Here is a 70,712-nt window from a genome sequence, read left to right as displayed (position 1 = left end):
ACAGAAAGACAGGGTTCTCCCATCTGCTGGCTTAGGCTTTCTCCCTAACAGCCTGCAACAGCCAGGGCTGGACAGGGCTGAAGCTGGGAGCTGGGAATTCCATCTCGGTCTCTGATGTGTGTGGCAGGGACCCAATCCACTTAATCTGTTGCCCGTGTTCTCACCTGGTACACAGCAGCAGGAAGCTGGAATGGGAATGGAGCTGGTACTTGAACCCAGGCACTCCAATATGGAATGCAAGTGTCCTGAGTAACACCTTACTTGGTATGCCAAACACTTGCTCCTAGACATTTTCTTCAAAGTGTTTAAAAGTACATACACACACAATCACCTATGTTGCAGGAACACATCAACAGGAAAGATAAACAGTAAAATGGTTAGCTATGAGGCAGTGGGAAGGAATGGGAGCTAGATATGGTAGGGGAAAAGGGAAAAGAAAATAGAGAAAAGATTTGGTGTTCCATGAGGGTGACCTTGAAACCCTGGGTACCCCCAGTGGGGCATGGCATGGGCAGGAACAAAGGGAGGGGTATGTGCTTGGCAGGGAGCCAGCAGGATCTGCTCAGTGCCCACCTGTGTTCTCGTGAGGAGCCTGTTCCAACCCCAAGGCCTGGACAGGCTCTGTCACGTTGTCTGCAGCACTGGGGGCTTTTTCTGATGCTGGCACTTACCACGCCCTCTTCAGACTACTCATTACAGCGTCTTCACCACCAGCTGTGAACAGCCGGGACTGGGCCTACGTGGTGTGTTTTGCCCAATGCTGTGCCCCAGTGTCCACCACACAGGGTGTATGCTGTAAATCTGTTTAATGTGAAACAAAAGCCAGTGCCTGTTGCATATGGTCTCATTTTATTCTCACGGCAACTCTGTGCAGTAGGAAATAGTGCTTTCCCCATGTGATCAGCAAGGAAATGGGGGCTCAGAGTGGCTAAGAAACTTGCTTTAAGTCACACAGCTAAGGTGCCGCGGAGCCAGGATCCACTCAGACCAGCTGCGCAGTAGCACTAATGCTCTCCATCACTGCACAGTACTGTCTTGAGGGAGGGGCCAGAGGCTAACACATATGAAGCACTGTGGGATCCCCCCATAAATTCCCAAACCGAGAGCCCGCCGTGCTGGTGCAGGCTGAGCTGTGTGCCTGAGAAAGGAACAGAGAGAGACCAGGAGTGGCAGCGCAGCAGCAGGAGGCCAGTAGGTGACTGTGGTTGAACCCAGTGATGTCCTTCCTCAACTGGTATGGGAATAGCTGAGATGGTACACTAGTGTCCTGCTCTCCCCCATGGTGTCTCTTCTAGGTCATTTTTTTCCTTCAAGATAAATATTACTTTTTTTTTTATGTTTGATTTCTTTTTTTGATAGTCAAAGTTACACACACACACACACACACAGAGATCTTCCATCCGCTGGTTCACTCCCCAGATAGCTGCAAAGGCTGGGGCTGGGCCAGGCTGAAGGCAGGAACCAGGAGCTTCTTCTTGTCTCCCACATGGGTGGCAGGGGCCTGAGCACTTGGGCAGTCTTCTGCTGCTTTTCCCAGGCTATTAACATGGATCTAGATTGGAAGTGGAGCAGCCGGGACTTGAACCAGTGCCCATATTGAATGCTGGCATTAGAAGCAATGGCTTTACCTGCCATGCCACAGCACCAGCCCCTTCTAGGGGATTCTTAATCAGTGGTTCCTGATTGGGGGTGGTTTTGCCCTCTGGCGGCCATTCAGCAAGGGCTAAACACACTTTTCATTGTCACTGCTGTGGGAGAAAGGCGGCCAGTGGCATCCCGAGTCCAGGGCTGCCGCTGAAGCGCTGCCGTGCACGGTACACAGTCAGCCCCCACGGCAGAGAGCCGCCCTAGCCTCCTGTCGACCATGCCAAAGTTAACAAACCCTGCTGTCAACCCAGCAGTCATGCTTAACCTGCGCGACACTGCTGACTGTTCGCCCGCTCTGCTTCCCACAGTCCGCAGCTTCCAGAAGCGCCAATGCAAGGACCCGGCAAAGGCAGGAAATTGTGAAGAGAAGCCGCAGGAGGTGGCGCCGCCTCTGGTGGGTTGTTCTGGTGCAGGGCCCTTGCACCATGCAGCCTTTCCACTCTCATGCCCGGCCTGGCCATGTGCTGGCCAGTGTTTCACAACCAGATTTCTGGGAAAACAAGCCTTTGGTTGGTGGCTTTTGACACTATCCATGGTGTAACTCTTCCAACCTTAGCCAGTTGCGTGTTACCAATGTGAAGTCAGGTGGCTTGCCAAATTTCTGAAAATGCGACAAGTGACCTGATTTGAGCCAGCTCCCACAAACCACTCACTGCCTTGTTGCCAACTTCTGGTTGTCCATCATCTCCCTTATGCTACACAAACACCCGCTCAGTCAGTGGCTGGTGGCAAGAAAAGCTGATTTCTCGCTCACACGGGAGTCCCAGCTGGGTGCTGCTGACACAGCAACTTCCCGGCCTGGCCCGCCTCTCAGGGCCCAGGCTCCTTCTGTCCCGTGGCTTCCCTCCCTCCAGGTCAGCGCTTCTCGAATCAGCGCGTGTCAGAGTCACCTGGGAAGCTTACCCGGCCGTGCCCTGGGCTTCGGATTCAGTGTGTGAGCGGGTGTGTGTTCCGACAGTTCCTGTGCACTGCACATACTGCCGGGCGGGGAACACGTGTTGAGAACCCTGCTCTGAGGAAGGGCTCTCAACCTCTGCTGCGCATCGGAGTCACCTGGGGAGTTTAAGTGCTGATGCTCGGGTTATGCTTCCTGAGATTCTGGTCTAGGATGCAGGCTGGGCGTGGGGATGTTTGGAGCTCCCCCACGGGAGTCCAGCGTGCAGCCAAGGATGAAGAACCATTGCTTTAGGGCCTTCCCATGTCTCGCGCGTGCAGCTGGTGGATATAGGAAGGAGTGGTTCCATGTGGAAGGCCTGGAGGTGACGTGTGCATCAGGCCAGCTCACGTTCCACTGCCTGCACGGCCACGTGACTGCCCTGCCCCTGGGGGAGGTGGGAACATGCTCAGGGGGAAAGAGGTTGTGTCTTGAGCTGCCAGTGAGTTGCCACTGTACCTACTGCTCACCACCTCGATGGGTGTCCACGTACAGACCCACAAGTGTCTGGGAGCCTACCTCAGTGAGTGGGTCTTTGGTGTTAGTGGGATAGGCTAAGGTGAAAACCACCAACGGCAAGGGAGGGTGCTTTTATGTCCCAAGAGGAGGGCAGCTTGGTGTGGAAAGACCAAGGCTCACAAGTCTCTGCTCAAACATTGCCTCTCCACTTTGCACACGATCCTACCCTTCCTGAGCCTCAGTTTCCCCTGTCTGCAAAGTGGGAATAACGCACCCGTCAGTGCACCTGGTAGGTAGGATGAAATGAAGTGGATATGAAGAGATACTGCTGCAGGCCGTGGTGCGCCCGCTGTCGCCCATTCCCCTCCCTGAAAGCACCACCCAGTTGGCACCAGCGGTCAGGGAGCTGGGCTGCGCTCCGGGCTCACACAGAGCAGGTGAAGAGCTGGCCTGAGCATCCCTCTGTCTATGACTAGGGAGAGAACCCCCGCACACAGACTCGAACTGGGCTAAGAGGTGTGTCTGGGGCATATCACAGGCAATGTGCGGCTGGCAATCATGGCCTCATATGTCTGTCATTTCTAGGGAAGATTTCAAACTGCAACCAGTTGAAAAAAGAGCAGTTATTCATACTACAGATTCTTCATGGGGCTGGCATTGTGGTATAGGAGGTAAAGCCACTGCCTGCGACCCTGGCATCCATATGGGCGCAGGTTTGAGACCTCGCTGCTCCCCTTCCAATCCAGTTCCCCACTAATGCACCTGGGAAAGCAGCAGAAGATGGCCCAAGAGCTTGGACCCCTGCACCCATGTGGGAGACCTAGAAGAAACTCTTGGCTCCTGGCTTCAGTCTGGCCCAGCCCTGCTCATTGATTGCAGCCATCTGGGGAATGAACTAGTGGATGGTCTCTCTGTCTTTATCTATCCCTCTCTCTCTAACTCTGCCTTTCAAATAAATATTTTTATTTTTTAAAAAAAATGAATAATTTTTCATATTACCCAACAACTTCTTTAAACAGTTCTGCTTTCCTACATACACGTTAACTAGACTGAGTCGGAGCCCTACGTGTGGGAGGGAAGGGATGGGAAGGGTCCCTGCTGTTTTACAGGAGGCGGGGCTGGGAAGGACAGAGTTAAAGCCTCTGGCTGCTGCAGCCCCAGGAGGTAAGGGACTCAGCACCCTTCGGGTCAGCTCGCAGCCCCGACTATGGCAGGCGGGCAGGCGGCCGCAGCCGGGAAGGATCTGCCCGTTAGGTGACCTAACGGGAGGCAGCACAGAGCTTGCCTGGGATTAGCGCTGCTCGCCCTCCTGCTTCCCAGTCACACAAGCTGCGGCTTGATCACCCAGCAGCTCCTGGGGGCAAATCCACGTAACTGTTCAGCAGCCTGTGCTCTTAATTTCCAAGAAATTTTCCATGATCTTGTGTTTTCCCATCGACCCTAACCTGCCCTGTGTTCTGTGTCTCATAAAAACGCGCTGCCCCTCTCCGGGGCTCGGCCCCTGCGCTGGCGTTCTGCCGCCAAGGCCAACACTTGCCCAGCCTGTGTCAGGGCCGGCAACGAAGCATCACGAGCCCAGCCGCCTGGAGAGCTGTGTTTCTTTACTTCTCCAAGCCTCCGTTTCTCCACTCTAGAACGTTTGCAGTTTGGGACAGTTGCCGGACAGCCAGTGGCTGAGCCCCCGCCTGGAACACCGAGCTTGCTCTCCTGGGCAGTGGTGGTGGTGGTGCTGGGGAGGGGGTGGGACAGGAGAGGACATTACTGAACCTTTCCGGAGCGCCTGGCGGCACGCCAAGGTCTTTCCCCATTTTCCTTGTTTCACCTTCCCAACAGCCTCCCGGGGTCAGTGTGGCCTTGGCCTCCACCTCAGGGACAGTGAGAGAGGCCTGGGGACAGGGAGTGACTTGTCCAGCTCATCAGCCTTAGGAAGCCAAGGAACCAGGCTTCCCAAGCCTCTTTTCCCAGGGCGCCCCACCAGCAAGCCTGAGGGCACCAGGGCACCCCCCAGGCCACCAGCACGAACATCTGCAGGGCAGTGCACGGGGTACTTGTGGGAGACCTGAGACCCAGCCGCCGAGCCCTGCCTTCTCCTCTGGACTCCGCGGCGTCACGTGCCTCTGCCCTCCTCTTTCGGTGGGGAGTGTGGGTCTCTGAGCCAGGTGCTCAGGTCTCTCTCTGTGTGCAGCTCTGAGCAGAGCACTAGGGATAAAGCAGGAGAGGACAGAGGAGTTCCCTGACCTCACAGGGCTACCAGACAGCAGGGAACAAGACATGGATACCAACCTAATTGTCATGGAACTGTTGAACAATATAAGAGCCCTGTGAAGTATAGAGCACTCGTCAACTGTCTAATGGGAGAGTCCACATTAGGGCTCCTTGTGAGGCCTTTGACACTCAGGGTGGGAACTGAAAAAGCTCTGGGTCCCAGGCAGGTTCAGGGGCCGAGGGCCCTCTCAGTGTCTCTCTCTTGTAGAGCCAGGGCTGGGCCAGGTGGAAGCCAGGAGCCAGAACCTTCTTCCAGGTCTCCCATGTGAGTGCAGGGACCCAGGGACTCTGGCCATCTGCTGCTGCTTTCTCAGGCTCATTAGCAGGGAGCTGGATCAGAAGTGGAGCAGCTGGGACTCAAACCGGCATCCATATGGGATGCTGACACTGCAACCACAGCGCCAGCCCCTCCTCATCTTCCTGACCCAATGCCTGTGCTCGCCGCGCTCCCCCACTCAGCTCTGTAGGATGCCAGTTTCATGCACGACTCATACTTACACTCTCAAACTTGAAAGTCTTGCGAGTGGAGAGGCCCTACGTCCCGGGTTGGTGGCAAGCCTGGGCATGGAGGCCCCTTGGGTGAAGTGAAAGCTCTGAGCCAAGAAACAGAGGGAGAGTGAGATGTTACAAGTGTGGCTGCTTGCGCAACAGAAAGATAAAACAGTATGATAAGGAGTGCTCATCTCTTCATGTATCATCGGTTGTGCTAGATGCTGGGGCAGGTACAGCTTGGTCCACATCATCATGGCGCTTATGGGCGATCAGAGAACTCGCGAAAAACCAGAGGTGGAAGTGCGACAACAGGATTTGCAGAAGTGAGGCCCCAGAGTATTTCCCAAAGAGGAAAGACCCGAGCAGTACTGAGAAAGGTGGGTTGATTAGCCAGGTGCAGGAAGGGTGAGGGGAGGTGCTGGGTTGCAGGGGACTGCAGAATGGCCGAGGAAGGGGTATGTGGCACATCGGGGAGCCGTACGGTGTTGGACCAACTGAGCAGGGTTGGGTTTATCTGCAGGGGTCCAGGGTGAACACAGCAGCCGCCTGGTGCTTGGAAGGTGGATTAGAGCAATGGTACCTAGATTTTGGCGTGCGTGCGTGCGAAGAATCAGGAAAACTTACTGGACCCTGCTTCCAGAATTTCTGATTCCCTAGGCCTGTGCCAGAATTTGCATGCCTAACAAGCTCCCAGCTGATGTTGACGCCACCTGGTTAGACACAACCCTATAGAAACCATGGGGTTGAATGAAGGCAGGAAGTGAGGAGACCCATTCGGGGCTCTTGCAGCTGCCCAGATGTGGAGCAGAGAAAGCGGTTTCTTGAGCCCCAGCCACGGTGTGAGTCCCTTTCTATGTAATCCCCACCCTAAACATCAGCCTTATTCTAGGGTCCATAGAGCACAAAGAGGCCGTGTGCCCTCGGTCATTCCACAAGGCTGTTCCGAGACACAAAGCCCACGCTCTCAGCCACCACGTTGGAACTCAGGGTGATCGGTGACTGGGTGCTGGCTGGGGCCACAGCAAGAGAGAGATCTCGGTAACTTCCGGTTTGGGGTTTGGGCACCAGCATGAAGCAGTGGTTGTTCTCTCTGCCTAGAGCTGTTCATTTCATAGGACGTCCAACCAGTCTGTCATGGGGACTCAGGTGCACTGCGCTCGAGGCAGATACCATGGCCCTGCTGGATTCCTGGGCCCAGGGCTTGGGGAGAGGCCCAGGTCAGAGTTGGAAATCATCCTGGGAAGAGTAAGAAGCAGGGAGAGAGAAGGGACGAGGGCTTCCTGGAGGACAGAGCAATGAAGGGGCTGAGGGCCTAGTGCTGGGCAGAGACAAGGACAGCGAGCTGGTTCAGGAAGACGGTGGTGGACGGCACAGGGACCACGGGGCCAGGGAAGGACTGAGTGTGCACTGGACCAATGGTCCGCGGTGACCTCAACCAGACAATCTAGGCGGACTGGTGTTAACGGAGGGGGGCGGGGTGAGCAAGCCAAGGGAGAAGTGGCAGTGACTCCTGCTGAGAGCCGGTGCAGGCAGAAACACAGGAAGGGGTGGGGCCTTGGGTGTTAGGATGGAGACTCACACTTCAGTCCCCGGGGGAAGGAGCCGCAGGAAGTCAGCGGCTCAGAAAGTATGTGGAGAATGACGACTATGAAAACTATGGACTTCAAAACCTTGGTACCAAAAGGATCCTTTATTCCATTTCCCCACAACTTTTTAAAAACTGTTTTTTCTTAAGATTTATTTATTTGAAAGGCAAAGATAGAGACAAAAGGACAATCTTCCATCCGCTGGTTCACTCCCCACACGGCTGCATGGCTGGGGCTGGGCCATGCCAAAGCCAGGAGCCGGGAGCTTCCTCCAGGTCTCCCACACAGTGCAGGGGCCCAGGGACTTAGGCCATCTTGCATATCTTGCACTGCTTTCCCAGGCGCTTGAACAGGGAGCTGGATTGGAAGTGGAACAGCCTGGACTCCATACCGGTGCCCATACAGGATGTTGACACTACAGGCAGAAGCTTAACTGTCTAAGCCACAGCACCAGCCCCAAGATGTTTTTTTTTTTTTTTTTCCAGAATATTTTTTCATTTCATTTTAAAGGCAGAAAACCCGAGAGACAGAGAGTTCCTTGTTCTGCTGGTTCACAGCCTTTTTTAAAAATGCTCTCCTATGTTGGAGTGGCCACCGCAGCAGGGGGCCAGAAGCCCTGGCCGGGCATTAGATGGGCTTGGAGGCACTGGTCCACAGGGAGTGCAGGCATGGGGTCCTGTAGGGGCTCAGTGCAGAGGTGGAAATGAGAGCCCAGCCCTCGCTCTGCCTTTGAGACAGCTCCAGCCCATCAGGTCTGGCTCCTGGACCACCTTCATCCCTGAATGCAGGCCACTTGTCTACATTTTCTGGACCAAAGGATTCACTGTCCAACTTTAACTCAGAGCAGTGTCCAACAGAAAAAGGCAGGACCACTCTGGGGGAATCCACCCCCATCTCTCTGGGGGGCTTCCCAGAGCAGTTGAGAGGCAGAGTTCCAAGGGGCTTGGAAGCCCCTTGGGTTCCTCTTCAGGACCTAAGCTTCAAGCTTTCAGATACTCTTTAGCCACGACCTTCGTCCCAATAATCTCACTGGTCATCTCTCTGGGCAGCAGGGGTGCAGGGAGGAGGTGGTGGCAAGCCCAGTAAGGTGCGTGCAGGTTCAAGCCCACAGTAGTGGCTGCACTCCTGAGTTGGGGACGTGCAGGATGCCCTCCATGGTACTCCTACCCCAAGACCTCTCAATTCTCTGTTTCATTCTAGTTCCCTCAAGTTGGCCTGAGCAGTGGCACAGGTTACACCAGAGGAAACTGCCCCCAAGCAGGGCTACGATGAAGTCCCAGGCTCCTTGCTTCTACCAGGTTCTGTGGCTGGCCAGAGGTGTGGGGAGCAATGCCCGGCCCCAGTCCCTAGGAAATCACCCTGGCTCCCTGCATAGCATGGTCGGGAGCCACACTTGGAGACATGCGGAATGAACTGAGCTTTCCAGAGAAGGGAGTAGCACCAGCTCACCTGGCAGATCGTGACCACTGTTTGGTGCCAGAGGTGAAGGCTCCTTGCTCTTCATGCTTGGGGGTGAAAACCTCCATCAGCTTCGGCGACTGTACAGCTAACAGCACTCGGCAACAGTGAGTGGCTGGAGCCAAGGGGAGCCTTCTGCGAGACTGTCTCAGACCTGACCCTGACCACCACGGGACAAGTTGTATGGAGGAATCCACTGGTCAGTGGGCACATATGACCCACGCTGTGTGCATAGACTGCTGCTCTACAGCAAGACCAGGGTGCTGATCTCTGGAGAGAACACAGGACAGCCAGGATACACAGTGAGTGCTTCAGTGACAGCGGTCATACTCTGGGCTCTGAGAACCTTGTGGGGTGGGCATCTGCTGCAGGCTGGGGTGCGGCTCGGGAGGCCACATCTCACCGTGGGAGTATCTGGGTTTGAGCCCCAGCTCCACTTCCAGCTTCCTACTAAACGTGTATCTCTGGAGGCAGCTCAAAACACCTGGAGTCCTGCCACCCAGAGGGAACCCACACTGAGTTCTGGGATCCTGGCTTCAGTCTGGCCCAGCCTTAGCTATTGCAGGCATTTGGGGAGTGAACCAGAAGATGGAAGAACTGCCTAGATAAGAGTTACACTTGAGAGGGTAAACCCATCCACTCCGAATAAAGAATCAGGGCATGGGGCCAGCATTGTGGTATAGTGGGTAAAGCCATTCCCTGGGATGCTGGCATCCCACATGGGCACTGGTTCAAGTCCCAACTCCTCCACTTCCGATCCAGAGCCCTTCTAATGCACCTGGGAAAGCTGCAGAGGATGGCCCAAGACCTTGGTCCCCTGCACATGGGTGGGAGACCTGGATGAAGCCCCTGGCTCCTGTGTTTGGACCGGATCAGATCTGGCTGTTATAGCCATTTGGAGAGTGAACCAGTAGATGGAAGATCTTTCTGTCTCCCCATTTCTCTCTGCAAGTCTACCTTTCAAATAAATTAATAAATTAAAAAAAAAAAAAAGTTTCCTGTTAAGCAGTGGCTCTCAAACTTGAATGTGAATGAAGGTCACGGGCAGAGTGTGTCAGGCCCCAGGGCTCTCGGTCTCTGCCTCAGCGGCCCGGGCTTGGCTTCCTAACAAGCTCCCAGGTGATGCCACTGAGCCGCCGCCTGGGGACTGTGCTGGGAACCACACAGACAGACACTGGCACCAAAGAAGCGATGAGGACACACGACGAGCTCCATTATAATAGCCATCTTTATTTGTAAAAATCCAGATATAAAATGTATTCTCTCAGTCTCTCCAGGTTCTCCTTTTTTACAAAAACAAAAAGGCACATAAAAACCTTCCGCGCTGTCGTCATTCCCTACACGGTGTTTGTCAGGCAGCCCTCCCCCCTCCCCCCAGAGCGACATGCTTCATTCCAGGACGTCTCCCCACATGCTCCGGTGCTTTCCTACCCGGGCAGAGTTCCGAATCCCAAGGCTGGAGTACACAAAGGGGGCGGGGGACGGATGCAGAGGGTGTGGCGTGAGGCTCCACGGCGTGCGGGACGGGGGCACTAGTAGTAGGTTTCCTTCTCCACCCAGCCTGCGGGAAGCAAGGACACAGAACGGGTCACCCCAGGGTCCTCCTGGCTCCGCTCCCGCAGAGCGGCGGGGACCACCCGTGTCGGAATCACAGCCCGAGGCTGAAGCTGTGCCGGTGGTCTCAGCCAACCCGACTGAGCGCCGAAGGCCCCACCCCGCAGAGCCATGGCCCTCCCGCTCCCCACCGCCCGCGTTACCTCCAGGGCGCCGCCTGATGATGAGCTTCCTGATCTCATCATACACGAAGATGAGGAGAGAGTAGGGGAAGGCACAGAACCACCAGGTAGGCCTGCAAACAGAACCAGCACCGAGCTGTACCCACACACCCACAACCCAATGAAGATAGGGAGACTGCATGTCACCACAGCGACAAGGAGGGCGTACCCGGACAGCGTGGGCTGATGGCCGAGTCAGTGACAGAACGGGAGACTGCCTCCAGCCAGGCCGCTGCCGCATGCCCCAGGGCCCAGAGCTGGCCATCGGCCCTCGGGCTCCACCAAGGAAGCCCTGGCCGACCTCAGTTTGGTTTGCCTAAGAGTCGGTTTATGGCAGGGGCAGCAGTCACTTTATTGGCAATCCCAGAGCAACTGGACATTTTCAAGTGTTTGAGACGCTTCTGACCGCGTCTGTCTAGTGTCCTGGCGTCGGAAGATAAAGAACTGCCACGCTAACTGGTCTCTGACAGTGGCGTCTGGAACAACCAGCTGTGTTCTGGATCCTAGAAAAAGCTGAGTCCTAACAGATTACAAAGGCTTTCATGGGGCCTGGAGGCCGCCCCACCATCCCCAGCCTAGAGACAGATCCCGGGCAGCTCCACGGCAGGGACTACCAGATCCCCACAGGAAGTAGTGAACACGGCTGTCTCTGATAGCCTCCCCTCCTCTTCCTGTGTGTCCTCCACAACTACATCACTCACTTAGCCACCACGGAACCAAACCACCTTCCAGAACTGGGCAGAACCCAGCAGAGAAAAAGATTGAAGGACCCTAAAAGATGGACACGTCCCAGTGCACTACGCTTTTAGCATGATTTTCTATTCCCGCCTTTTAGAAGGCTCCCTGACCTCTCCAGCCGCCCCTTCATGAACTTGGACATGACTTTACACAACACCTGCTCCATGCAATGTGAGGGGTGAACAAAGGCAAAAAGGATGCTGTGGCCCTGCCTTAAATATTACGGCCTGGTGGGAAACAGGGATGACAGACAGGAAACACCAAAGGAGAGACCTGTCTAGGGTCAGGAGGGCAAGGGTACATGGAGACAAGCTCCTAGGCCATCTGCCCCCAAGAACTAATGGGATTGATGGGGTGGGAGGCAACAGCAGGGGCACTGCTGGGAAGGGAACACTTCTTACCAAATACACGGACAGAAGAGAGGAGAATTGGGGTTCAGCTAACACAGGCTTGGATGGTACAAGATTGACAACTTGGGACAGTCACGAGACCAACACTGGGTGTCGTCTCACCTGCACCACACACCATGCACACACGGCACCGAGTGAACGAGGCCGCGGGTCTGACTGCCCTGGGGATGGCATCAACGGAAGCAGGTGCTGGCAACAGGCCAGCTGGGTTTGAGTGAGGATGGGGGGCAGTGGGAATTCAAGGGGGCTGCTTCAAACCAAAAGCTTTCTCGCAGGGGTCCCGTGTGGCAGCTGCCTGTCCTCGACCACTTACTACAAATCATAGCCAGGGTCTCACAAAGCTGCCCATGCGGACATTCAGGTCTGTCAGGAGTGCGGTCACTGGCTGTGTTTAGGGGAAGACTGGTGGCCTGCTTCCTCTGATGATGGATGATAAAGCCACAGGAACCGCAGACCTCTCCAGAGAGGAGGCAGGCTTGCGGTAGGGCACACAGCGACTCGGAGAGCCGATCAGGATGTGGGCCTGGGCTCTTGGCTGGCCAGGGCAGAGCGCTCAGTGCGGTTCACTGTCGTGCACCTCCGAGGCCCTGGAGCCTGTCTGACCTCAGCCTGGGCTACCGGCATACACATCTGGCTTTGCTGACTCACAGGTCACACACTCCTTACTTCCCAGGTCACAAGCATTCTCATCCATGTCACTCAAAATGCTGGGAAGACTAGGCAAGAGTGCACGTGGTGGAGAGGCCCACTTACTTGAGGGGATACATCCTAAGGGCAACGCCCATTCCAGGGCAGTAGGAGAGGAAGGCAGCCAGGGCTGTCTCTTCAAAGAGGCCAAATATCAAGATCTTGTTCCTAAAGAGGAAAAAAAAAATTAGAACATTTTCTAATGCTCTGTTAAATGGCAGATCAACATCTTTCGCATTTCTACTCAGGCACTCAGAGGTCAGATGAAAAACAAAAAAGACACAAAACAAAACCAAAAACCCAAAACTACAAAGAATCCAGGAACTTGTGCCCATGTGCCCGATGCCGGGCCTTCTGCGGAGTTTCAGTTGTCCAGTCCCTGCTCTGAGCCAGGCCCCGGCCTCTGCTTCACCACTCACTTCATGCCCTGCTGGAAGACGGAATTCCTCCTGGTCTTGCAGATGACCAGGTCAGCCCACTGCACCACCACGATACTGACGAAGAAGGCCGTGTGGCAGGTGAACTCCACGATCTTCCTCTGCTCGTAGGTCTGGAATGCAGAAGGCAGACCCAGCTGAGCCCCGGTTCCTCGCCCGCACAGCTGGCGGCAGGGCGGCTGCAGCTGCCAGGGGCTCACTCACCCACTGCTGCCCGTAGCTGTCTTCCACGTCGTTGATCCAGCGGTCATCCCAGTCCACTCGGATGCCCAGTAGGTGGAAGGGGAGGAAACCATTCTCAGCCAGAATCACAAAGTATGTGAAGAAGCCCCCGAGGGCCTGGATCATACCTAAGAAGTTAGAAAGAATGCCTTGAGTGCTGGCCTGGGGGAGCGGTCATCGCCATTCCTGGCGGATGAAGGCTGCTTGGCCCTCCCTGGGCTGAGTGACGGGATGGAGCATCCACCCCGGGGATGCACGCCAATCTCAGGGCCCCCTCCACTTTTTAAGTCAACTTTTAAGCTGAAAGATGGACAAACGTGCCTTGTTCCTAAAACACCCTCTTCTGCTACTTGATCCCTGCATGTGTAAGGGCACGGCCCCTAGGGGAAATCCACGTTTCTATTTATGGCTCTCTGGAAAATGATGACTTCTTTCCCTTCTTGAGAGCAGTCCCCACACGCTGCCATTCTGCTAGGCGCCGTGGGACTTCTGACCCGCCCCTTCCCCATGGTAACCAGCCCAGCCACACCACCACCTCAGGTTCCTTAGGGCGGCAACGCCTGGTCCTCCTCTCTCTCTAAATCAGGACCTCCTGGAGGTCAGGACGGCAACTGGAGAATGAGTCTCTGCCCCAGCTGCCATGGGAACGAATCTGTTCTCCTTCGTTCATCCAGGTGCCCACAAAGACGCAGCCCATTAGCCCAGAAGTCAAGCTGTACACACGGCGGCTCCACCAGCTTCCCTTCAAAGAGACCAGGCTAAGGATTTGAAAGGGAGGCCGTGTGGACTGCCTACTGCTGGGACTGCGTGCTGGCTGGCCAGGCTCCATTGGCAGAGCAGAAACCAAGCAGGACGTAGGAGTCGGGGCCCGGGCACTGCTGTGCAGAGATGGCCAAGCCTAACTTGGCCTCCGCATCAGACCCAGGGAGAACAGCATTGGGCCAGTTCTGCAGCCTGGTGCCTGGTGCCTGCGAGGCTTAAGGGGAGGGACATCTTTGGTTCTCGGGGAGGAGCTGAACCCTGCTACAGGGCTGCTTGGTCATCTAAAGGACTACAGTTTCGGCTGAAAAAAGGAACTGGGCAGGCTGCAAGATCTCGTCACCCGGAAGAGAATTCCGGAAAAAACAACAAAAACAAAAGAACAAAAAAACAAAACCGCTGTCGTCTCTCACCCTATGCGATGGCTCATCCTGGGTCTGAAAGTCACCCTGGACGTGTCACCTTAGAAACCAGCGTGGGCGTGGGGCAGATGCCATCCCAATGGACATGCGGGCATCGCCAGCTCCCCACCCGGCATGTCCCCGCCCAGCGCCGTGGCTCACCAATCTGTCCGTAGGCCATGCTGATCAGCCGCTCATTCACCAGCTTGTCTGTTTTGGGATTTCTGGGCTGCCTCTTCATGATGTCACTCTCAGCTTGCTCATAAGCCAGGGAGATGGCAGGAACCTGGGCGAGAGGCACAAGGGATTTCAAGGCATCAAAAACAAGGACGCTTGGCCAGCGCCGCAGCTCACTTGGCTAATCCTCTGCCTGCGGCGCTGGTACCCTGGGTTCTAGTCCTGGTTGGGGCACCGGATTCTGTCCTGGCTGCTCCTCTTCCAGTCCAGCTCTCTGCTGTGGCCCGGGAAGGCAGTGGAGGATGGCCCAAGTGCCTGGGCCCTGCACCCACATGGGAGACCAGGAGGAAGCACCTAGCTCCTGGCTTCGGACCAGTGCAGCGCCAGCCACAGCGCGCCGGCCGTAGCAGCCATTTAGGGGGTGAACCAAAGGAAGGAAGACCTTTCTCTTTCTCTGTCTCTAACTTTGCCTGTCAAAAAAAAAAAAAAAAAAGGACGCTCAAACTAGAAGAAGCTGTTAATAGATTCAGGCCTGCCCTCAAGATCTGTGTTTTGTCCCTGGAGATTTTATAGGTGCTACCCAAGAATGACCTCACCACTTCATGCTGGGGTGTGGACGTGGGGACCTCACTCACCATGTCGGTGCCCAGGTCAATGCACAGGATGGTGACAGTCCCCAGCGGCAGTGGAATGTTCGCAATAATAAATATCAGGAAGGGGGTGATCTCTGGAATGTTACTGGTCAGGGTGTAGGCGATGGATTTCTTCAAGTTATCAAAGATCAGACGACCTAGGGAAGCAGGATTAGTCATTTTCTCTTCGCTGTGCGGCTTTAAGAGGCAGGCAGAGCAGAAAGCAAGCCTGTCCACTAAGCACGGGACAGATGCTGTCGGGCAGGGCCCCACCTTCCTCCACGCCGGTCACAATGGAGGCAAAGTTGTCGTCCAGGAGGATCATGTCCGCGGCTTGCTTGGACACGTCGGAGCCCGCGATGCCCATGGCCACGCCGATGTCTGCCTTCTTCAGAGCCGGAGAGTCATTGACACCATCGCCGGTGACAGCCACGATAGCGCCCTGCCAGCAAAGCAGAGCTGGTAGGAAACCAGCCGGGGACAGGCCGCCCCCGGCGGACAACCAGAGAAGGGACGACACATACCCTGGCCTCCACATTAACCAGGGCTGCTCAGCGCAACAACGTGGGTGGCCGGGCCTGGAGAAAATCCCTCCCTCCCCAACACGCATGTCCCCCAAGTCTTTTCAAGGTGGGGGTCTAGGGCCTGCGGCCACTCCCATCTGCACCACGGACATGAGGCCCCACGCCGCTGTGCTGTGCCATGGGCTGTGTCACCGTGCAGCCCCGCCCTGCAGGCCATGCACACAGGGTGGGACTGGCTGGGTGTCCGCGCTGTGCCGTGTCCCTGGCGGCTGCTGACCTGCCGCTGGCAGCCTTCCACGATGATGAGCTTCTGCTGCGGGGAGGTCCTGGCGAACACGATCTCCGTGTGGTACTTCAGGATGTCGTCCAGCTGCTCGGAAGTCATGTCCTTCAGGTCACTGCCATGCACGACGCACGCCTTGGCATCTCTGCAACCAGTGCCACGGACACAAGGTCACCCCTCGTGCCCCCAGTGCCCCGTCCACCGCCACACGAGGAACCCAGGAGGCTTTCCGAGCAGATCGAGGGTGCAGGGACCTCTCCTTGTCCCACAGGCCGCCCCCCGTGTAGCACCTCTCAGGCCACAGCATCTGCACATCCACGATCTCGTGCAAGGCTCACGGCCAGCTGTGTGGCCGCCTTGTCTTCCCTCCCCGCCGTGGTAGGACACACAGAAGGAACATGACCACAATTTAGAAAGCGGCAGAGCTGGTGCAAGGCCGCACCTCCTGACCCCAAAGCAGGGCGAGGGGCACTAAATCTTAGAAAAACAAAGAAAGTCTGTCGCTATTATTTTACTCTATCACCAATTTTCTCCCCCTTTTGTGGCCTGCATTACCTTGGCTATTGTCCCTTCCTCATTTTTAGCACCGACATGGAAACTGAACAGGTGCTGGGTGACAGGCAGCAGAGCTCAGTGTAGCATGAGATTGGAAGCAATTGCCCAATTCATTGCATGCGTTGGCCAGTTCTGCACTTTGAAGCTCCCCAGGCCTCAGCCTCCCTACTCCGCGTGGTGGGGATAAGACGCCCTTAAACATCTATTTAAAGGCCCTCCAGGCACGGCACACCCTCCAGGTGGCACTCACTATGACCTGTTCTGAACGAAGCTCTCCCCAGGGTCTGCAAAGTTGCTCTCTGCAACGCAGGCACATTCCCTACTCAGAACAAGCCCGCAAGCAAACCAGTACGGAACCAGGGGACAGATCTCAGACTACCACTGCTTGCACGTCCATGGCAGGCTGTGCCTCGGGCTCCCCGCCTTACCTGGGGTTCACCTGGCTCACTGGGATGTTGAGGCGGGCAGCAATGTCTTCTACGGTCTCATTGCCTTCAGAGATGATGCCCACACCTTTGGCGATGGCTTTGGCTGTGATGGGATGGTCTCCCGTGACCATGATGACCTGCGGTAGGAGACAGGACAGTGTAAAAAGTCTTATCTGCTGGTGGGCAGGAATGAGCGGCAGGATGATTCAGCTTGGAGTATCCAAAGGCAAAGACTGCAAGCACAAAACCGATCAACATCAGCGCATCAAAACCACAACCATCGCATTCAAACGTCCAGCCACAGACTCGGTGCGTGAGCGCACAACCTATCTACTTCCCCTTTTACACAGCCACATGAAAATACTCAAACTCTAAAACCAGCAAAAAGGGAAGACTGACACTAGTGGGACTCCGAGGGGCCATGTATCACTAGTCAGCGTTCTCAAATTGACCCAATTTGAGGCAGGGGCGGGGAGGAGAGCAGTAGGTAACAAGAATTCAAACTTGTTATTGATCCAGTGATTATACTGGGAAGAATACAGTCTCCAAGAAATAGTGCAACGGTAGGGAAATGATTCCTATGAAGCCTTTCAGGGCAGTATGACTCCTGAGTATGAAAGCCTGGGGACACCAACATCCAACAGGGAGCTGGCAGGACACCTGAGTCACATTCAGCTACTCGAAAAAGAAGTCAGAGCACACGAGACACCCACGGACCATCAGCTCAACTGAGAACCGAGCAGACACGCCATCGCCGCGCAGGGTACCAGCTCAGCAATGGAGCAGTCCCAGGTGTACTCCAAGCCCTTTGCTCTATTCCCTTTGCCTGCATTTCCTCTTTTAGAACGTGGGTTTTCTCTAATCCCTCATCTGCTGTTCAGACCCACATTTTAGTACTATTTGGTTTCTCTCGGTACAACCAAGGCTCTGGAGAAGAGAAGCTAACCCTCCAGGGGAGAAAAGAGCAGGTGTCCCCAGTCGGTGCTACCTTAATTCCAGCACTTCGGCACTTGCCCACAGCATCAGGGACAGCCGCCCGTGGAGGGTCAATCATGGAGATGAGCCCGATAAAGCAGAGGTTATCGACAGGGAAGTTCACTTCATCGGTGTCAAACTGGAATCCTTCAGGGAATTGTTCATCTGGCAGAAGAAGGTGGCAGAATCCTGCGAGAGAGCAGGGGCCTGTGAGCGTGTCTGCACTGCAGGAGGTACAAGGCTGGTAGCAGCCGGCTGCCCACCACATCTGCCCATTCCGGGATGCCACTGGTTCACTCCCCAAATGGCCTCAGCAGCCCGGGCTGAGGCAGGTGGAAGCCAAGAGCCTGGAACTCCATCCACGTTTTCCATGTGGGTGGCAGGGATCCATCTGTTGCTGCTTTCCCACACAGATTAACTGGGAGCTGGATCAGAAGTGGAGCAGCCGGGACTCAAACTGGCGCTCATAGGGGATGTCAGCACCTCAGGCAGAGGCTTAAACCTCTGCCCCAGCACGCTGGCCCCCAAAGTCTAGTTTTACAATCAATGAGTGTTTTGTTTCATATCCATGAATGATACAGAGTCCGAGAAAAGAACCAAACATCTGAGTCAGGTTCCATTACCAAACCTCAAAGAACTGGGAACTGTTTAACATGGAGAAGGCTGAATGGGCAGCACTGATACCAAGGCTTTAGACCCACTCCCTGATGATAGGGTATTTAGGTCTGGCAAACCTTATAATTACCTGTTTCTGCTACCCCAGGGCCACTTCTCTGCTTACTTGTTCACTTAATTGAAATACAGCCCCAAGCACCAGTGTGCAGGGTCCACACTGGACACCCCGAGGCTGAGTAGGGAGCAGACACCTTCTGAGCACAAGGTTTATCATCCAGGATCACAATGAAGCCCAGAGTCAAGATCCTGGAGACGTCCCTTCTGTGTCCTGAGACGGTGGCCGTGGGCACGTCAGCAGGTGTGTCTGCGTACCTAGCACTCGCTCGCCGAGGCCCCCCAGCTCCAGGTAGGCGTTCTGAAAGGCGTCCTTCAGCTCCTCGTCCAGCGGCTGCTCCTTGCCGTGCAGGAGGATAGAGCTGCACCGGTCCAGGATCCTTTCTGGAGCGCCCTTCATCACCAGCAGGTGCCGTGGCTCATTGGCGTTGAGGTTCTTATGAATGGACAGCTGGGAAAGGCGATTCAGATGCACACGTTAGATGGCCGAACACAGCAGTCCAGGGAGGAAAACAAAGCTCCACTTACTGTTTAGAACTGTTTGTTTTTCAAAACCAAACCAAACCAAACCAAGTTAACTCTATTATTCTTTCCTTCTGAACTCTGAATGACAGCAGCACACCTTGGCCACTGCAGAGTCAACGGGCATCCTCATGCTGTATACATAAGTTCCTGACCCATGTCCTCATAGAAAACCTCCCTCCTAGGCCGGCGCCATGGCTTAACAGGCTAATCCTCCGCCTTGCGGCGCTGGCACACCGGGTTCTAGTCCCAGTTGGGGCGCCGGACTCTATCCCGGTTGCCCCTCTTCCAAGCCAGCTCTCTGCTATGGCCCAGGAAGGCAGTGGAGGATGGCCCAAGTGCTTGGGCTCTGCACCCGCAAGGGAGACCAGGAGAAGCACCTGGCTCCTGGCTTCGGATCAGCGAGATGCGCCGGCCGCAGCGGCCACTGGAGGGTGAACCAACGGCAAAAAGGAAGACCTTTCTCTCTGTCTCTCTCTCTCACTATCCACTCTGCCTGTCAAAAAAAAAAAAAGAAAACCTCCCTCCAGCAAATTTTAGGGGCTGGCGCTGTGGTGCAGCAGGTAAAGCCGCCACCTGCAGTGCCGGCATCCCATATGGGTGCCAGTTCCAGTCCTGGCTGCTCCATTTCTGATCTAGCTCTCTGCTAAGGCCTGAGAAAGCAGTAGAAGATGGCCCAAGTCCTTGGGCCCTTGCACCCGTGTGAGAGACCTGGAAGAAGCTCCTGGCTCCTGGCTTTGGATAAGCCCAGTTCTGGCTGTTGCAGCCATTTGGGGAAGTGAGCCAGTGGATGGAAGACCTCTCTCTCCCTGCCTCTGTCTCTCTGCCTTTCAAATAAATAAATAAATCTTTAAAAAAAAAGAAACTTGCATACACAATGATCGTCACGCCCACACTCCTAGCCCCTCCCCCCAAATACACCCCCCACACCGGATCCTAAGTAAAAATTCCGATCTGGCCCAAACAATGGTCTGGAAGAGCGTTCATTTATGCCAGCTACTGATATTCAAATAAATTAAGATTTTCCATATCCAAGTCAAGGGTCAAATGTAAAGTTAAACCCTGCGGAACTCCAGCAGGCAGGAGAGGAGACTGCTTCTTCTCCTGGCTTGTGCCCCCGCAGCCCCACGCGAGCCCTGAGTCCCCCAGACCTGGTACTTGTTGGTGGAGTTGAAGGGGATCTCGACGATTTTGGTGTATCTCTCCCTCATCTCCTTCACGGAACCGCAGCACAGCTCGATGCACTTCAGGAGTGCCGACTCGGAGGCATCCCCTGCAACGGCCCGCTGCGGACAGACACACGGCAGCCGTCAACGACAGGAAAGCTCCACAGGCATCCAACAGCGCCCAAGGAGAGAGGAAGCGGTGCTGCTGGGAGGGACAGAAGCCCACCAACTGCTCTTTCCCCACCCCAAGGCAGCCTCTGGTGAAAGGGTGCGGGAAGATGCCACCTGCCCCTGGAGAAGCCTGCCACACCTTCAACCCACCTCAATTTATTTTTACCTTCCTCTGGCCTCTTGGGAAAAAAAGTCTTAAAACCAACAATAACCCCAACTACCTATTTCTGGTTATGAGTCTGAAAATACCGAGTGTGAAAGCAAACATAGCACACTTCATTGCCCTGGAATTAAGAAGAAAATGCCTTAGGGTCTCAGGACTGGGAGCAAACTGTGTCCAGGGCAAAACAGAGGACTTTGTATTCTCAACACAGCTCATGTGCCCGAATTAACTGGGCCCAAAGGATGCAAAGCGAAAGCTATCATTAATCCCAGCAGCAACATCATCAGCTAGCATCTTAGTTAAAGTCTACACTGGAGCTACCCACACTGACATTCAGCCTGCTAAGCCTGAGTGACACAGTAAACACACTTCCAGTTGCACGGAACTTTCACACGGCAAACGCTTTAGAACCCTGACAAGCAAGGCTGGGTGTGCCGATGAGCACGTGAATGCTCACAAGGAGAGCAGAACAAAGGTAGCCAGGTTTGGTTAAAAAGCCCCAAAGTAGAAATCAGACATGGCCAACTCCTGAAATACTGGGATTACATCGGCTGCTGGCTCTCTGGGGCTTCTGGATCACTGAAGGTTTGCTACTCCTGAGTCCCGACGCTCAGGGCCTGGAAAACATCCACGCAGATAGACAACGCTGCCCTCAAATCACTATCAGCGGCACGTCAGGAGTACCTCCTTTAAAGAACTCCACCTTTGCCGGCACCGTGGCTTAACAGGCTAATCCTCCACCTTGCGGCACCAGCACACCGGGTTCTAGTCCCGGTTGGGGCGCTGGATTCTATCCTGGTTGCCCCTCTTCCAGGCCAGCTCTCTGCTATGGCCCGGGAAGGCAGTGGAGGATGGCCCAAGTGCTTGGGCCCTGCACCCGCATGGGAGACCAGGAGAAGCACCTGGCTCCTGGCTTCGGATCAGTGCAATGCGCCGGCTGCAGCGGCCATTGGAGGGTGAACCAACGGCAAAAAGGAAGACCTTTCTCTCTGTCTCTCTCTTTCTCTCACTATCCACTCTGCCTGTCAAAAAAAAAAAAAAAAAACAAAAACACAAAACTCCACCTTTACCCAGAAGCCACCTCCGCTATGCACAGCCTCCGTCTCTTTGGGCCACCAGGTTTATACCCAGAATAGCCATGGCTGCTTCACGGAGGCTGCGCTGGGCCCACGAAGCCCCTCGCAGCTCCTCGCCCTCCTAAAGGACTCTGTGTCTGGGACGGCGCCTTCACGGGGGCAGCACGGTGAGACCCCAGTCACCCCAAACCGCCCGAGAAGGCCACGGGGCTGCGCCTGGGTTTCGGCTTAAGTTCACAAGCAGAGAACAAGTAACAGAAGCAGCTATTTTAAGAAAATAGACGGCTTACAGCAAACACCACGGCCGGCTTACTGAAGGAGTCCTCACTGTTCGCTAACTTAGGCGAGAGCATATACACTCAGAACAGGGAAGCCGGCTGACGGCAGGACATACTGCCTGCCCCGCCCCTGTGGCATTTCCACTCTACCTCCCCGCCTGTACAGACCACGGGTACTGTGAGTGATTCAGGGCCCACCACACAGCCACTGCGTAGGTTCCACAGGCCACATGCTGTTTAAACAGAGCACTCGGACAGCAGCCAGTGCCCGGGACATCCTCCCCCGGAAGGCAATCTAATGGCTACCAGGGCAAGTCCTGAGCATACCTTAAGAATAGGTAGGTTTTCCTGGTTGGCCTGAAACACCGCCCTGTTACAGAGCCCTGCGATTCTGGACAAGGCGAGCCAGGTGGCTGACGTTTTGTCGAATGAGACACCTGATGGAGGCAAGAAGACACGTTCTCAGTTCCCCTGCCGAAGACTCCTGCATATCGGAAATGCTGCATCTCACCTGCCAGTCAGTGAAACTAAGCAGGCTTTAGGCATTTTTCAGTCATGTTTGTGAGGCAAATTAAGTTTTCTATTGACAAGCAAAAAAGATCTAAAACCCATAGCCTTGACTCCTCACCAAATGACAGAAATTAAAAAAAAAAAATTAAAAAACTACCATAAGCTTAAGAAAAATGAATGTGATTAAAAAAAAAAAAAGTGCCCAGCAATTAAAGCGAGTGTCTGTGAAATCAGCATCCCACATGGGTGCTAGTTCAAGCCCCAGCTGCTCCTCTTCTGATCCAGCTCCCTGCTAATGCACCTGGGAAAGCAGAAGATGGCTCAAGCACTTGGGCCCCTGCACCCATGTAGGAGACCTAGAAGAAGCTCCTGGCTCCTGGCTTTGCATGGGCGCAGCCCTGGCCATTGAGGCCATTTAAGGGGAGTGAACCAACAGATGGAAGATTTCTCTATCTCTTCCTCTCTCTGTCTCTCCTCTTTCTGTAGCTTTCAAATAAATTAAAATCTTACAGCAGCAGCAGTAAGGTGCACATGGCTAAAACGTGAGGCAGCCTTACCACTCTGGTTCTCTGTCGTGTCAGCTTCGTGGATCTGATTGTCAAACCACATGTGGGCCACTGTCATCCGATTCTGAGTCAGAGTTCCAGTCTTATCTGAGCAGATGGTGGATGTGGACCCCAAGGTCTCCACGGCTTCCAAGTTCTTCACCAAGCAATTTTTCCTTGCCATGCGTTTTGCAGTAAGCGTCAGACACACCTTAGAAAAAAAAAAGACAAGATCATTGAACTAGCTTGGGATCCTATCGGCACTCCTCTACAGCCTATCATGGTTAGGCACAGAGGTGTCCAGGATGCAATCTCTCCAATCTGCTTATGAAGTAGTAGCAACGGCGACATGACTGTGGAGCCACTCCTTCCCAGAGGTGTGTGACAGCCCAGCAGGAGAAACAGTAATAGCCAGGACTCAGCACACACTCAACTTCCCCCATGAACCCCCAAATTCTCCTTTCTTTATTAAACAGTTCTGCATTATGTGAGAAGAACACAATGCATGCTTTTAGGTTTCTAGGTGACCACATGTGAGGTTTTCTCACTATCAGAGCATAACCATGTGATGTGCCCAAGAATATGGCAGTAGAAGAGGCTCACACTTATGCACGCTGATCTGAGCGACAGCGGCCGCCGTCCCCACGCCTCTTACCGTGACGGTGGCCAGCAGACCTTCTGGCACGTTGGCTACGATGATGCCGATGAGGAAGATGACAGCTTCAAGCCAGGTGTATTCGAGGATCAGAGAAAGGATGAAGAAAGACACACCCAGGAACACAGCCACACCCGTGATGATGTGGATAAAATGTTCAATTTCGGCAGCAATGGGTGTCTGGCCCCCTTCTAGCCCAGAAGCAAGCGTGGCGATTCTTCCCATCACCGTGCGGTCCCCAGTGTATATAACGATGCCACGTGCAGTGCCTTAAAAACAGAACGGGAGAAGGCGCTGTACCAACATGCAGTTACCCAGACAGCAGCCACAGATCTGCAGTTACACAGCACGGTTTAAAAAACCAGATACAACCACACGTGTCTCAGGGCCAGCTCTCTGGGCGTGTATGTGTTTGTTTTAAACCACGCACACTTTGGCAGAGATGTTTATCCAGTGGTAGGACAGCGGCTTCGGGATCCACCCTAGTTCAGCGCAGGGAAGAGCAAAGGCAGCCACAAGGCTTCCCAGGTCTCCCTGCCGGCAGGTGAACCCCCTCTGCCCTGTGCTTGCTGGGGCTGTCAGGAAAGGAGCCAGAGGAGGTTTCCAGCTGCCACTGTGATGCCCAGGGGGAACACCAGGCCACGCCGGACAAACAGTACCTTCAACACAGTTGGTGGAAAAGAAGGCGATGTTCCTCGTCTCCAGCGGGTTTTCATTTGTAAAATCCGGAGACCTGGTCTGGGGTTCTGATTCACCAGTGAGTGAGGAGTTATCCACCTAGAGGAGAGAACAACAGGTGCTGTGAGAATCCAGGGGCCTCACCACAGGCTGCTGCGTGCCTCTGCCGCACCCGCCCCAAGGCTACCTTGCAGCCGTTCGCCGATATGATTCTGAGGTCAGCGGGGATGCGGTCTCCCCCCTTCACTTCCACCAGGTCCCCGACCACCACATCCTCCGCATTTATGCTCATCTTCTCACCATTTCGAATCACCAGGGCTTGCTTTGGAAGGCAAAAAAAAAAAAAAAAAAAAAAAGTTTACAATGTTAGATCATAAAAAAAAAAAAGATACCAACAAGGAGAGGATGGCGCCCTAACAAGAAAGCCATTTGGTGACAAATGATCTGTAACACCACTCATCTGAATTACTAACTTGATCCACACACGTTCCAGGAGGTGGCTCGAGCTCCCTGAGATCCGCCTCAGTGTGCTAATGGCACGGCACACTGGCTGACCCCTGAGGCCACCCCGTGGGGGCAGGACAAACTCCAGGTACCTGAGGGACCATGTTTTTGAAAGACTCCATGATCTTTGAGCTTTTCGCTTCTTGATAATAGGAGAAGCAGCCAGTGATGATCACAACAGCGGCCAGCACCACGCCAAGGTACAGCTGCGAGAGAAAACGCAAAGTTCAGGCTGGCCGGCTCTCAAGAAGAACGGGGAACATCCAGTGAATTTTTGACTGAATCAAAGCAGACGTCTAATGAGCGATCAAGGCATCAGAAGCCATCTTCACGGGGATCTTTCTAGGGCCCGTGTGTGTGTGTGGTGGGGGGTTCAGAGATGAACTCAATCCCCCAGACATTTGGCCACTAAACTTGTTAACTTTTTTGAACATGCTCTTGATCAGGGGTGGCGAACCTTTTTACTGCCAAGGGCCATGTGGGTATTTATAACAATGCTCTAGGGCCACACAACATGATCAACTTTAAAACTATGGACTTACCGAGTTTTGAGTCCCTCCTACAGCTGCCTTGGCAAGGCCAGACAAGGGACTGCCCGGTCCTCAGATGGCCCACGGGCTGGATGTCCCCAGCCCCTGCACTAGATGAATTCACTTCCCCTACTCGATTAAAAAATAAGATGTTTTCCAAACAACTTGCACCTGTCTGGAGAACGGCTACCAAGCCCTTGAGGTTTGACAATGCACGCTGCGTTCTGCCCTCCCTGGTGGGGCAGCCAGTCCTGGGCCAGGGGCTGGGCAAAGCCACCTGGGCACGTCCGGCCTGCAGGTGCACCCACTGTGTGCAGGGCAGACAGGTCTGCAGTGCAATGTTAAAAACCCCGAAGAAACTAATGTTGAAGGAAAATAAGTGGCCAGCAAATGGCCAGGAGGATGCCCCAGGGGTGCCGACTAAGCCCCGCGTGGAACTGAGGAACTCACATTATCGTTGTCAAAATCCTCTTCTGTAGCAGCTAGGATGCCGTAAGCCAGGAAACAGAGAATCGCTCCGATCCACAGCAGCATGGAGAAGCCCCCGAACAGCTGCCGACAGAACTTCACCCATTCAGGAGTGGTGGGAGGGGGAGTGAGGGCGTTGGGGCCGTCTCGGGCCAGGATCTCAGCAGCTCGAGCAGTTGTCAAGCCCTGAGAGGCAGAGGGGACGTAAATTAGACAGTGTGACCAGCACACGCCAGTGGAGCCCTTGCTGGACAGCTGGGACACCCGACTCAGGGGAGAACAATTTCCCAAGCCAGAGTGCCAGCAACACCCGGCCTGTGATGGTGACACCCACATCAAAACTCTTCCTGAATTCATCCACGGACAAATTTGAATCCAGCCGCGTATTTTTTTTCCCCCCAGGTTTCAGATCAGGGGATTCGTGCCAAATTGTATTTTTAATCAACAACAAAAAGCCTATTAACCGACTGATTTCAGTTTTGTAAATGAAGAGCTTTGCATTTCCTGTGTATTGATTTTTGTCAGGGAGGTTGGGAAAAACCCTCTACAGACATGAGAAGAGAAAAAAAGTTCTGTAGGAATCCAACCTCCCATTGGGCCAGCAGCCAAGTTTTAAGTATAGGACTTTATTCTTTGGGTAGCAATTAAAACACTGGTGAGCAGGAAAGGGTTGGTACCCACGCCTATGTTAGCCAACCCCCGGTTCACCTGTCAACTGCAAAGTGTCTGTGGGAAAAATCCCGCTATGCTGAAACCCTGCTGTTTCCTAACCGGCCCTGAAACTCAGGCACAGATCTGGCTCCTGTAAAGAGGGGGAAATATGATTCTTTCTGTACTACCTAAGTACCAAATAATTAAAAAAAAATGTATTTTTGCCTAAAAGTGTTTATGTATATATTTTGTGATTGTGTTCCTTCTAATACTGGAGCTAGCTAGGGAGTGTGGGGAGAGCAGAAATGAAGGCGAGGAGGTCAGACAGAAAGCAGAGAATTCTCTCAGCTCCCCCTCTGCCTGCAGCTCAGCCCTCGGCAGAGTTAACATAACCGTAACAAACCCGGACACGACCGTGTGCCAGGCGCGGAATCCAGTGCTGTCCCTCCGTCAACCTGCTTCTTCCATGACACCCCTCTCCAGGTGTTATCAGCCCCATTTTACAGCTGAGTGGCTGACCTGGGTCACGGGGCATACACTTCCCAAGCCCCTCCATGAGAGGACACAGGTGACGTGCCGAGAGCTCACCAGGAACGGCGGGCGGAGCAGCTCCCAGTGCACGGTTCCAGGGGTACCCGAGCCGGCACTCCAACCCACCACCTCCTGAACAATGGCTGCTTACTAGCTGGGCATCTAAGCCATTCCTCAGACTCTTCTTAGTGACTGTCTAAAAATAAACTCCACCCCCTAGACGACTCACTTTTATAATGTTTGCAGCAAGCTCGCTATCAAAACCCCCAGCACATATCTGATCGACAGGTTTTGTACCAAAGTTTCAAGTCACCGATGGGACTGCCAAGGTTCTGATACAGTGCAGTGAGCTTGCTGGGAAAAGTTCAAAATTGGAATTGCCGATTCAGCATAACACAGGAGGAAAAACAAAGGGGAGATCTGTGATCAGGAGGTCTGGGGATGAGCACGGCTTCATTGAAGCCAACTGCAAAACCTGCTGCTCCCTCTTAACTGGTTCTCACCTACCGGGATATAGGAAAAACAACCTCTCTCAGAAAGGCTCGGGAAGACAAGATGGGAGCATGGGAGCGGCCAAGCCCTGTGCGTGTCACACAGCAGAGCCACAGATCATGGCTGCCACCGGCACAGCGGGAAATCCGCAGGGAAAACTGGGATGCAGAGGAGGACGTACTCGGCTCAGGTCTGTCCCGTATTTCCGATGCAGCTCATCAAGGCTTAGTTTGTGGTCATCCTGGGAGAGAACAGAAACAAACAAAGGCTGAAATGCAGCCGTATCACGAAGGCTGAGAAAGCACCCACACCACTCGTTCCTCTCTCTGGGCCCGTGAGACATGCATCTTGCTTTAGGGCACAAGTGAGCATCGCAATGGCTCAGCAAGCTCGTGGCTGTGGGCTGACAGATCCTTGCGTGACGGACGGCTGTGTCACTTCCGCCAAACCCAGCAGCTCTCAGAACTGCTGAGACCCTCCCTGGCCTTCCCTGGTGACCAGGAAGCTCAGAGGTGGGTTAAGTGTGCGGGTGCTTCCAGAGCTGGAGGAGCCTGGACTGCCTGGTGGCCTGCAAGATGCAGAGAGAAGCCAAGAGCCGGGACAGCAGCCCTGGGTCCTGCTGTGGACTCCGGTTTATGCCAGAGTGATCCAATTATTTCATCAACCGTCAAACAACTTTCAAAACATTCTCAGCCTTGATCTGTACCATGGGGTGAGAGCTGGGACAAATACTACACTCTTATAATAAAGCAGCTGTCTCACTGACGGGCTGGGGTGAGAGGGTTGGGACAGGCATAGAGTCAAATTCAACCTTCCCGCTGGTACCTACCATAGAAACTTCTTTCTTCAGTTCATCCATGTCCCTCTCCTTCTTGGCCTTTTTGCCCTTTTTGTCGCCATGTTCAGAGACGGCTGCAGGTTCATATTTATCACGTCCAACCTGCAGGGGAATATGGGAAAGGCGTGGTTGTGAGTAGCGACCAGAGATGCGGAGCAGAGGATCTTGGCGGTTTTAAGCATGGCCCGTCATCAGGAAGAGCATCCAGGGAGATGCTGAGCTCCTACCACACGCTCCGTCACCAGAGCCACGTGCTCACCCTGCCACGGTCTGTTCCACACCACCACCACTCCAAAGCCTGCCAGTCACTTCCATTTGGGGTGGGTGGGGAGGGGGCCGTCGGAATCCCCATGCTGCAGCCCCTTCCCCACCGCCACGAAGCGGTCTTCTTCCCATTATTCACTTGGAGGACAGCACGGTACCCATGAGTCTGCACTCCAAGTCACAAAGGCCAGAGTTACAGTCCTGGCCCCGCCTCTCCCCAGCTGGGCATCCTGGGGCAGGTCGCCGTGCCAACCGCACGCGGCGTCCCTGAGGTGGTTAATGCTATCGCACATCTAAGCACTGGCTTTTATATTTCGTCAGGGCTCTTCCGATTGCAAGAGGACATTAAATATCAAATATAAACAGCTTTGGTGCTCACAAGAGAACACCAGCCTTTTCATCTCCTCTTACTGAAAAAACAATTGAAGAGGAACCTCACTCCCTTCAAGTCCCCAAGACTCTTCCAGAGACACAAACGGAGTCCCCACCCCATTCTGCAGCCAAGTAAAACCCCCAAAGTGAAAGCCACTGGAAATGTTTTGACATAAGCAGGATGTAGGAAAAGCGTGTGCACTGTCACATAACTCACAGGATCCACCCACGGCTCTTCAAAACTGGAACGATTTTGAGAGAAAATGTTGATCTCCAGTTTAAATTTAGATTGTTCCACTCCCCCACCCTGCTAGAAGGGCTAGAGCTTATCTACAAAGCCTGAACTCAGTGCTCCAAAGCCCGGCCCAGAGCAGGGGAGGCCCCTCATCCCACACCCCCCACCGCTCCTCACAGGCCACCTGCCACACGTGCGGCTTCACAGGGGACACATGCGCAATCTTTTCTAAACGCATGACCTGTGGTGCGGCCCCAGTGACTCTGGGTCCTCTGCTGGTTTCCAACTTGGAGAAGTCGCCTACCAGCTACTACAGCAGCAACTAGGTACTCACGTGCCCAGACCCTAAGCTTACTGTGCTGGAATCAAAGGAGGAAAGTGCCTGTTTCCAACACAGTTGCAAGGAAGCACCCTATTCGCTAGGACCTGAAATACTCCTGGCGTGGCTCAGCCCCGCGGCCAGCGCGTGTGGCGTGTCACCAGAAGGGGAACCTCCTCCGAGGGGCACCTGAGTCTCTGGCTTGTCTGTTAGGGCTGAGGCAGGTCTAAAGATAGCCAGCGTCCTCCCAGCGCGCGGCGACCGCATTTGTGAGTGCCGGAGGACCGCTCTTGTGCCAGAATTAAAATGAAAAAAATAAGGCGCACGCTGCCAGCCAACAAACAAAACCAAAGGCAGAGGCAAGAGTTTCTCCCCAAGAAGAGCCGCTGTCTACAGCTGTACCTCACACATTTCATGGGGGAGCACCCCACTGGAAGACACCGCTCAGGCACCCTGGAAAGAGGGACAGGCGGACCCTGTGAATGACGCGGCCAGCTTGCACCGATTAGTAAAATACAGCCGACTAATTCTCCATAAATGGCTGAGTGTCATCCCCAAACATTTAAATAGACAAAAAGCAGAGTTAAAGCGGCTCCCAGGCTCACCGTTCCCACACTTCGATCATTTCCAGACTTCCAATATTTTCCACTCCCCAAGAGAGAGAGAGACAGAGAGCTTTATTGGAGCAGCCAGGCCTTGGACGTGTTCCAAACCGTTATCCCCATTTACAAAACAAGCGTCTTGCCTGCAGCTTCACAGCTATCCGTGGTAAATTTCCCAATAATACTCCCCCTCTTCATCGACCCCGGGCTGCAGAAGGTACGGCTCTAAATGAGGCCGTTTGTGAAAGCGACATGGAAAGTACTAACACGTGACACTGCTTGTTCTTCAACATTTTAATTCTTTGTTTTTGCTAGGCAATCTCTGTCCAGAGGAACCAGACAGCTTACCCAGTTCTGTTCTTCCCCACAGCAAAGCAATAGTTTAATGAGAGCTTGTCCTGGCAGGATCCACAGATCACTGAGGTGCCCAGAGGTCTCAATGGCTGCGGCCTCCAAGCTGAAAAGACCATGTGTGTGTGTGTAAGCGTGTGCATGTGCTGGGTCAAACAAGGCCAAAATGAGTAAAACAACATTTTCTTTATAAAAGTATTTGGGAAAAACAAAAAGTTGTGGCGAGGAGAATGATCAATGTTGTGTTTCCTCGCTCAGTCCCAGCGACCTTGGGCACCGGGCACCCGACCCCTACATCTTCCGATCTTGAGAGAACTGGGCGGTCTTGGCTGACGCCCACATAGGAGTGGGCCTGAGTTACCCCACAGCCACCAGCGGCCTGGCGATGGGGCCCCTCGGGATGTCTCCAAGAAAAGCCAGCACAACGCTCCACAGGTTACAGCATTCTCACAAGGGCCACTTGTGCAATGAAGCAAGCTGGCTGCTCCCTCCGCCCCCCATTCTAATTTAGGAACTGGGAAGTCCACTGTGCCCAATGTGACACAGTGGGAGGCAGTGTCATTACCACACCCTGGGCTTCTCAGCGCCCCCATCCGCTCGGATCCACTTCACATTCTGCCGGTATCTGATCTGGGGCATCCGAGGCATCAAGGCTGTAACATTACCCACTGTTTCAGAAACGCCTCCTCCATGCTCCCAATGAGGCAGGCATCCCCAGGACCCGTCAGGGCCAAAGAGCAGAAATTCAAAGGTGGGGGGGGGGGGGTAGGTCAGAGATAGCGGGTACGGAGAAGCAGGCATCACACAAAAACAGTAGAGTTAATAGTTTCAGGAAAGACGCATCTGGCCCGCGGATAGACAGCCTGAGGCCTGCACCAGCTGCAGCTGCCCCCAACACCATCCCCACGTTAGGCAGCCCTTGGGCCATTCTCCACTGCACCTTAGGATGTCTCGGGCAGTCTCCAGCGTATCGGAACAGTGCCCTGTGGCCAGTGCAGGAAGCTCAGGGGTCTTCCTCCTGGGAAAGGCTAGAGGGTACTTAGAAGCCCAAGCCTCCCACTTGCCTCAGACAGCTCTGTGGCTGGTACGCTGACTTCCGCCTGCAGTCATATAGGGCTGCTACATCCCAGCTACGTGACCCTAGACAGTAGCCTAAGCTTCCTGGACCCTAAACTGAGAGTGACACTTGGCCTAACTATCAAAGAACCCAGAGAAGGCAATTTGATAGTCAGATTAGTCAAGAAACTGCCATCAAACCTGAAACTAAAACATCTGAGGCTTGCAGCTTTCAAAACCCGGAAACGAAAGGGAAAAGTTAATTGCCCCAAATGCAACCCATTTCAAAGGTGGCCAAGAGGTTTTAGCAAATCCTGCCTGGCAGAGAAGCTGGGGGCTGGACCCTGATCCTGCTGGTTGCCTAGAAGCAAGCCTAGTCTGGCCACTCCCCTTATGTAAAAGCAGCAGGGGGCTTCCAAGCTGTCCTGGTCAGGCTGCTGTTAAGTCACCATCAAACACACTGTGCGTGCAGGGACACTCTGCGACAGAGGCTGACATTTCACACTGACTTCCAAAACCCGCTAAACCTACAAAGAAAAACTCTTTTGCACTACTTCTTCAGTTTATCTTGTCAATTAAAATGGAAGAAAAATAGCAGTCAAGGAGGCTCAAGCCCAGTCCATTCCATTCCATTCGCTCCCAAATGACTTCAGTAGTTTAGTTTACGTGCAAGGCGTAACTGCGGGCCAAGAGACCGCCAGTGCTGTGGGCCGCTCTCCAGCCCCGGTGGAGACTCACCGCAACGAGGGGCCGCCATGTTGTTAGATTCCTTCTCTCCTTCAACCTAGCAGACAGGCTAGAGAATACAATCTAGCAAGGCCAAAGCAGTAGGACCCTATGTGCGCCCAGTTCAGTGTCTCCACACTTGGGCTGCAACCCATCAGCCAGCAGGGGCCAAAGAGAACAGCTAGGGCTGCAGCCCGTAGGTTCCTGCATTCCAGTGTGAACAGGATTTAACCTTCCTGCCTGTCCGCCTGCATGTAAAGAATTCCTGTGCCATCTTTGTGGCCTAGCGGGTTAAGCCGCTGCCTGCAGTGCTGGCATCCGCATGGATGCTGCTTTGAGTCCTGGGGCTGCCCCACTTCAGATTCAGTTCCCTGCTAATGGGCCTGAGAAGGCATCAGAAGATGGCCCAAGTACTTGGGCACCTGCCACCCACACATGAGACCTGGATGAAGCTCCTGGATTCAGCCAGGCCCGGCACTGACCGCTGTGGTCATTTAGGGAGTGAATCTGCAGATGGAAGATCTCTCTCTCTGCCCTCTTTCTCTGTAACTCTGCCTTTCAAAAACATGCGTGCACACACACGCACACACAATTCCCAATGAACCTGCTAGCCCTCTTACCTCCAATAGTCAAGCATACATCCATGATCATTCAAAAAATAATTTCCAAGATGTGTAAAGAATCAATGCTCTTTAGATTTACTTCCTCTTAAAACAATGTACCTCGTCTCTGTTGGTATAAAAATAAACCAGTACACAAAAATGGGGTGCTCTCCTTTAGACACTGGGGTTATGAGTCGGGGCTTTCTCTGTGCTACACTGTGCTACTGCGGTGAGCAACTGTCACAAGTTGATCCGAGGGGACCCAGGGGACCCAGTCAATTCACAGGGTGTCCCCTGAAGCACAAGGGATGCCAGGCAGAGGAGGGGAACAGCACAGAGCAGGACCCAAAGTGCCTCAGGGCGCTGACCTCCCAGTGACTGATACCAAGCCCCTGGATCCACAAAATCTTACCCCGATTAGCAGTTCCAAAGACAAAGCATAAGCCACCATGAAATCAACTTTTCAGATTAGCAAGAGGGAGTATCTCATAGCTGTTACTAAACAGAGTTTGAATGAAACCAGATAAAGAGATCACATCCAAACGCACTGCATTGTAGAGCCACAAAGGAGCCAGAGAAGGCCGCTTACTGCCCCCAAATCCCGGGCTCAGGACCCAACTGAAACCAAAACAGAGAGAAAGTGGAGGACGCGAAGGGGAAGTCTGTCTTCTCAGGGCAGAATCGGCCACCCCTACATTGGTGGCATCAGTGTCAAGTGATCGGGAGGCCCGCTACCGGGGACCTCAGCACGGCTCAGGAGCTGCGTCACACACAGCCCCGTCTCCCTCCAGCGCCAGCCAAAGAACACACTTCCTCTCACACACTCTCTGCTCTCAGCAATTGTGAGAAAGTTCACTGGCGTGGGGTCTGAAACGGAGCTGGTGGATCTTAAAGTTCTCTCCACTCCGCGCTATCGCTTAACCGGACACGGCCGTTCAGCATCACCCAGAACCGGCCAGATCTGGCAGGGCTGGGCAAACATTCTGCCCGGTGTGTTCTGCTGTCCAAACCCAGCCAGTCCGATTACTTGTGAGCCCATCTGATCTGACACTCGCATTTCTGCTCCTGGCCCGTGGGCTGGCGGACGGCCCTGGGCAGCTATGAGGAAGGCAGCTCAGCACAAATGGCCAGGCTCCCTCCTAGCACGTAAGGCTGAAAAGCCCATTTTACTTTGCAAGATTAAAAAAAAAAAAAAAAAAGTAAATACAATCAGCAACCACGAGAGAAAATCCCTTACTCGAAAAGTCCAAGAAAACTCTGCAGATGCTATTAAGTTGGAGCCCTGCTCGCTGAGCAAAGTTAAAAGCTCTCTTGAATGTCAATAGATGCTTCCAACTGACCTTCCTTTGAAGAGCAATTCCTAGTATCTCCCTTTATTTCCAATCCTTAACAAGTTCACAGGGGGAAAGGAAAACAGCAAATCTAGTTTATAGAGATCTGATCTTGTCTCTGCTCCCATTACTTGGTAAGCACTAACAAAAGCTACAACTCAGGCTGCCACTGCACTCCCTCTATAAACAGAACATAGATTACCGCACTTGATCCTCAGGGTGAATGTCCTGCCCCCGGGCCACGTGAGAGAGCTACAGGGCCTTTTAAAAAAAAACCTGCTTCTAAGTGAAGAGACTACTTGGCTTACTTTCCCAGGCAAGATCTCTCAGAGCTGTGTTACTTATAGCTTTCCACTCTCTTTTATTCTTCAATGTAGATATATTTAAAAGACCATAGCCTTCTTTGAAGAGAAAGTCACTGGATCTGTTCATTTGTTGCTAAAATTTCCAGAACACAATGGATCTAGAAGGTTACTGGGATGGCGCATGGATGAGTGCCAAGTCTATTGTGTTTCATAGGCTGCATTCGCTTTGTATTTTTAAATGTGGTTTAGGAATAACAGTCCCAGGAGTTTGTGACCTGGATGAACACCTTCCGGACAGTGGGGAGGCATGGGGGGGCGGGCTCCCTGCACCTTCTTGGGTTTATGATGTGGTCTCCCCCCTCCTACTCTGCCACCCCCCAGGTGAGTCACTGCACTGTCACAAACTTACTGGCAGAGAACACTACAAGTTAGCAAACACTAAGTTACCAAAAGGGGATACACCCTCCTGAGAGAGTACAGAAAGAACCCAAGAGACAGGGAACTCTGGCCCCCGCGGCCAGGCCTGGGCAACCTTCCACTCTGCCTTACAATGGGCTGAGTCTAAAGTACTAGCTTTACAGCGGCCAGAGGGTATCTAGTCACCCTTCCAAGCTGAGCTCCAAAAGGGCACTTGATAACGTTACCCTACAACCAGCATTTCTGCTGACACGTGTGGCCCTTGGGCAACCTTCACCTGGAGCTTTTCTTCCAGGCCCCTCTAACAGTCACTACCCAGAAGCTCTGCTTTCTTTTCTAGGTAACTAAGTTAATAATCAAACCAAATCCAGAACTACAATGAAGACCTGCTGGGACCCCTCTCCCTCCATCTTTTATAAACTAGAGAAAACAGAAAGTTTCTAGCATTTCTAAACAGTTCTGGTGTGCACCGTGGTGAGCTAAACAGTTGTGGGTGGCAGACCTAGCTGAGGATTTAAGCCAAGTCTCTGGCAGAAAACCCAGTAAGAAAAAGGGGGGGGGGGGGGGCGCAAATCCCATTTCATCCAGGAATGATGCAGCAGCAGTTCTTTCATTTTCGTAGCAAATGCTTGGGAACTAGATCTTTTAAAGACACACACCTGAAATGTCACCAAAAACTAGGCCCCAAACAGTACTGAGAAGAGGTGAAGAAATTAACAGTGACCTTAAAAATCAGCTGCCTGCACAGGCTTCCTGGTTAACCAATTATCAGGAGGGCTTTAGTCACCACCCCACCCACATTTTAATCCCCGTGTGGAAAAATCCCAGCATTTCTGAACACTTGGACTGTCACAGTAAGTCATTGGGGACAACACACACACACACTTCTACTGTGGGATGTGTCAGAGTACCCTCAACACAGAACAACCCACCAGACAAGCAGCCTCCATCTCCTGTTCAGCAACCACTAGGCCTTCTGCTAGGATTCCTAGGGTGTGGGGGTCGAGCCTGCACTGCCGACTCAGCCGCGATACCATGGCACCACTACTGTGCCTGGGTAGTTTTAAGAGACATCAAGATACAGGGGCACGACTTAAGTTACCCAAACATCTGCCTAGCCTCTGAATTTAGATTCACAAACACTCCCAGTCCACCTGAGGGTTAACTGCAGACTTCTGCATCTAAGGCAACCTGAAGGAATCAAGTGCATGTTCCAGCTCGGGAGACCACAAGCAGCAATCGGCCACATCTAGTCCGACCAAGCTTTTGACCTTGAGCGAGTCACCTCACCTTCCTAAGGCCTTGGGTACACACCAATGGCCTCCACCTGCCCTGAACATCAGTCCGCCCCTGCTTAGGAATGAGGAGTGCAGGAGTGCTCTGGAGTGCGAAGGCGTGGCTGAAGCACAGGCCACCATCCACCAGCTTCCCGGTGGGCAGCAGAGGGGCCGTGCTCTGCTCCAGGGTAGGATGCTGCTGTACCTGAGCCAGCCCTTACGGCTTTAAAGCCTACACACTGTGCATTCCCACTCGGCTGTTTTCCCTACCAGCCCAAGGCCTTTCAGTTCCCTCCTTCAAAATCCATTTAGAGTCCCCCAAGAATGCGCCCTCCCCTAACCCTCTCCACGAAGTCCCCACCCAGGCGCCTAAGGACCTGCAAAGCCCCAGTGAGTGTCCGCACCGCACGCGCTAAGCCCTGGAGACAATGCAGGATTCTCTCCCACCTGTATCTCCTGCCCTGTTGCTTTTTATTCCACGAACCGAATGAGCCCTTTCGGAGCTGCTTTGGGGGACATTTTTCTCAAGCGACCCTTGGCTCCCTTTGGGGTCCTCTGCAGGGACCAAGGTAACGAAGGCTTGGCGCGGCAAAAACGCAGGAGCGCGCGCCCCTGGGCCCTCCCTCGCCTGTGCCCCCCAGACCCCCCGCCACCTCCGGGGAGGCTCCCAGGCGAGCCGAGCCTGCGGTGCTGGCAACAGGCCAGGCGTGCCCCCAACCGCCCGCGGACCAGCCCTTCGCCAGCGCAGCCTCTCGGCCTTCCAATGGCTTTAGGCCGGCGAGATGACCACCGCAAGTGGCCAGGGGCGCCGCCTGCCGAGAAAAGCGGCCACCAACGCTCTCAAAAGTATACCTTAAAGGCCATCTTGGGGCGGTGCGGACACACCCGTTCTGGCACCAGCCCGCCCGACCGGCTCCGCGGTAAGGGGAAGCCAGTTTTTCCCCTTGGGGGAGGGCGGCCGCCTCGGCGCGGAGCTGGCTAAGCCCCGGCGCCTCCGGCAGGAGGAGACTCGACCCCGAGGCTGCCCCGCCGGCGCCGGGCCGCAGCGGCCCGGGAGGGGGCCCGCGGAACGCCCCAGGGGAAGGGGAGGAGCGCGCCTTTCCTTTGGGCACGGAGGGCGGAGGGAAGAAGGAAGGCGAGACGGCGGCGAGGGCGGGCGGAGCGAGGGCAGCCAGGCGCGGGGATGCCGCCCCGAGGGCCCTGGGCGCGCGGCCCGCAGCCCACCGCCCCGCGGCCCCGCGCTCCCTCCATTTCCAGGCTGCGTCGTCTCTGAAGCCGAGCGCGCCGCCAAGCCGCCCCGCGCCCGCCCGCCCGCTCGACTTCCTCCTCTTCCCGCCAGGGCTCGCCAGACACTCACCCCCTTCCCCATGGTGGCGGTGCTCGGAGCCCGGCGCCGGGTCCTGTGGCGGTGGAGCGGAGAGGAGAGGAAAAGAGCAGCTCCCGGCCAAGAGCGAGCGAGCGGGGCCGGGGGAGCCGAGCGCGGGGAGCTAGGGCTGCGCCGGGCGGGAGGGAGGGAGGGCGGCAGGCGGCTCGGGCCGACGCCGCCGCCGCCGCCGCCGCTGCTGGGGCTGCTACCGCTGCTGCTGCCACGTGTCCGCCTCCTCCCGCCGCTGCTCCGCGCCCCAGACCCCGCCGCAGCTCAAGCCCGCGCCGCCTCCTCACTTCCTAAAATATGCAACCTGCGTGCCGGCCCCGCCCACGCCGCGGCACGTCACCGTTACCGGAGCAACCTGACACCGGCTGCCGACCGGCTCCGCCCCCGGCCCGAGCCCCGCCCCCGACCGGGGCCGCGCCGGTGGCGGCCAGTCCCGGGCTCCCGGCAGGAGGGCGCCCGGCGCGGGGCGCGCGTGCCCACGTCCTGGGAGGGCTGTGGGGCGCGCCTGCAGGCCGGGCAGCCGAGGACCCGGCGGCCATGGCGCCTGCGTGACCCGGCGGTGGTGCAGGGCGCTTACGGTCCACAGTGGGTGCGGTGCGGGTTCCCCTGGACTCCCGCAGTCGCCGCCCACTAGGAACAGCAGCTTTCCCAGTGCGTCCGGGACCTCCTGCGGGACTGAGGGGGCGCGCCGGGGGCTCAGGCGTAGGTGCGGCGCGCCCGCCGGAGAGGCTGCGCCTTTCGGTAGGAGCCAGGCTGCTCGCCCACCTGCGGCTGGCCTCCCCGGGTCGTGGTGACCCCGAAGCCCGCTCTGACCTGGGGTCCCCTTGTCCACTCCGCGCTGGGCCCCAAGGTGGAATGGGTCTGAACTGGCCTCTCCAGAAGCCCTAGGCGCCCTCCGCATCTCCCTCCCTACAAGACCCTGAAGTGGTGACGAAGGACTCGGATCCACACCACGTGAAGGGAGCCTGCCTCCCCAGTGTGAGGACTCTCCTTTTAGGGGAGAAAAACCTGAACCCCGAAGGAATGCGTTTGCGGGCCTGTCGGTGCTGCTGCAGGCCCCACACCGGCACAGCCGCCCCTCCTCCAGCGCAGTCCGGGGTGTTCCCGGCGGCCAGGGAGCCGGCCCCTCTGCGGGGCTTCTCTCTCGATTTTGATTTCTGCCCCAGCAAAGGCTGTAGAGACTGAAACCCCTCAACATTTAAAACACAAAGTATATTATTATTATTATTATTATTAACGGTGCTTTTCTGGAAAGTCAAGTGGGCTCTGGAAAAGCACTGGATTGGCAGGAGAAAGTCACTCCCCATCTCTGGGAATTCCTAGGAGAAACACGGGGAAAACCTAACTTCCTAAGCAAGCTGCAGCCAACACTGTCCTCTTCAGGTATTACAGGAAGACAGGAAGCTTGGAAAAGATGGGAGGAGATACTAGCCGTTGTGTTATCAGTTACATCATTGCGCTAATTTTCTTCCCCCTTGAGAAAAAGAAAAAAAAAAGAATTTTCTTGCAGGAGTCGCTCATCTTCCCCAAGAATGGCATTGCTAAAGGGTGAGGTCTCTTCCAGTTTTCTGCAGGCTGGGTTCAACCGGTCCAGGCCACCAGGAGAGAGGAATTGTAAACAGAACTCAAAATCGTGACCCCTGAGGGCAAAGGACCTCCATCCAGCTCAGGATTCCGGACACTGTGAATTCGACAGGAGGTTGGAGAGTTGTTTGCAAGGTTCCAGAAAGTGCTTCACGGTCATGCCTAACTGCCCCCATGACTCCTGCCCTGTGGGAAACTTTTGCTTGCCCAGGACCCTTCTCCTTGTTTAAAACAAATACCCCGTTTGGGCCCTGGTCTGAATGGGGAGACTGCGTGCGCACTGATAAATTATCAACATAGCCCTGGTAGGCCAAGGCTTCTCTCTTTGTCCCTAGAGCTGCTACATTGGCAGCTATACGTTGCCGAAGATCCTTTTGGGAGGACCCCAGAGTTCTAGCTGTTTTCCAGGGTGCAGAAAGGGCCCCAAACGTAAGAAGTGTTCACTCAAATCAGCGTTTTCCGTTTGACTTCACAAAATGGTTTTCCATATAGAGTAGCTCTGAATTCTCCGAAGTCTGTGCAGCAGACAGTGGGGAACTGGAGCCCGGGGCTCTCTAGACAGTGGGAAACTGGAGCCCGGGGCTCTCTCGTAAGGGTGCTCAGCTAGCGAGTGGGGGCGTCTGGTCTCGTAATTGCAAAACAGTACCCATCTTCCTCTTACAGTTTAGTCTCAGAATACAGAACGGCGTTTCTACGGGAAGAGAGTGATGGAAAGAATCCTGGCCTTGTCGTGTGGCACCCTGGGCCTGCGTCTGCAAACAAGGAGCAGCTGAGGGTGGGCCAGGACTGAACTGTGCACATCCAGCTGTGAAGGAGACACCTTGGAACACAGGCAACCAAAGGTGGCAAGGTCATCTTCGTGGAAGAGGCTTCTTTCTTCCTGTCGGGAGAGTCTGAGCTGTCATAGACTAACCGCTTCCCTAGCCTTGTCCCTGTATGATCGACCAAGGATAGTGGGAGGACTTTGGGGTGCCTTTCTCATTCCCAGACTACTGCAGGGAATAAATGTAGCTTCCACAGAGGGGCGGGCTGGCGGGGAATAAGGCCCCTTTAGTCTGCTTCCTATCCCATCAGCTCCCTTTAAGCTCCCAGGTTGGGGCACAACTAAAGCAATTGGCCCAGAGTCTCGGTGTTTATACACCTTGCGGCTGCCAAGTGCAGACGGGGGCTCCGAGGAGGGTTTGATGACAACTGGGGAGGGTTGACCCGCTCCTTGTAAGTAGACTCAGCAGATGTATGAAAACCATGATGCAAGTAGGTGTTTGTGCCAAGAGCGCTGGCACTTTGGGTGAGGACTGGCTGAACTGAATAAACACACCACTGCAATTAAGGATTTTAGAATATGAGTTGGAGCCCACACCAAGAGAGCATTTTCCATAGCAAGCAAAAATTGGGGAGATCAATGAACAAGGGATTTGAACGCGCAGGATTTTCTTTGCTCTAACTTGTCCTGGGGTTAGCATGGAAATAATCATAAGCATGCATACGCTTTCCCTAATTCCCAGTTCTCCTGAAAGCCAACTCGCCTCCTGGTCCTAAGCCTCTCTCCAGCCCTCCATTGCAAATCCGTCCCTTCACTTCTGTTAAGAAGTGTGCGAGGGCACTTCAACAAGTTCTGAGAAGATGGAATTTCTTTCAGTGCAAAATTTTGAAATTCATGCGTAGTTTTTTCGTAATAGGCACTTTCTGTAAACTTCTTTAGGAACCCCTCAAATTCACGGATTTCAAAACATTTTTCACCAAAAAAAAAAAAAAAATACAAAACTTATCTTGGAATTCCATTTTCTAAAAACTGTTTTCCTCCTGCTTTTAAAGTTCTGGGCCAGCTGTTTGGTCCAGCAGTTCAGATACCAGGTCCCACAGCAGAGTGCCTGGGTTCGATACCCAGCTCCAGCTGCGGAAGCCGGCCTCCGGCTACTGCCCACACTGAGGGGAGGCAGCAAGGGCTGTAGTGAGTGGGTACCTGGCCCCTGGATTAAGTTCCTGGCTTCCAGCTTTTGCATGGCCCACCCCACCCCACCACCACCATTGTGGAGTGAATCAGCTGATAGGAGTTCTCCCTGGCCCCAATCTATCTTTCTTTTTCAGGCTGTTAGTTTCTCAAATAAGTAAAATAAAAGCACATTCTAAGGCACACCACTGACCATAAAAATCTATCGCCCTGATAATTCTGATACCCATAACCCTCCCTTCCAGACTCCTTTTCTGCTCATCTCTTTGTTCCCTTCGAAAGCACCTTAATAAATTTTTAAACATATTTTCTCCAGTTAATGCTTGTTGAAGATGTCGCATTTTTCCCCTAAGACAGCTTCTCTCTTTTTTTCTCTCTCTTATAAAGGACCTTTCCAACCTCTACCTCTGGTACTCTACAATGTTTAGCAGAAATAAGAGCTAGTTCATGCAAAAAAAAAAATGCACCCCATAATAACAATTATCGGGTGTTTATTCCTGAATCGAGCACAGTGCTTCGTGCTGGTGTGTAGTCACAGTCTCTCCCTGCAAACAGCTCACCATCTGATGGGAAAGCCACGCGAATAGATGTTGTAAGACAGTGAGAGGTGCTGTGTCTACACAGGGCACATGGGAACATGAATGAAGACGAGGCCAGCTCTGCCTACAGAGTTGCAAAGGCTTTCCTGGCTAGGGCTAGATCGTGAGAGATGGATAGGAGTTCCTTAAGTGGGCCGCATGTTTAGGGGTAGGACAGGCACTCGCAGAAGCAGCACATGGGTAAAATTGTTAGGACAGAAATAAATTAGCCTGTTGGAGAACTGTCACTTAAAATGGCTAAAGCCTAGACTGCGAGAGTGGGAGCAGCAGGAGGCGGGCCTAGGGAAGTGAGGAGAGTCCAGACGTAGAGGACTCGGAGGCCGTCTGAGGCCTTGAACTTTATCCTGCAGGCCATAGCAGACATGGCTGGGTTGCAGATGGGGCATGGAAGATCAGATTGAAGCTGTGGAGAGATTTCCCTGGCAGCACTGCTATGTTGGGACAGCGTTCACAACCTGCACACCATAGTGTGCTGTGCATAGTACTTAATTCAGAGGCCCAGGACATCCGTCTTTCCATGTAGCCTTGCGCTTACATGGTGATTTCATTTTCCCTCCTGTTCTGCACACAGACACACACACAGCACACCTAAATTTCCATTGTCTTCCCTATTATCTACTATTTCCCCCACACTGAGTGTTTTAAATTGCTAGATATGATGAAAATGCTGGACTTCAGACGTAATTCTAACAGTCTGTTAACATACAATTCCTACTCATGGAAGATAGCTTAATGTGCTGAGACAGCTCAGGCATTTTATCTGGTTTCCCGGTATGTTTTACTGAACAAAATTCCAAATAGTCCAAAGACGTTTTTGGCTGCCATTTCTCTAAGAGACCAGTGCTTACTGCAATTCCACTGACTAAAGAAAATTTAAGCCACTTGGCAACCAGTCTCATATGTAATGACTGGAATTGAGAGAATAAAGAGGATGGAGGAAGAGGCCAAATTAATGAATAATTTATCTTCAATAGTCCAAATAGCTCAAGTTGAAGATGTCCCTGTGCCAACAAATCTCAGCTTTTTGCTTTTTTGACAAATCCCTGCCAACTTGACATTTGACACTTGATTATGGATGTGGTAGCAGAGGTGGAAGTGGTGGTAGGAGGTGATAGTGGTAGTGATGGTGGTGGTGGAGGTGATGGTGATGGTGCTGGAGGTAATAGTGGTAGTGGAGGGGTGGTGGTGATGGAAGTGATGGTAGGAAATGGAAGTGATGGTGGCACTGAGGGTTATGGTGGTAGTGGAGGTGGTGGTAGGAGGTGATGGTGAAGCTGGAGGTGATGGTGGTAGTGGAGGTGGTGGTAGGAGGTGATGATGAAGCTGGAGGTGATGGTGGTAGTGGAGGTGGTGGCAGAGATGATGGTGGTGCTGGGAATGATGGTCATAGTGGAGATGATAGTGGAAGTGATGGTAGGAGGTGATAGTGATGGTATGGTGGTGCTGGAGGTGATGGTGATAGCGGAGGTGGTGATGGAAGTGACAGTCGAGGTGATGGAGGTGGTGCTGGAGGTGATGGTGATAGTGGAGGTGGTGGTGGGATGGAAGTGGTGGCACTGGTAATGGAGATGGTTGTAGGGGATGATGGTGATAATGGTAATGGTGGTGGTAGAGGTAGTAGACCCAAAACTTTTGATCAAATAACAGAATCCCAACCAAACACTTTCTTCAAACAGTAGCATTTTCTTTTTCTTTTCTTTAAAGATGTATTTATTTTAAAGTTACAGAGAGAGAGAGAGAGTGCGCGCTCTTCCATCTGCTGAGTCACTCCCCAGATGGCCACAACAGTCAGGACTTGGCCAGGCTGAAGCCAGGAGCCAGGAGCTTCATCCGGGTCTCCAACGTGGGTGGCAGGAGCCCAAGCACTTGGGCCATCCTCCATTGCTTTCCCAGGTGCATTAGCAGGGATCCGGGTTGGAAGTGGAGCAATCAGGGCATGAACTGGCGCCAATATGGGATGGCAACATTGTGTTGTCTTAATGTGATACACCACAACGCTGGCCCCAAGGAGTAACATTTTCTTAGTCATAGGCAGTCTATAAAAGCCATATAGTTTGGTAAATACATCACAGGGCTGCCATGAGGATCGATAGACCCGATCCCCAGGAAGTATTAGGACATCTCTTGCCATGAAGTAATGGTTGAGAAAGTGCAAGGAATGAGCTTGTAGACTCCAAATTCCTACCGCCTGGGGAGACGCTGAGCCCTTGAATGATGGAGGGCCAATGAATGATGAAGGCACTCACAAAAATGTGTCTGGAGGAGAAGGGATGGAGAGCAGAACCTTGCCTCTTCCCATCCCATCTCTATGTCCAATAAGGAACTTGTCTCCTGAACACCAGCCAGCCACGTGCAGAGCTGGAAGAGAGGGTCCAGTCAACACTGCACCTGTCTGAACTGGTCTGCTTAATACCAAGCCCCGTGAGGACTGGGGAAATAAGCCCAGTAAGCCCCACAGCTGTAGTGCAGTCAGAACCTTCCATTTTCAGAGTAAGAAGAAGCCTGACCGCACAGGGTGTGGACTGCAGGGACTGAGGCCACACAGCCTCTCAGGAGAAAGAAAGCATTGTCTCCAAATGCAATTGAAAACCTTTGCTTAATTATCATTTTTACTTAAAAAAAAAAAAGATACCATCTGCTAATGCAATCACTAATTAGTGAGGGAGAGTTATTCTAGCTTCCCAAGAACCAACCCAAGAGGAGGCTGAGTTTCAGGCCATCACTCCTGTTCCAGGAAGAAGCCGCATGTCGGGCAGGCGCTGTGCTGCAGACTGGAGCTGCAGGGAGCTGGCAGAGGCCAGGGCCCTGCTTGCCTGCCTTGCCCCTAATCTCATCAACCAGGAGTGCTCAAGCTCAATGTATTTTTCCCCCCTCTCATTTTTCATAATGGAAAAAAAAAGCGCTGCTAAAGTTTTGAATTAAGAAACAGTTGCCATCTGGGTAATTGGATTCTGCTTGAAGCAGGCCACCTGGTTCCCATCAGCGGCTCTTGGCAGGTATGGAAGTGTCAGCTAAGGTCCAGCACTGACTTCTAAACATGGGCTCAAATTCCATGGGCAGTGGAGAAGCCCTAATTTCTAAATCCTGAAAGCCATTTCGGATCGGGTTACCACGATACATTTCCTAGGCTGCACACATGGAGAATTACAACCGCAATGGTTGCTCTTGTCCGTTCCTAGCCACATGCTGCGTTGTAAAAGCAACAGCTGGAAAGTCAGTTCCCTTTGGCTTCCTGTTTGGACATCTACGTCATAGAAATATGCGTGACTTAAATCACCTTGCTCTCCTAGAAGACGCCAGGGGCAGAGTGTTTCCAGCTTCTCCGAGTGGAGAGAGGGGTGACAGCTTGGAAGGAATGTTGAGGGTTTCTCCCGAGGCTGTCGCCAAGCCCTACCTGTCTCTGCTGCTTTGTCCACTGCCAGCCAGTCCTGCTCTCCCAAGGAACGCACGTGCTTGCAGCGTGAGTGGCTTGTGGGGATCGCAGTCCTGTTCCCCCAGTTCAGATCCTCACATACCAAGAGCAAAGAAGTCAGGGGCTTTGCATGCAAATCGTTAGCTAGAGCTGTCTGGGCCAAGTGCACAGATAGAGCTGATGACATGGGGAAGGGTTGGCTGCTCTGAACTTGGGTGGTCCTTAGCAAGTCCTGGGGTTTTCCTTTGAGTCCATTTCCTACAGATCTGGAATGTCTACAATAGGACTGAGTGCAATTAAGAGTGTTGTTCAGGCAGCGTTTGATTCTTGAGTTGGGAGGGGCTATGCAGTGCATAGAACCCTTGCTTGCAGGCAGTTTGGGTTTTACATAGGACACTGAGCTTTTGCAATGAGAATTCCATGCCAGAAATAAACCTGGGCAGACCCCCTCCCTTTTACAGGGTGGGCTGAGGCTAAGAGGGTACATCTGCTTCCCCAGGGTCACAGAGCTGCTTTTCAGAGGGAAATAAGAGCCCAGCCACTTCTCTTCCCATCGCCCTGTGCCACTTCCTTAGCGTTAGGGCCACTGGAAGAGAATCAGCTCTGAGAACAGAAATGTTTTCCTTCTAAACAAACAAATGAGGGTTATCCCAAATATGTAATTTGAAGAACCAACTCCTTTAAAATAGAATTTTCCATGATACCCTGGATGCTCATATACATTCATCTCATAAATCTCAGTTTCCTCATTTCTTAACAGAACTGTATCTGAGTGAGTGTGCATGTGTGTGCACGTGCACACACACACACACTGGTGTTTTCAATTTGAGAGAGTTCAAGGAAGCTTCTCCATCGTTCAAAATGGTATTGAGGCAAAATTATATTAAAAATCTTCTGTAGGGTTCCCAGGCTTAGGATGAGGTCCCTCTGCTTCTTTCCTGGGGAGCCTCTTCTCCCTTGGATGATTGAACCCAAGGCCCTGGCCCACACCTGCACAGGGGACCATCAGGCTGCCGGATGGCATCGCTCAGCCATGATCCATGGAGGAGGCAAAAGGAGACTCCTAGAGTGATGGAGTGAATGGGAGGGCAGTGGCTTGAGGGACCAGCGCCCGGCGCTGGGGCTGGGGGAAGGCGCGAGCAGGGACCAGGGGTGGAGAGTAAGAAAGTGGAGGTGGCCGAAGAGCCTCCCGTGGCCTGTGCCAACTCCCAGCAGGCTCACTTGTGCTCTCTCAACCTCGTGATCTCTTTCCTTAATTCAATAAAAGGGCACTAGCCTAAATTTGAAAGGATGCTGTAATATTATTTCATCCACATCCTGTCCTCAAGCATTCAAGTTCACGAACTTCCTCCTCAAAACTAATTCCTGTCCAATAGGGCTCTTTCAATATTGATCTAGAATCGCATCTGAAGCCTCTTTCTCCTCCTCTTCCTTGCCAAATGGACAGCGTTCCACTCTCCTTGCTCCCTCGCCCACTCCTGTTTGCTGCCGCGGCATCCACTTTCCCAGCTCTAGTTAAACTCCTTCCCCACACCTGGAGCCACGCTCTGCGTGCATGGCTCAGATCCCTGGGCTTTGGAATGGGGGGCGAGGAGGAGTGCTGAGTCGAGGTCCGTTGCTGGACAGGGATGCAAGGAGGCTGGGGGCACCTGTCAGTCCCGGATCTCCAGAGGCGAAAGCTGTTGTCTTGGCAGCCGAACTTCCCTCTTTCAACACTTGCATCAGACGGTCCTCCGGCAACCTCATTTTCCTTTTTTAGGGCGGTCCTTCTGACCACATCCCCCTGATGATAAAGGGTTGGCTTTTTGTAGGAGACCATACTGTGATTTTCTTTGGAGGCTGCCCACAGTCTCTACATCAAGAAAAGAGGTTTCTCCTGAGTATTCCTTTTGAGGGTATGGGGGAATTGGGCAAATGTAAAATATCCCACAGTACTTGATTCTCACTGCAGTACATTTCTAGAAGCCATGTGGAAAAATCCTAAAATTGATCTCACCCGTGGGATCTGTGTTATAATTGGATGTTGCATTCTTGACCAGAGACTTGGCATTAGATAAATCACAGATACTAAATATGTCATAGAGACAAAGATTCACAGTTTAAATCAGTAGCTCGCAACTCTAGCTGAACATCAGAGTTGTCGAAGGAGATTAAAAAAGAATATCCATGCCGGAGAGCCGCTTGGGACCAGTCAGAGCCGAATTCCTACAGCTGGGCCCCGGTAACTAATATTTTTGCTAAGAGTTGGAATGAAAAGAAAAAAAAATAGGTGACATTTATTACTTCAAAAAATATAAAAAGCACTTAAAGTGGATTACGTGGTCTGTGGATTCTCCAAATGGAAATAGATCCCAGCCTGAAGAACAAGGCATGGAGGCATGGCAAGAAGATGTTCCATGTTGCATTTGCTGTTAACCACACCTGAACTGTCCCTGAATGGACAGTGTTCCGTGGCTGGTGACAAGTGAGCTAATGAGTCTTTATGAAGATTCCACAAGAAGGTTGTCTCTGTGAGGGGGGATTTGTCGAGGAGTCTTTGGAGAGGAATCGGCAGTCTTTGTTCTCAAGGGGAGAAGGGCGCAGCGATTCCAAAGTTAGGCTTCCGGCAATTTGGGAATGTGGAAATGCTTCTCTTTGACAGCAGCACTTGGACCTGGAATGACCTTAAAACCAGACAGGCCCAGTCGTTTGAACATTATCCAGAGCTATATTTCAGGATTCCTTCCTTGTCCAGGCAGAAGGCTGGAGAGGGCTCATGCAGAAGCGGGGTCTCAGGCTGGTGCTCCTTGCCTCCTGCAGGTGCACTCGGTGAGACAGGAAGGCAGCCCAGAGCGCAGGCCAGGGCGAGGCCCCAAGAAACCTGCCTGTGCGCTTCTTACCAGGTTTATCTAAGAGGAGTAGGGGGCAGATCCTGCCAACACAAGATGCTGCTTTCTCTTTCAGAGTCCACCTCTTTTTGGCCATGAATTATGTGATTAGAGGCAGGATATTTCTAATTTAAAACAGAAGGTTGATGTCTCTTCCTTATCTACCTCAAAAAAAGTACCTACTGAGAATACGTCTGAGCATCTGCATAAGTCTTTTCTGATTGTAGGAATGATCTAGATGCCGGCATCCCATATGGGCCGGAGCTGTGACAATCTGAAGCCAGGAGCCAGGAGCTTCTTCAGGGTTTCCCACATGGGTGTAGGGGTACAAGGACTTGAGCCATTTTCCACTGCTTTCCCAGGCCATAGTAGAGAGCTGGATGGGAAGTGGAGCAGCCAGGACTCGAACCGGCATCCATATGGGATACCAGCACTGCAATTGGTGACTTTACCTGCTACGCCACAGTGCTAACCCCAAATAGATCATTCCTACAATCAGAAAGCTCCGGCCCTTGCATAACTCTGACTTCAAGTAAGTAAATAATACATCTTTAAAAAAAAAAAAAAGAAAGAATGACCTATTTATTAATGAGAGTTCAGAAATTAGAAACAGTTGTATAATATAAGGAGGAAAAGAAAACTCATCATTTGTCACAATCATTAGCCCCACAATCCTTTTTAAAAAAAGATTTACTTATTTATTTGAAAGGCAGAGTTACAGAGAAAGAAGAGAGATAGAGAGAGATCTTCCATCCACTGGTTCACTCCCGAAATGGCCGCAACAGCCAGAGCTGGACCAGGCCAAAGCCAGGACACAGGAGCTTCTTCCTGGTCTCCCACGTGGGCACAGGGGCCCAAGCACTTGGGCCATTTTCTTTCTCAGGCCACTAGCAAGTAGCTGAATAGGAAGCAGAGCAGCAGGGATGTCAGCACTGTAGATGGCAGCTTAATCCACTGCACCACAGCACTGGCCCCTCTTGTTTTAGACATAATAAAATGCAAATGAAGAGCATTCTCCATGCATGGTTTTATATTCTATTTTTATAAAAGATTATATAATGAACATTTCTGAATGTCTTAAAATATCTTTGAAATATACAATCTTGTGGCTGCAAATTTCATTTTATGGTAATATGATTTGTTTATTCATTGTTATAAATATTTTAAGACATACAGGAAAATTATGGTTACTATTATTTATAATGGTACATTAGGAGATTTAAAAGACATACAGATAATGGAGCAATCTCAGAAGCACAGAAAATGAGATTTAGCAAACAATCAAGAGCAATTTTATTTTTAAAGGTCTGTCCGCCTACAAGGGACACAGAGAACTCACAGTAATTGCCTAAAACTACATTTGCATTGACTTCTGCGTGGTCATTTTATCTTTAACACCCCCTACTGGTTTGCCTTATGGTTTTAGTGTTATCATTTTCTTTTTGGGGAAAAAAAAAAAGGTTTCATTAGAAGTCTGCTGTCTTTTCGGTCCTAACCTCTTCCCTCTAAAAGCGAAGTCAGGAGAGCTACAAAGGAAACACAGAGCAGCAGTCGAAGGTTACTTTCTACAAATCCTTCCTCCCCAACCCCAGCTGCCAAGTGCGATGAGCAGTGGCCCGCAGAGGAGGAGGAGGAGCTCTGCAACTTTCTTTGAAGAACTTTGGAACTTGTTGCCATGCTCATTCATTCAAGGCCATTGCCATAGCTTCTGGATCTCACATTCCTCCCCATTTATCTGAAAGATAAACCCCGGGGTTGAGTCAGGACGCGGCCAGTGTGTCTTTATCCCTCTTCTTGCCAGAGCCCCGGGGCCGATCAACGCAAAAGGCTCCTTGAGACGGCAACTGGCCCAGCTGCTGTGTCTGTCAACAAAGCTCCTCAGAGCCAGTTGCCACTCTCCAACCTTGCTTCCCGGCATGAAGGTCAGCCGGTGCCCACGTGTGATGTGAAGAAGCAGGGACGAGCCGCTGCCCCATTCTGCTGGATCTGACCTCGCTTCACCTCGTTCCAGGAACGCGTGCTGAGTGTGCACTCTGCCTGGTCCCGATCCAGGCATGTGAGCAAGACCGAGCAGGGCGCAGCTCCTACAGAGTACCCAGTGGGAAAAAGGAATCAGAACAAAGCAAACCCATGGGCGAGATAATATAAGCACGTACAGCCCAAAGATAGCCACGAAGCTGGGAGGTCTGATAGAGCAACTTGGGGGAGGGGTGGGAAAATACAGAAAAAACCCTTTCTTGACCCATTACAAACAAAAGCAAAAGCAAGAGTGGGCCCGAGGAGGTCAGCAAGAGTGCCTTTTTTATTTTAATTTTATTATTTATTTATTTATTTGAAAGGCAGTGTTACAGACAGGTAGAGGCAGAGAGACAGAGAGAAAAGTCTTCCACCTGCTGGTTCACTACCCAAATGTTCCCAGTGGCTGGAGCTGAGCTGATCCTAAGCCAGGAGCCAGGAGCTTCTTCCGGATCTCCCATGTGGATGCAGGAGCCCAAGGACTTGGGCCATCTTCTACTGCTTTCTCAGACCATAGCAGAGAGCTGGATGCGAAGTAGAGCAGCTGGGACTCAAACCGGCATTCATATGGGATGCCAGCACTGCAGGCAGCAGCTTTACCCACTGTGCCACCGCGCTGGCCCTGAGAGTGCTTTTGAGAAGGTGCTGAGTTGGTGACTCTGAGTCTTGCAGTGTGGGTGCCGCATACCTAGTGCATCACTGGAACGATTTGAAGGCGGGTGGGAGCCTCTCCTTTCAGCCACAACCGATGAATGCGTGTGTTATCTGGAGACACGATTATAAATCGTCTTTGATGTCCTTGGCTGGAGTAACTCTGGTAATAATCACTGGGAACCCTCCCTGCAATCTATTGTTCATTTTTTGTCCATGGCTCTTCTGTAAGCTGTATCTGATATTTCTTGCCTTTGGAATCAATCAGCGGGTATTGGTTCCACTTTCCAAATTCTGTGCTAGATACATCTATTTCCTCTTTGAAACGTTCTTACAACCTCATTAGTTCTGTTCTAGGAATGAAGAAGGTGACTCAGAGCAATTAGACTGCTTCACGCTCAGCTGTAGGGGGACTACACTCAAGTCTGCTACGTCCAGTTGGGGCTGCAGCTGTGTCCTTCTGTCCACGGGTCCTGAGGAAGGTAATGTGAAATGTAATGTGCAGGTAGTCACAAGTGAAACTTTTTTATTTATTTATTTATTTATTTATTTATTTAATTTTTTGACAGGCAGAGTGGATAGTGAGAGAGTGAGACAGAGAGAAAGGTCTTCCTTTTTGCCGTTGGTTCACCCTCCAATGGCCGCTGCGGCCGGCACAGCATGCTAATCCGAAGCCAGGAGCCAGGTGCCTCTCCCAGTCTCCCATGCGGGTGCAGGGCCCAAGCACTTGGGCCATCCTCCACTGCCTTCCCGGGCCATAGCAGAGAGCTGACCTGGAAGAGGGGCAACCAGGATAGAATCCGGCGCCCCAACCAGGACTAGAAGTGAAACATTTGTGTACACAAATATCTACTTATTACAGTCTGGTGCTGTGGCCTAGTGGATGAAGCTGCCACCTGCAGTGTAAGCATCCCATGTGGGTGTTGATTTGAGTCCCGGCTGCTCCTCTTCCGATCCAGCTCCCTGCTAATTGCCTGGGAAAGCAGCAGAGGGTGGCCCAAGTCCTTGGGCCCCTGCACCCACATGGGAGACCTGGAAGAAGTTCCTGGTTTCTGATCTGCCTGGCTCCAGCCATTGTAGCCATTTGGGGAGTGAACTAGGAGATGGAAGACCTCTCTGCCTCTGCCTCTGTCTCTCTATAACTCTGCCTTTCAAATAAATAAATAAATCTTTTAAAAAAATCTAGTTATTAAGTATGGTTCAGACATGGAGGTGGAGCCCTCAGGGGCTGGCTCCCTGTATTCAAATGCAACCCTGGAAAGGACACAGTAGTACAAATAGAAAATACAGTATTCATTCATAGTCATATCTATATAAAGACAACTTACAAAGGCAATGAAAATGTCTAGTATTATACTAATAAAAAATGAGCAGGACCTTTATTGAGAAAAAAATTTAGCTATATGTCTCCATGAAAGGGAAAAAGAAAAACCTAACTAAATGACTAGGTCAACTTACTATTGCTATGATGTCGTTTGTCCTCAGATTGTTTTATGTATTCCATTAAAAAATTTCAAGCAACATCACAGCAGTGGGTGCTGGCTTTGTGGCACTGTGGATTAAGATGCTGCCTGCAACTTTACCAACCCATATGAGCACTGGCTTGAGTCTTTGCCGCTCCACTTCCCATCCAACTACCTACTAATGTGCCTGGGAAAGCAGAGGAAGATGGCCCAAGACTTGGACTCCTGGATGAAGCTCCTGGCTCTTGGTTCAGGCCTGACCTAGCTCTGGCCATTGTAGCCATTTGGGGAATGAACCAGGAGATGGAAGAGTTCTCTCTCTCTCCATCTCTCTCTGTTGCTCTGCCTTTCAAGTAAATAAATCTTTAAAAAAAAAACCACAGCAGAAATTTCCAGAATTATAATAAACTGATTTTAAATTTTATATGGAATAAAGGTACTTTTGTAACTAAGTCACTCTGAAAAAGAAGAATAAAAGGATGGACACATGTGAGACACACATTTATAGATTAAATTCTTGAAGTTCAGGTGCAGAACAAGCAAAGAGATCTACAGAAATTCCCCAGATTCATTGGCACATCTATAAAAAGTAAATATATGCTAGGGACATCTTAACAAAAGTATAATAAACCAGTAGGCTATTTAGAAAATACTTCACAGGAAAGTCTTATTATACAGAAAAAACAGTTGAATTCCTCTCAACTCATTCACAATAAAAAAAAAAGAAAGAAAGAAATCTCAAAATGAATGCATTTCAAAATGCAAAAGGAAAACTAAAGTCAATAAGAGGAAAATGTATGGAAATATCTGTTTTTGGGCAGTTGAAAAATTCTGATTTTTTTTAAAGATTTTATTTATTTACTTGAGAGGTAGAGTTACAGTGTGAGGGAGAGAGAGGGAGAAAGGTCTTCCACCCACTGGTTCACTCCCACGCAGGTGCAGGGGCATGAGTAATTGGGTCATCTTCTACTGCTTTCCCAGGCAGAGAGCTGGATCAGAAGAGGAGCAGCCGGGACTAGAACCGGCACCCATGTGGGATGCTGGCACCACAGGCAGAGGATAAACCTACTGTGCCACAGCACCAGCCCCTGAAAAATTCTTATCTAAGCCTCAGCAGCTCAAACCTTCAAGAAACAAATAGATGGATTTCACAACAATGGTAAATGAAAGACTGGGTCCAGTGGAGGACATCACAAACACAGTTAACAGTGACAAGCAGCCAGTGACAGTCTGGAAGATACTTGCAATGCCTGCAACCTTTATGGTATTAGTAGGTAGAACACACAAGGAAATCATGCAAGTCAACAACAATTTAAAAAGAAACAGTTATAGAGAAAAGAAGGACAGTGGACATGCACGGGCGATGTACGGAAGGGGACTTCTGAGTAGCTGCTAACTAACTGAGGAGACAGAAGTCCAGCCCATCCAGCGAGAGGGCACAGCACGGCAGACAGCTCCGAGGTGGCCCGCAAGTCACCACATCGACAATACCTGTGCAGAGGCTGCCCGGCGCCGCTGAGAACAATGCTGCCTGGAAACACACGCTCTGCACTACTGCTGCCGAAGGCGCACTGCTGCAGCTCTTCCAGCGAGCAACACAGCGGTGTTTGTGGAAGTCACGTATGCAGGGTCCCATGACTCCGCAGTCTCCGTCATGGGTGCACACCTGAGACACGGTCCGTAAGAAGCACCTGCAAAGTTCTCTCTCCAGACCATTTTCTCCAAGCTGCATAGAGCACGGGGCACGCACAGGAGCTTCTTGACAACGTTCGCAGAAGCATTGTTCAGAATGAGGGGCGTTCTGGAAGGATTGTGTGCATTTGATATAATGGTATGCGGCAGGCACAAGTATTAAATTAGATCTGCATGGAGACATAGATATGATGTTGGAGGATTGAAATCAGCAACCAAATAAGATTTACAGCACAATGGTATTTGTAGGATTTAAAAATAGAGAAACACTTCCTGGTGGATACCCCTTTATCTAAATGCATGCGAACAATCTGGACTGGAAGGAAATACATTAATCACACTAGAGTGAGAAGGGAAGGGAGTGTGAATTGAGGGCAGAGAGGGGGTGAAAGAGACCAAGGAAAGCAGAGGTGGACTCTGGGTGTGCGGTGGGCGAGGAGGCTGCAGTTCAGCCTGGTTCTACAGAGGACCCTTGGAGCAGGCGAGCCGTCAGAGCGGTTTGGAAAGCCCCAGAGAGTTTTCAAGGGAGAGGCGGGATGTGAATGGATTATGGGTAAGGCAATCAGTACCTAAAGGTGACAGTAGGCCATTTGCAGCATTTCCAGAGGAAATAAGGAAGAAAACCCTACACATGATATGCCTGCCTTTCAGTGACACTATCTATACATTCTCTCTTCATTAATCTCATTTTTAAAAAGCAAATGTATTCAAAGTGGCTGTTACTAAGGCAAACTTGAATGAGAGTGCGCACTTGTTTAAAGACTTATTTATTTAATTGAAAGGCAGGGTGAGACAGAGAGAGAGAGAGAGAGAAAGTGAGCAAGTGACTTTTCATATACTGATTCACTCCCCAGATGACTGCAGCAGCCACGGGTAGTCCAGGTCAAAGCCAAGAGCCTGAAACTCCTTCCAGGTCTCCCACATGGGTGTCAGGGGCCCAAGCACTTGGGCCGTAATCTGCTGCCTTCCCAGGTGCATTGGCAGGGAGCTGGATTAGAAGGTGAGGAGCCTGGGGTTGAGCCGGATCTCAGATGTGGGATCCAGCTTTGCGAGCAGGTGGCTTAACTCACTGCACCAAAGTATTGGCCCTGACAGTGCTTACCTTTAACAGCTTTTCATACAAGGAATCAACAAAAAGTTCATGAAAAATGCATTTTGTGAAAAAATCATGTGTGTACTTCCATTTTTATACCAAAATAAATATTTTTAAAAAAATAACATTATTTGTCTTTTTGTTTTTTAAATATGTATTTATTTATTTGAAAAGTAGAGTTACATAGAGGAAATGGCAGAGAGAGAGAGAGAGAAAGAGAGAGAGGTCTCCCATCTGCTGGTTCACTCCCCAGATGGCCACAATGGCTGGAGCTGTACCAATCTGAAGCCAGGAGCCAGGAGTTTCTTCTGGGTCTCCCACGTGGGTGCAGGGACCCAAGGACTTGGGCCATCTTCCACGGCTTTCCCAGGCACATTAGCTAGGAGCTGGATTGGAAGTGGTGCAGTCAGGACTCGAACCAGCATCCATATGGGATGCCAACACTGCAGGCAGTGGATTTACCTGCTAGGGCACAACGCTAGCCCCAATAAACTTATCTTTTAAACTCCATTTTGGACAAGCTTCTTGAAGTGCCCTCAGATTACAGACAGGTACCTATGTTGATTATAAAAAATTTAAATATGCAGTTTAAGTGTCTCTCACATTAGTTTAACTTTTACGTTTTTATTTTCTTAAAAAAATTTAAAAACTTATTTGAAAGGGAGACAGAGAAAAATTGAGAAAGAAGTAAAGAGAGAGAGAGTGTGTTTGTATCTGCTGGTTCACTCCCAATTCTAGCAACAGCCAGGCCTGGGCCAGGCTAAAATCAGCAGCCAGGAACTCAACCCTGGTGTCCTTTGTGGACAGCAAGAACCCAATAACCTGAGCCCCCACTGATGCCTCCTAGAGTGAGCATTGGCAGGAAGCTGGAGCCAGGAGCAGAGCTGAGACTGGAACCGGGCGCTCCAATATGGGATGCAGATGTCCCACGTGGTGTCTTCACTTCTGTATCAAATGTCTGCCCACAGTTTTATTTTTGAGATACTTACTTTTTGACACATTTTAATGTATTGTAATTGAGTCCCTGTATTGCTTGGAGAAAAGTGCAAATTCATTTTGATTCAGAAAAGATGGGCATTGTCACTATTTTGCCTTCCAGAAGGGACTTGCCAGGGAGGTAAAGGGAGACGATAGGGCTGAGATAAAAGTTTATTTTTACAGATGACAAGAATGGATCTAAACTGACAAGATAAAATTCAACATGGGTAAGTGTTAGCTCCAGCATTTAGGTGCAATAAAATCAATTGTCCAAATAGAGAATGAGAGATTTTCAACTGCATAGCAGTCAATGAAGATGGGATCTGGGCTATTCAGTTGACTGCAGGCTTAATCTGAGCCAATGGTATAATGTGTCTGCCAAAAACAGTCCACTCCAAGTTTTGGCTGCAGTCGTAGGAGGCCAGAGTGAAACCACAGTTTCTGAGTTCTGTGATTGGCAGAAGTCATCCAGGTGATTCCGTCCAATAATAAAAAAATCTTCAAAAATCGTTGTAGTTGTCATAAAAATAATCCACGTTGGCAAAAAGATGCGCCGATGGCCAATAAGCACGTGGAGAGATGCACAGTGTCATTAGTCGTTAGGAAATGTGAGTGGAACCCATAATGAAGTTCTACTTCACACCCACTAGAACGACAATAGAAAAGAGAAAGACACAGTCGGCGAGAATGTGCAGAAATGGGAGCACACCCCTACGTTGCTGGTGGCGGCTTAAAGGGGGCAGTAACCTGGGAAAACAGCTTGACAGTTTCTTAAACAGTGCATCAGGTTTACCATGTGACTTTGCATCCCACTCCCAGGTGTCTGCCCAAGAGACATGAAAATGGATATTTCCCCCCAAAAAACTTGTTTACAGATGTGCATGGTAGCATTATTCACAGGGCCCCTAAACTGGAAATAGCCCAACGTCCTTCAGCGGAGCAACGGATAAACAATGTGGCACATTTCCATACTACAGAATACTACACATAGTTCATCTACTAGAACAAAGTACTGCAACATGCTATGACGTGACTGTAACTCAACAGCATTCTTCTCCCTGTAAGGTTTGGTACAGACATTTAAGTGGTTAAGACATCAGTTAAGACACCCACAATCCCACACTGGAGTACCTGGACTCAACGCCCAGCCCTGCTTCCTGACTTTAGTTCTTGCTAATGCACACCCTGGGAGGAGGCAGTGGTGGCTCACGTGATCGGGTTCCTGCCACCCAGATGGGAGACCTATAGTGCTTTGGCCTAGGCCAGCCCTGGTCATTCTGAACCAGTGAATAGGGGCTTGCTCTCTCTCTCTTTTCCTCCCCTTTTCAAGTAAATAAATAAAAAAAATTTAAGAAGAATATTAGACACAAAACCCACACATCATATGATTTTGTTCAGATAGAAAAATCCAAAACAGGAAAGTATGTGAGATTAAAAAGTAAATTAGTATTTGCCTAGGGCTAAAGTTAGGAGCAGGAAGTGACTATATATAGACAGAATGCTTCTTTTAAGGGTAGCAGAAATATTCTTTTTTTAAAAAAATATTTATTTATTTTTATTTGAAAGTCAGAGTTACACAGAGAAGAGAGGCAGAGAGAGAGAGAGAGAGAGAGAGAGGTCTTCCATCTACTGGTTCGCTCTCCAATTGGCTGCAATGGCCGGTGCTGCACCAATCTGAAGCCAGGAGCCAGGAGTTTCTTCTGGGTCCCTCATATGGGTGCAGGGGCCCAAGCACATAGGCTGTCTTCTACTGCCATCCCAGGCCATAGCAGAGAGCTGGATGGGAAGTAGAGCAGCCGGGTCTCGAACCTGTGCCCATATGGGATGCCAGTGCTTCAGGCCAGGGCATTAACCTGCTGCGTCACAGCGCCTGCCCCAGCAGAAATATTCTAAAATTAGATTGTAATGATGATTGCATAGTTCTGTCAATATACTAAAATTGAATGAACTGTACACTTGAATGAATTTTATGGTATATAAATTACATCTCAATAAAGTCATTGGAAAAACGAAGTATAATGCATGTTCATTACAAAAACACAAGTGACATAAAAACATTAAGAGAAAAAAAAAGAAAAATAACAAAATAACAAAGAAAACATAAACAGATAAAAATGCCCCAAATCCTACTTCCCAGAAATAACCACTTGGGGAATATCATTTTAGATATATTTTTATGCTCTTTGACAGGCAGAAGGAGAGAGAGATAAGAGGAGAGGAATCATTTTACATAATGGTATCATGCAAATGTGCTACTTTTTCTACTCAGATTCAAAATAGCTTGCTTGAATCTCATGGAATAGGTGTTATATTTGAAAGAGATGACTAAGAAGAGAGGCTCCTGCAGCAGACTGGGGCTGTCTCCTGGGTCTGGCACCTGCTGGCTGTATGACCCTGGCAAGGTCTAACCTCCCTGTGTTTCAGGCTCCTCATTTACACACAATGCTGACAATGACATCTGCCTCAGAGGTTTCTTGTAAGGATTAATGAAACAATTCATGTAAAAAGATTAGTATATTGCTCAGCACACAAAATTCAGTATTGATTATTGATTTGCAGGGATTATTATTCTGATATTTTAAAGGCATACGGAGTAGAAAGTCCAGGATGATGAAAAAAATCCAAAATCAAGTTGTCGAAAAAATGGTTCATGGTCAAGGTAATGGTTCACCTGAGAAGAAAGATACGGGAATATTTGAAGGCCAAGAGTAAAACATAAAATATATTGTGCAAGCACCAACATGACAAAGCTGATGAATAACATCCCCTAAAGATCTCCACATATGAATACCTAGAGCCTCAGAGGTTGAGGCTATGTCAGCTGATGTGGAAAAATGGATTTTGCCGATGTAATTAAGTTAAGGATCTTAAGGTGGGATGATGACCTTGGATTATGCAGGCTAACCAGATGTAATCCTAAGGAGCCTTATGATCTGGGGAGGCAGGAGAGTCAGACACAGGGAAGGAGCGGTGACGACAGAGCAGAGGGGATGAGGGTGTGGGAGACAGGGAGAGAGCAAGAGCAAGCAAGCGAGAGGGGACAGGGTGGGAGTGGGAGAGACTGGAAGATGCTGTGTGACTGGCCATGAGGATGGAGAAAAGGACCACAAGCCAAGGAACGCAGGTGCCTTTAGAAACTTGAAAAGGATGGGAACTGGGTCCTTCCCTGGCGGCTCCAGGGGGAGCGCAGCCTTGCACACTCCTTGGCTTTCAAATTCTGACCTCTGCACTGTAAGATAAATTTCTGTTGTTTCAGCCATTGTTTGCAGTATTTTGTTTACAGAGGCAATAGAAAACAAATACATTACTATATATAGAGGCACGCAATAGGCAAAATAGACTTTCAAACAAAAAATGTTAATACAAATGAAGAGGGACTTCTTTTAAAAGATTTTTATTTATTTATTTATTTGAAAGGTAGAGCTACAGAGAGAAAGGGAGAGACAGAATGAGAGATCTTCTATCCACTGGTCACTCCCCAAGTGGCTGCCACAGTGAGGACTGGGCTGGCCTGAAGCCAGGAGCCAGGGACTCCATCTGGTCTCCCACATGGGTGCAGGGGCCCAGGCATGTGGGCCATCTTCCACTGATTTCCCAGGCATGCTAGCAGGAGCTGGATCTGAAGTGGAGCAGCCAGGACTCTAATGCTCACATATGGGATGCTGACACAGCAAGGGGAGGCCTAATTCACTGTGCCAAGGTGGACTTGTTTCAGGTTTTTTTTTTTTATTATTATGATAAAATACACATCAACAAACAAATTATCACTTAACCTCTAAATTTTTTAAATTACTTTTTATTTCCATTTTATTGGAGAGGCAGAGAGACAGGGAGAGTTCTTCCATCTGCTGTTTCACTCCCCAAATGCCCACAAAAGGCAGGAGAGGGCCAGGCCAAAGCCAGGAGCCAAGAATTCAATCTGCATCTCCCCACCTGAGGCAAGGTTCCAAGTTCTCCATGTCTTCCCCAACACTTGCTCATCTCTTTCATAATAAGCTTCCCAATGGGTGAGGTGATATTCTGTTATAATTTTGATTTACATTTTCCAAATTAATGATGTTGAACATCTTCATGTGTTTATTGCTCATTTGCGTATCTCCTATAGAGAGATGTCTGTGCAAATCCTCTGCCCATTTTTTTTTCAAGATTTATTTTTATTTACTTGAAATACAGAGTTAAAGAGATAGATATATATATAGAGAGGTCTTCCATCCCCTGGTTCACTCCCCAAATGGCTACATGGCCGGAGCTGTGCTGATCTGAAGTCAGGAGCCAAGAGATTCTTCCAGGTCTCCCATGTGGGTGCAGGGGCCCAAGGACTTGGACCATCTTCCACTGCTTTCCCAGGCCATAGCAGAGAGCTTGGTGGGAAGAGGAGCAGCCAGGACTAGAACTAGTGCCCATATGGGATGCCGGTGCTTCAGGCTGGGGCTTTAACTTGCTGTGCCACAGCGCTGTGTTGTTGTTATAAAAATTCTCTGGATACTAATCTGTTATCAAATATATAATTTGCAAACTTTTCCCATTCTATGGGTCATCTTTTCACTCTGAAGAAAATGTCTTTTGATGCACACACACATTTTAAAACTTTCCATGAAGTCCAATTTGTCAATTTGTTTATTGCTTGTGCCTTAAGTGCCATAGACAAGAAACCATCACCAAATGCAATGTGGTGAAGTTTTCCCCTATATTTTCTCCCAAGAGTTTTATGGTTTTAGTCTTTCAGACATCTTTAATCTTCCTCAGTTCATTGTTGTTGTTGTTGTTGTTGTTTAGTGTTAGGTAATGGTCCACTTTCATTCTTCTGTGTGTTGAATAGCCAATTTTCCCAGCACCATTTGTTGAAAAAACTGTTTCTTTTCCATTGAATTGTGTTGGTCCCCTTGTGAAAAATCATTTGACCATTTATGTAAGGGTTTATGTCAGAGAGTCTTAGTGTATATTGTTAGTCTATTATATCTGTCTTTGTACCAATACTGCGGGGTTTTGATTAGTTTTGTAGTAAGTTTTGAAATGAGAACTGTGAATCCTCCGGCTTTGTTATTCCTTTGCAAAATTTATTCAGCTCTCCAGGGTCACTTGACCTGTCAAGTTAATTTTAGGATATGTTTTTCTCTTTATGCTGAAAGTGTCATTGGGATTTTGATAGATTTCACTGAATCTAGTCTGCGGCCATACCACCCTGAACGATTTGAATCTCGTCTGACCTCGGAAGCTGAGCAGGGTTGGGCCTGGTTAGTACTTGGATGGGAGATTTCATTGAATCTGTGCATTGATTGGAGTAATACTGACATCTTAAAAATATTGTCTTTCAATCCATGAACATGGAATAGATTTCCGTTTTTTTTTTAATGTTCCAAATGTGATGGGTTTATTTGAGTTTACTCTGATGCAGAACCAAAGATTCCACTACAGCATGGAGAACAATTGGGGGGACGGGTGGGGGTAGGGCATGCGGGTTGCGATATACAAACTGGAGGGCTGGGTCGTCTCCTGTAACGCGACAGTAGGCTGCTGCCGAGGGACACGTGAAAACCAACCCCGCGGATCAGAACTGAAATGTGGCACACACACGACAACTTCCGGGCACGCCTCCCAGAGCCTCCCTGAGCGTGCACCCGCAATCTCCAGACTTCGGTGTGGGGAGGATTACAATTCTTTGGAAGAATAAAAAGTTCACACGTTTGAAATTTCACAGAAGAATTTTAAGGCCAAAACATAGTGGGTTCATTTCTCTTCACTGCCAGGGACCAATGTGATGCTTGACCCAGAGCCACATCAGGCTTCCAGCTCAAATCCCAGCCCAACCTTGTGGCCTCCTGCGTTGAAGTTCTTCCCGTCCATTAAAGAGGACAGGGTCAGTCTGACTCCTGGTCGAAGGGTCTGCATATAACCCAGTCCAATCAGGCTGGCGTTATTTACTTTAGCAGAGAGAGAAGTTCTACAATCCAGCTTGTATTTAGCTGCGATGCCAAAACGCGTGTTGTTACTGCCAGCCGTCCATGCGAGGTTTATTGACGTTTCCATCTTCTCGTTGACCTTCTGGCAGATGGAACCTCCGAATTCAGTACCATCGTTTACATGAGTGTGCAGCTGGAAGTCTGCAGCCTTGTAACCCAGGGCAAAATTATTCTGTGACAGTTTGGATTTGGCTGTGTCAAAACTCATCTGATAGCCAGCAAGCCAACCTTCAAAAGCCAACACAGCCCAGCCATAGATGGTTGGTCCAGAAAAATCTATATCAACATTACTTCCAAGACTAAAACAATCGCGTTTATAGGAGGCCTTCAATTTCCCACTCTTCTTTCCTGTGTTTGGTACAGATATGGTGTCAAGAGTCAGTTTCAATCCTTCAGCCAACTTATTCTCCAGAGAGATGTCTGTCCCCAGAGTGTTGTCTGTGTTCCATTTCTGGGTGAAGGTGAGTCCATAGTTACAGACCTTATACTTGGTCTCTAGGTTGCCTGATGCTCTTCCTGTATCAGTGTAAGCATGACCAGAAGTAGAAAATTCCACTTCACTACAAGACTTGGTTCTCAGGTCTATTTTGACCATGCCAAACCCATATTCTTTGTTGAAGACATCCTTGGCAGCCTTTCCTAGGTCACAGTAAGTCGGTGTGTTATACATACCTGTGAGCCGAGGGCCGTCCCCGCTCCGCCAGGGCAACGCTGAAGGTCTTCTCCCAACCAACGCCGTCCGCGCCTGCGCGGCCCATATATTTCCATTTTTATACACACATTTATTTATTTGAAAAGCAGAGAGACAGAGAGAGATTCTTTCATCCACTGGTTCACTCTCATACGTCTGCAGCACCAGGACTGAACAAGGCAGAAGCTAGGAACCAGGAACTCAATCTGGGTCTTCCCTATGGGTGGGGGGTGATAGGAACCCAAGTATTTGGGCCCTCATCTGCTGCCTTTGGATTCGTTAGCAGAACTGGAGGTGGGACTTGATCCCAAGCACTCTGATATGGTTCATGGGCTTTCCAAGTGGCCATCTAACCTGCTGCACCACAAAACCCACCCTTATGTTTCCATTTATTTATGTCTCCTTTAATTTCTATATTTTTAAAATTTTCATTATACTAAGTTTAAAAATTTTTCCTTATACTAATCTTTGATCTCCCTCATTTCTAAATATTTTGTTCTTTTATTATAAGTGGGATTATTTTTATAATTTCATTTTTTCAGACTGTTTATTGTTAGTATATAGAAATACATCTGATGTTTTTGTATCTCTTTGTATCTCTAGGGTCTTCTGCATATAAGATCATATCATCTGAGAACAGCAATAATCTTATTTCTTCCTTTTCTTTTTTTTTTTAAAGATTTATTTTATTCATTTGAAAGACAGAGTTACAGAGAGAGAGGTCTTCCATCTGCTGGTTCACTCCCCAAATGACTGCAACAGCCAGAGCTGAGGTGATACGAAGCCAGGAGTCAGGAGCTTCTTCCGGGTCTCCCACATGGGTGCAGGGGCCCGAGGACTTGGGCCATCTTCTACTGCTACCCCAGGCCATAGCAGAGAGCTGGATCGGAAGAGGAACAGCCGGAACTCGAACCAGCACCCATATGGGATGCCGGCACTTCAGGCCAGGGCGTTAACCCGCCGAGCCACAGTGCCGGCCCCTACTTCTTCCTTTTCAACTTGGATGTCTGTTGTTTCTTTTCCTTGACTAATTGCTTTGGCTGGAACTTCCAGTATATGTTAAAAAAAATGTGGCAAAAGTGAGTGTCTTCATCTTGTTCCAGATCTTAGAGGAAAAGCTTTCATATTTTAACCACTGAGTATGACACTTGTTGTGGGTTTTTCATGTATGATTTTTATTATATTGGGAGACCTTCCTTCTATTTGTAATTTGTTGAGTGTTTTTATCATGACATTTTGTGAAATGCCTTTTCTGCCTTAACTGGGACAATCATGTGGGTTTTCTTCCTTCATTCTGTCAAGTTGGTGTACTGCATTGACTGATTTTCATCTTTGAATTCCAGGAATAACTTGCACTTGGTAATGGTGTATGATGTGCTTTTTTTTTAAAAAAAAACTTATTTATTTATTTGAAAGGACAAATTACAGAGAGAGAGAGAGAGAGGGAGAGAGGTCTTCCATCCACTGGTTCACTCCCCAAATGACTGCAACAGCCAGAGCTGAGCTGATGCGAAGCCAGGAGCCAGGAGCTTCCTCTGGGTCTCCCATGGGGGCTCAGGGGTTCAAGGACTTGGACCATCTTCCACTGCTTTCCCAGGCCACAGCAGAGAGCTAGATCAGAAGTGGAGCAGCCAGGACTCAAACCGGTACCCATATAGGATGCTGGCACTGCAGGCGATGGCTTTACCTGCTATGCCATAGCGCCAGCCCCAATATGATATGCTTTTTTTTTTTAATTTTTTTGCCAAGCAGAGTTAGACAGTGAGAGAGAGATAGAGAGAAAGGTCTTGCTTCCGTTGGTTCAATCCCCTAATAGCCACTATGGCCAGTACTGCGCCAATCCGAAGCCAGGAGCCAGGTGCTTCCTCCCAGTCTCCCATGGGGGTTCAGGGACCCAAGCACTTGGGCCATCCTCCACTGCCCTTCCGGGCAACAGCAGAGAGCTGGACTGGAAGAGGAGCAACTGGGACTAGAACCCGGGGTGCCGGCACCACAGGTGGAGGATTAGCCAAGTGAGCCACGGTGCAGGCCAATATGATATGCTTTTTATATGTTGATGAATTTAATAGTATTTTTGAGAATTTTTGTACAAATATTCATAAGAGCTATTGGTCTATAATTTTCTTGTGACCTCTTTGTCTGGCCTTCATACTCAGATAAAGCTGGCCTCATAGGAGGAGTTAACCAATGTCTCCTGATCTTCATTATTTAGGGAAGTTTGAGAATTGGTGCCAGTTCTTTTTAAAATATTTTTTTATATTTATTTTATTTATTTGAAAGAGTTACAGAGAGAGGCAGAGGCAGAGAGAGAGAGAGAGAGAGAGAGATCGATCTTCCATTCACTGGTTCACTCCCCAAATGGCTGCAACGGCCAGAGCTGAGCTGATCCAAAGCCAGGAGTCAGGTGTTTCTTCCAGTCTCACACACAGGTTCAGGGGCCCAAGGACTTGGGCCATCTTCTACTGCTTTCCCAGGCTCATTAGCAAGGAGCTGGATTGGAAGTGAAGAATCTGGGACTCAAACCGGTGCCCATATGGACAACCCAACCCAACCCCTTCACTAGATAGAATTCTGTTCTGATTTCCTATTTCTTTGTGATTTAGTCTTGGCAGGTGCTATGATGGTCTGTGTTCCCTCCAAAATTCCTGTTGAGACTTCAACCCCAATGCAACAGGATTAAGAGGCGGTGCCTTAGGAGGTGATTAGGCTGAGGGTTCTGTCCCTCGCGGATGGGAGCAATGTCTTATAAAAGGACTTGAGGGACAAGTTCACCCCTTCAGTCATCTCTGTCCTGCTGTGTGATAACTGTGCTCCAGGTGCCATCTTGGAAGCAGAGACTGAGGCTGTCACCGGACACTGAACCTGCCAACACCTTGACCTTGGCCTTCCCAGCCCTCAGAAGTGTGACAAAACAAATTTCTGTTCTTTATAAATTACCCAGTCCCAGAACAAGCAGACCAAGACAGTCTAACAGTGATAGTACTGGCCACAGTTGTATCTCTTATTTTAGTAATTTGAGTCTTCTTTACTTATTCCTGGTTTATGTAGTTCAGAGTTTGCCAGTTTTGTTGATCTTTTCAATGAATCAACTTTTGCAACAGGAATTATAAGTTAAACTATAGGAGGCGGAGCTGTGCCATAGCAGGTAAAGCTGCTGCCTGCAGTGCCAGCATCCCATATGGGCACTGGTTCCCATCCCAGCTGCTCCACTTTCAATCCAGCTCTCTGCTATGGCCTGGGAAAGCAGTAGAAGATGGCCCAAGTCCTTGGGCCCCTGCACCCGCATGGAAGACCTGGAAGAGGCTCCTGGCTTTGGATCAGCTCAGCTCTGGCTGTTGCAGTCATTTGGGGAGTGAACCAGTGGAGGGAAGACCTCTCTCTCTTTCTCTTTCTCTCTCTGTGTAACTCTTTCAAATAAATAAATAAATCTTTTTAAAAAAAGAGATCCAATTCATCATTGCACTTGCCTATGTCACTATTTTTTGAAGATTTATTCATTTATTTGAAAGGCAGAAGCAGAGAGAGTGTGGTGGAATGAGAAGACAATGCCAAGATGGCGCTGGCAAGAGAGCATCAGTTATTCAGGAATGGCTTAGGAACCCACATGGCAAAGGAGCCTGCCAGGCAACAGGCAGTGATTGGTTACGGCTAAACCACCCCTTGACCGGATTGGCTGCCTCAGCTATATAAGCTGCTGTACCAACTGAAATAAATGAGTCTGTGAGCTGCTCGCCTCTAGCCTGCTTTCACCCGACTCCCAGTGTCTGTGTCATGACTCCACATCTCTTGCCCCCACAGCACTTTTCCTCTCAGAACGAATCCACAACAACAAGAGAGGTCTTCCAATCACTAGTTCACTCCAGCAATGGGCAATGGCCAGAGCTGGGCTGATATGAAGTCAGGAGCCACGAGCTTCCTCCAGGTCTCCCATGTGGGTGCTGGGGCCCAAAGACTTGGGCCATCTTCTATGCTTTCCCAGGCCATAGCAGAGAGCTGGATTAAAAGTGGAGCAGCCGAGATGGGAACTAGTGCCCATATGGGATGCTGGCACTGTAGGCGGTGGCTTTACCTGCTACACCACAGCGCCGACCCTAGCATAGTACTTTTTAAAAACTCTTTTAAAACTTATTACCTCTGAATGTTTTCTCAATTTGTCTGCGATTTTAAGATGTATTATTTATTTAAGTGGGAATGCAGCCTGGTAAGAGAGGGATTCCGGTGATTTCATTAGCGGCCTGCAGGCTGAGATCCTATGGTTCAGTGACTGTAGCTGTCAACTTTGTTTTTCTTTCCAGCAGGGTAGAAGTCTTTGAGTTTAGGCACCATACCTTATACTTATTTTCCTTACCCCATAGCTCTGAGCACAGGGCTGGGTGACCGATGTCTCAATAACACTTGCCATGTGCCGGCCAGCTCTCAGAAGGGCCATCTTAGGCACTGGGCATAGTAGGCACAGATACATTTAGAGGCTTACAAAAATATTCTAATTTATTTCAAAATTAGGACTAGAATGACTATTAATGAATCAAGCCTGGATTACATTTGTTTCTATGCCAGCACAATCACAAACTTTTTAAAAAAGATTTATTCATTTATTTGAAAGTCAGAGTTACATAGAGAGAGGAGAAGGAGAGGGAGAGGGAGAGAGAGAGAGAGAGAGATTGAGAGAGAGAAAACGAGAGGTCTTCCATCCGCTGGTTCACTGCCCAGATGGCCGAAACAGTCGAAGCCAGGAGCCAGGAGTTTCCTCCAGGTCTCCCATGCAGGTGCAGGGGCCCAAGGACTTGGGCCATCTTCTCTGCTTTCCCAGGCCATAGCAGAGAGCTGGACCGGAAGTGAAGCAGCCGGGTCTCCAAGCGGTGCCCATATGGGATGCCGGCGCTTCGGGCCAGGGCGTTAACCCGCTGCGCCACAGTGCTGGCCCCAGTCACACAATTTCTAAGTTTTTCTTTCTTTATGGAAGAAGGGGCCCATGAAGGCAAAAGTGTGTAAGGCTCATGCAAGTGAAGGTGCAGCCTGGTTCTCAGGTCGGCATCCCCTTCTCACAGCGACGTTGACAGCCTCTGCGCCTCTTGGGGACTCCACTGCCCCTCTACCCTTCCATTCGGGCTTAAAGAGCTCAGAGGACTGTGCATTCTGCCATGTCCAGCCTCCCTGGAAGACTGCAGGCCAAAAATAGCCCCAAGGCCTGTAGGACTCGTTAAACTGAAGATAAGTTTAAATTTAAGAGGCTCTAGCTTCAAACATGGGAGATAAAGATGGAAAAAGAAATCCAGATTGCCTACTTTAATTTTCTCTCAATCAAACTTTTATTTCAAAAACTATTTAAAGGACCTGGCATATGTGAAAAACAAAACTCTTTTTTTAAACCTTCAGGGATCCGACAAAGAGCCTGAAATGAGACCCTCTCCTTCCCACAGCTTTAGATACCTTGTTAGTGCCAAGGTGCAGGCTGGGCAGGGAGGAGAGCTTTGTTTCGCCTGTCCTAGGGCCATCTGTGATACCAATTGTGTGCTTCCTGGACTCCCTGCAAGATGCAAGCTGCAAACATTTGTCCAGAAAATCAGGTTAAGATGAACAAAGACATCCCCTAAGGAGGATGTCTCCGAAGGGCATCGCAGGCCAAGGGGTGCGCAGAATGTGTGGCGGGGAAGGGTGGGTGGGGTAGAGCAGGTTGGGGAGGCGGAGGGACGTTGCTAGGCAACCAGCCCCGGTGCCTTTGTGAACGCGGATGCGTTTTGTTGGAAGCAGCAGCTGGCAGACACCACCTTCTTTTGTCTTTCTCCGCCTCCCACCCGGGCACAGAATACAGACCTGGGCTATCACTGTCAGAGAGGTCCCTGGGAGGATGAAGCAGGGAGCCTGGTAGAGTTACGGAAAAAAACAAAAAAAAAACATATATGCGGAAAGACAAATAGATTTGCAGGAACAGCACAGCCATGACGGACACTTACGCCAACCAACCAACATCTTAGCCAAGTTTACTTAATCTCTCCGGTGTTTATGCTGGCTTCTTAGTTGTAAGATTGGGGATATAAGTCTCTTTCAGGAATATTGTGATGGTTATGGAAAACGTACACAGAGAACCCAGCCTGGTACCTGGAATGTAGCAGATGCTGTCATCAGTGGTAGAGTGGTAGGAGCTTGGGCTCAAGCAGCAGACCGCCAGGGTCCTTTTCCCAGCTCCCTCACTCATTAGCTGTGTGTTTGTGGCTGCGTTTCTTAGCCTATCAGTGCCTTCGTGGGACGGATTGATGGTACTTACCAAACAGGGTTGCTTGGAGGATCACATGCACTAATAATGCAAAATGCTCAGAATCACGCCTGGGACAGCGTGAGCACTTAGCACATGCTAATGGGTGTTTGCATCACCACCTGTGGCATGCCTGAGTGCTACAGAACAGGCCAGGGGTGCTAGGGGAGCTGACCTGCACAGTCGCATTTCTTTAGGGACTTTTGAAGTTGATTGGTGAAGATAGGGCTTGTGCCTTTGGTGCTGTGTTGAGAATCCGGATTCTTCCATGAACTATGTGACCTGGAGTAAGTCATTTCAACTCTCGTAGCAGTAGGAGCCAGTGTTCTCCAATGGGTGCAGTGAGGGTGTACGTGGTGTGGCTGCATGTTCTGCTCAGGCACGTGGGGCTGAAATCAACGTGTGGGCTGAGGCTGCTGTCCTCTGCTGGGGCGTGGAGTCCTCCTCCAAGTTTGTCCTTCTTATTGGCTGAGTTCTTTTCCTTGTGGTCATAGGACTGCATCTCCATTTCTTTGCAGGCTATCAGCCTCTCTTAGCTCCTGGAACACTTGCATTTTTTACCATGTGGCTTCTACCATCTTCAAGTGAGCAGTGGGTCACCAAACCCTACTTATGCTTTGACTCTCTGACTTCTTCCTCTGCCACCAGCTAGAGAAAATAGCTGTGTTTAAGGAGACTATGTGTTTAGGTCAGAGCCACCCAGATAGTTTTCCTGCCTAAGGTAAACTGGCCTGGAACCTTGGTTACAAAGGCAAAAAATCTCTTCCTGGCCATACCAGTGTTAGTTTCTGCCAGAACAACGTGGAGAAGACGTGTGTACACTGCAGCTGAGAATTCTGGGGGGCAAATGAGAATTCCGCCCACCACAGCTGCATTCTCCCTGTCTTACTGCATTCAGGCTACCATAGAAAAACGCCTTGGGCCAGCGCCGCGGCTCAACAGGCTAATGCTCCGCCTGCGGCGCCGGCGCACCGGGTTCTAGTCCCGGTCAGGGCGCTGGATTCTGTCCCGGTAGCCCCTCTTCCAGACCAGCTCTCTGCTGTGGCCCGGGAGTGCAGTGGAGGATGGCCCAAGTGCTTGGGCCCTGCACCTGCATGGGAGACCAGGACAGGCATCTGGCTCCTGGCTTTGGATCAGCGCGGTGCGCCGGCCGCAGCACGCCGGCCGTGGCAGCCATTGGGGGGTGAACCAATGGCAAAGGAAGACCTTTCTCTCTGTCTCTCTCTCTGACTGTCTACTCTGCCTGTCAAAAAACAACCCCCCCCCCCAAAAAAAAAAAAAAAAAAAGAAAAGAAAAATGCCTTGGATGGGGCAATTTCTAACCAACAGAAATTTAGTCCACACGGCTCTGGAGACGGTCAGCAGACAGGGCATCTTGTGAAGGCTCACTGTCTACTTTGCAGGTGGCACCTGTGCCAGGCTCAGGTGACTGGTGGCATGCCTGGGCTCCCTGCTGGGCCTCTTTGATCAGGGCACTAATTCCACTTCTGGGGTGAAGCCCTCATGACCTCATCACCTCCTTGAGACCCTAGCCATTAACACTGTTGTGTTAGAGATCAGGTTTTGACATAGAAATCTTGGGGACACAGACATTCAGAACATAGCATTTTCATGCCCCAAGCTCTAACACTCAGAGTCTGTGTGCCAAGCACCTTTGTGTGTCTGGATTTTAGCAAAGTACTGGAAAGTACTTTTTCCTTTCCTTTTTTTTTTTTATACTACTATTACTTGAATGAATTTTTAAAAAAGATTTATTTTTATTTATTTGAAAAACAGAGTTACAGAGAGAAGTAGAGACAGAGAGAGAGGTCTTCCATCCGCTGGTTCACTCCCCAGATGGCCTCAATGGCAGGAGCTGTGCTGATTCAAAGCCAGGAGCTTCTTCCAGGTCTCCCACATGGGTGCAGGGGCCCAAGGAC

At 50.9% G+C, this 70,712-nt stretch overlaps 1 protein-coding gene and 1 pseudogene across 1 annotated transcript; both read right to left on the bottom strand.

Annotated features, from left to right (window-relative positions):
* Positions 1-10,051: 10,051 nt before the first annotated feature.
* ATP1A1 (ATPase Na+/K+ transporting subunit alpha 1) lies at positions 10,052-37,719 on the bottom strand. The gene is made up of 23 exons (XM_062192041.1): positions 37,566-37,719; positions 28,343-28,453; positions 27,695-27,754; positions 25,822-26,025; positions 24,934-25,047; positions 24,525-24,659; positions 24,319-24,436; positions 23,660-23,928; positions 23,017-23,215; positions 22,277-22,386; positions 20,247-20,381; positions 18,832-19,024; positions 17,858-18,033; positions 16,870-17,006; positions 15,881-16,031; positions 15,353-15,521; positions 15,083-15,237; positions 14,433-14,556; positions 13,093-13,238; positions 12,871-13,001; positions 12,518-12,619; positions 10,599-10,690; positions 10,052-10,402 (listed from the first exon to the last, which is right to left on the bottom strand). The coding sequence occupies exons 1-23, from the start codon at positions 37,575-37,577 to the stop codon at positions 10,374-10,376; spliced, it is 3,072 nt and encodes a 1,023-aa protein (XP_062048025.1). The 5' UTR covers positions 37,578-37,719; the 3' UTR covers positions 10,052-10,373.
* A 23,605-nt stretch (positions 37,720-61,324) lies between these two features.
* LOC133760926 (voltage-dependent anion-selective channel protein 3-like) lies at positions 61,325-62,551 on the bottom strand (annotated as a pseudogene).
* Between the last annotated feature and the right edge of the window lie 8,161 nt (positions 62,552-70,712).

This window comes from Lepus europaeus, chromosome 5 (genome assembly GCF_033115175.1).
Source record: "Lepus europaeus isolate LE1 chromosome 5, mLepTim1.pri, whole genome shotgun sequence".
Classification (NCBI taxonomy): domain Eukaryota; kingdom Metazoa; phylum Chordata; class Mammalia; order Lagomorpha; family Leporidae; genus Lepus; species Lepus europaeus.
Note: the sequence above shows the minus strand (reverse complement) of the source record. Positions and strands in the feature narration are given on the sequence as shown.

Excerpts from the sequence above, each read along its gene's own strand:
- ATP1A1 (XM_062192041.1), bottom strand. Across the intron at positions 18,034-18,831 it reads CCTCGGCGAGCGAGTGCTAG|GATTCTGCCACCTTCTTCTG; the intron begins GTACGCAGACAC and ends GCTCTCTCGCAG. Across the intron at positions 15,522-15,880 it reads TGGAAGGCTGCCAGCGGCAG|GGCGCTATCGTGGCTGTCAC; the intron begins GTCAGCAGCCGC and ends CTTTGCTGGCAG.